The sequence below is a fragment of the Pinus tabuliformis genome, chromosome J (genome assembly GCF_031772625.1).
Source record: "Pinus tabuliformis cultivar Carrire ecotype Pingquan chromosome J, CPIR1, whole genome shotgun sequence".
NCBI classification, from domain to species: Eukaryota; Viridiplantae; Streptophyta; class Pinopsida; order Pinales; family Pinaceae; genus Pinus; species Pinus tabuliformis.
This window is the reverse complement of record NC_142295.1, coordinates 708634134-708706222: the sequence shown is the minus strand read 5'-3', so window position 1 is coordinate 708706222 and position 72089 is coordinate 708634134.

Below are 72089 nucleotides of genomic sequence, written 5' to 3'. Positions count from 1 at the left end.
AAAACTTCTTCGAATCCTCCTGGAAAAGGGAAACCAAAAGTCCATGTCAAATATGTGATGAAGATCATTGGACAGGAAATTGTCCATACAAAGCTGAGCTTAAAAGGTTCTTCAAAAGTTCGCAAACCTCAGCTGTGTTAACTGATCCGTTTCCCAATCCAGGTCAAAATATGGTTGATAGTGGAAATGTTTCCCCGTCGCAAGTGCTCATGTTGTCGGTTTCAAAATAGCAGAATGATGCTTTGATTTCGACAAGGAACAAAGATTACGGGAATCCGCAGCTGTCGAACGGCAAGGATAAAGATCAACCAAGCAGTTCGACAACAACTTCGACAGAAGTTGTACCGCCCATCATTCCTGAATTAACGATAAAGCCGCCAAAGGGAGTAGTACACAAGTCGACATTTAATCCTCGCGCCAGAGCGGCGCAGCATTATAACATAGTGGAAGATTTGGCCCAATCGCCATCCGCTATGTCGACTCTTGAAGTACTACAAAATTGTCCATCCCAAAGGCAAGCTTTGTTATCGGCTATTGGTGGGGTTGATCCTAAGGATTCCAATCTTGTATCCTTCGACCACAAAGGATATGATCCTCAGTTACCAGCTCAACTAGCTTTCCTTATTCAAGTGAAAGCCCTCAACAAAACTGTTCACCGAACAATTATTGATGAGGGAGCATCTACATGTATTATGTCGATGAGTTGCTGGAAAACTTTAGGGTCTCCGACCTTGTCGCGATCTTCGACGACATTGAAAGCATTCGACGGAAGGACCTATACCCCGTGCGGTATCCTTAATAACTTGAAGGTTGAACTGGGGGGAAAAACAGTAGAAATAGATGTTGAAGTCATCGATGGGAATCTTGACTACAACATACTACTAGGAAGACCGTGGATCTATGCCATGGCAGCTGTAGTGTCGACTTATTTTAGGAAGATCGCATTCCCTTTTCAAGGAGGGATTACGATCGTCGACCAACAAGACTTCCTCCCTAATGGTTCACAAGTTACAGGAAGCATTCCCATGATCCATGGAAGCAACCATTTGCTTCAAGATATCGGAGTAGGCCTACTGAAAGACCCCACATTAATGGGAACTTTCACACTTCCACCTCCAATCTATATAGGAGAAGTAGCGTTAGTAGGAGCCTGCAATATGATATCTTCCACGAAGATCTCAGAAGACGATATCAACATGGATCATGAAATGGTTTTGCCCCCAAGCCCTATAGAAATATTGTAGCAATCAATGTTTTGGGCATGGGAGGCGAACCCAAGTCAACGCTCATCAAGCGTTTGGGTAGATAGGTCTAGAGAATATGGTACCCCATTAGATCCTTGGTCGAAAGTACATGGGACCGACGAAGGAATTCTACAATCAATGTTGATTGAGGGGGCACCATGGAATGATTGCCACCATCGTACCCTTCTTCCAGAATATGAAGAAGATACTCAACATGACCTTTATCACCCTTCAGTTTTTGAATTCCTATCAAATACTGTAAATACGGTGGATTCTGAGTGAAACTTATCCAATATTGAAGAGACTATAGCCATAAATATCTCGACTAAAACAAATGTTGTAGAGAATATTTATGTCGGCAAAGGGAGTTCTCCTTCAGAACTGGAAATATATAACGCTCTTTTTCGCGAGTTCAGAGATGTCTTTGCTTGGTCATATGATGAAATTCCAGGCATTGACTCGAGTATCGTTGAACATGAAATTAAGATGTATCCTGATGTCAAACCAGTAAGACAACGGCTTCGACAGGTGCACCCCAAGAAAGCCGCTGCCATTAAAGCAGAAGTTGAAAAGCTTCTCCATGCTGGTTTCATCTACCCGGTTCCTCTAACCGATTGGGTATCGAATATTGTCCCTGTTATGAAGAAACAAGGGACAATTAGAGTGTGTGTCGATTATAGGGATGTAAACCAAGCTTGTCCGAAAGACAACTACCCTACACCCTTCATTGACCAGATAATTGATGAATGCACCGGATGTGAAATCTTTTCATTCATGGATGGATTTTCCGGGTATAATCAAATAAATATCCGCCCACAGGACCAGTCAAAGACTGCATTCATTTGTCCGTGGGGCACATTAGCTTATCAAAAATTACCCTTTGGTTTAAAGAACGCAGGGGCGACATTTCAGAGGGCAATGAATTATGCCTTCCATGACATCAAGAACATAGTTCAACCATATCTCGACGACCTTCCGGCTCATTCGCGAAAGCAGACTGATCATCCGCATCATTTAAGAGCGATATTTCTACGTTGCCGACACTACAAGATAAGACTCAATCCGCACAAATGTGTATTTTGCGTTGGTTCTGGTCGTTTACTTGGCTTTGTGGTCTCTAAGGATGGGATTCGTCTCGACCCTTGCAAGGTTCAGGCAATCATTAATTTGCCTCCACCTTCAAATTTGCTTCAGATTCAGAAACTCCAAGGGAAAGCAAACTTTCTGAGGAGGTTCATTCCAAATTACGCAGAACTTGCTAAAGGTTATACTCGTCTTTTGAAAAAGGATGTACCTTTTGTATGGGATCAGGTGGCGCAAGCTTCCTTTGATGCTCTGAAAGATTCTCTAGTAAAAGCATCATTAATGTATGCCCCGGACTATCAAAGAGATTTTAACCTGTATCTGGCTGCAGCAGATACGACCATTGCGATGGTTTTAGTTTAAGAAGTCGATGGAACTGAACATCCAATATATTATTTAAGTAAAAACTTGAATGATACAGAAAGCAAATATTCTTACGTTGAAAAGCTAGCACTCGCTGTTGTTCAAGCGATACAAAGATTTCGACATTATGTCCTCTTTCGGAAAACTACCATTCTATCAGATTGCAACCCCATGACTTATATATTGTCGCGACAGTTGCTGGGGGGCAAATATTCAAAATGGATAGCGATCCTTCAAGAGTTTGATCTGGAATTTGTAAAATCCAAATCAAAGAAAGCTTTAGTTTTCGCAGAATTATTGTGCGATCTCCCATCATCGTCCAACGATGAAACATCCGAAGAATCAATCGTGGACGAAAGTTTGTTTCTCATATCTGCAAGCAATGAGTGGTATGGAGATATAATAATTTATCTCCAAACCCAAAAATTCAGGCCTAACACCTCTCACTCAGAACAGAAACGTATACGATACCAAGCGAAAGACTACATGATCGTCGGTGATACGCTTTACCGTCGTGGTATCGATACAGTTCTGAGGAGGTGCCTCACCCATGAAGAGGCCGAAAAAGCCCTAAATGAGTGTCATTCAAGCGCGTGTGGGGGGCATCAATCTGGATATGCTACATCACAGAAAATCTTACGAGCAGGATACTTCTGGCCAACCATGTTCAAAGATTGCATAACCGCAGTCAAAAGTTGCCATGCTTGTCAAATTTTTGATAGCAAAACCAGAAGACCACCCGCACCTTTACAGCCAATAGTCGCTGTTGGGCCTTTCGCCAAATGGGGCATCGATTTCATGACATGTAACCCCACCTCGACCGGGGGGCATGGGTATATTATAGTCGTCGTTGACTATTTTACCAAATGGGCCGAGGCGATGCCTACATTAGATAACACTGGTGAAACAGCTGCCCTTTTCTTTTTCAATCATGTAGTCGCCAGGTTCGGTGTACCACAGGCTATAGTTACAGATCATGGGTCGCATTTTCGCAATCACATGATGGTTCAATTAGCTGCCAAGCTAGGGCTATCTCACGACAGCTCTACCCCGTATTATCCGCAAGCCAATGGACAAGTTGAAGCAATCAACAAGGTCCTGAAGCGTATGTTGCAAAGGATGATCGGGGTTCACAAAAGAAGGTGGCACCTAATCCTGTACTTAGCCTTGTGGGCTTACCGAACATCGGTAAGGAATGCGACCGGGTTCACACCTTTCCAACTGGTGTATGGCCTGGAAGCATTCTTGCCAATCCAGTGTGAAATTTCGTCTCTTAAGCTCGCAATTGATCTCCTCCCCGGAACTTCAGAAGAAGAGACCCGTTTCTTGGAGTTAATCCAATTGGATGAAACCCGTCGTGACGCCGCTTTGGCTAACGAAGCCCATAAGAAACGAGTCAAGGCGCAGTTCGACAAAAATGTCAAACCCCGTGTCTTCTCAGAAGGTGACTTGGTCTTGCTTTATGACCAAGAATCCGATAAATTGGGAGCAGGTAAATTTAAGTCTTTATGGATGGGCCCCTATATTGTTAAATGAGTGTTAGCAAAAGGAGCCTACGAGTTAATGGATTATGACGGAATTCCACTGGCGCAACCCCGTAATGGGTTGTACCTCAAGCGTTACTATGCTTAAATAGTAACCTGTATGCTTTTTTTGTATTTTGTTTTCGCTAAAGTGTTTGTTTTGGTCGAGTAATCCACCTTTTTACATTCATTGCAGATGTCAAACCTTCTGGAGACATGTGTTTGATATGCCGACGGAGCGATTCGTAGTTCGCAGAACCTGTCCTCCGCAGCCTGGGCCATTTTTGATCCAAGCGGTGAGTTAGTAAGTTTCAGAGGTGTATGTATTGGTCAATCAACGAATAACATCGCTGAGTATAGCGCGTTGATAGAACTACTCTCTGATGCCATCACCCATGGTATACGCCGACTAATCGTCAGGCTAAACTCACAACTCGTAATACTACAACTCAATGGTATATATTCCGTTCGCAATCCAGCTATTTATCGCATGTTCCTAAGGGTTAAGATTTTGGAAAGACAATTTGATTTAACTCAATACCAGCATATTTCCAGAAACTTAAACACATTAACCGACTCATTAGCAAAATATGTGTTAGATAGACATTTGCGACATTTATAAAAAGAGACACATCATCAATGTTGTACATATGGATCATATAACTCAACCAGAATAAACCCCGAAAATCAAAATATATATAAGTTGTTTATCGTTTATACATAATGTTCTGTAACCAAGACAAAAATTGGTAGCATGACCCAAAAACTCAAAATGCTAGGGGGCACCCTAGCCTAGTGATGCTCATGATAGCACGTCACGGCCTGTGCAATCATGCGCAAGAGACGAGTCCATCGTCTAGGTAAACCAGTAGTATGCCGCTGCAACTGTAAAGGTAACTCATCAATCCTCACATCGGGAATGTCGAGAGTAAGGCTCTCAACCTGCTCCTGCATAGTTGTAAGGGTCTCGGCACGTCAAGGTCGCGGAGAATAACCCTCCCAGCAGTCTCCCCTGCTGGGGCAGCGACTGGCGCCCTCGGGCGAACTGCTGGACGAACAGGACCAACATCTGCATGCACACATGAGTTTGATTAAAGTCTTGATAGAATAAAACACAAGGACATTATAAATAAGAATAGTAAACAGTAATATGGTCGAAGATTTTACCAATAGCGCCCCACTGTTCGCCATCTGGCAGTACCAAGTCCGGATCACCTCGGAAATCCATACCAACATATGGATACTCGGAATAGACCATCTCCTGACGCTCGAACCACCTGAAGAAGGTATCAATGAAAGAAATCTGAGATTGACCAGCATGCCTAGACATGTGATCAACCCATCTCTGCATGTGTGGCTCGGTAGGAGAAGGCAAGTCGAGTGCGATATACTGAGGCTGCATCAGTGGTATTTTCTCCAAGGCAAAGGCAGTCAGAATAGAACCAAATCCAAAGTTCTTCAGCTTCCCGTCCTTTACCTTGTTCAACTGACTTTTCATCTGAAGAAGTACTGCATCACACCAGTTGAATATTTTCGGTTGGAGGCACTCCAAGGCGTGCTGCACATAAGATCTGTTGGCAACATGAAGAGATGTGCTACCGGCCATCCTACCAATAGTATACAGAATGGACCTGAGAAATCTGTCAGCAATCTCACGGATAACGACCTTGCCGTCTCTGCTCGGCTGGGATCCTTCCCTGCAATACTGGCGGACATAATCTCTCACGGAGTCATTCCCTCGGGCCGAACCTGACAAAGAAATGGGAGCACCCCGCCTCGACAAGCCAGTCAAGAAGTAAATGTCTACTACGGTCAGGGGGATAGATTTGCCCCTAATCTGAAATACTTGGTTGATAGGATCCCAAGCATCAAGCATATACTGCAGTAAGGAGATCTGTGCTCTCATACTAGAGATACGGAAGAACTTCAGTAGGCCACAGTTCCGCAGCGCGTTCACCGTGACAGGGTCATGGAGGGCAATCATGTCCTCTTCTTCATGTTCTCGTTCTCGCCATGTAAGGGTCATTTTGCTCAAAAGTCCCTGCAAAACAAACAAGAGAAAGAGTAAGATCTTGGATTTGATGAAAAACTGGCAAAATTTTCACCAAAAACTGTGCAACAGAACTGTTTTTCTATGCCCAACGTAACTGGCTAGTGTTCCACATGCGTTGAAGGTCAAACTGCCTTCATGCAGCTTGACATTCAACGCAGGTTTCGAGTGAACTACCTACGCTGATGGCAGAGCGCCCTAACAAAACCCCAGGGGCTCAGGGGAACAGGAAAACAAGCACAGAATGGAAAAAGGAAACCATGAAAAGAAAGAACTAGGGTTTAGCTCCTACCTGGTCCAGACGGCGCCGAAAATCGTCCGTAGAATCTCCCGGAATCAGCTGATGAAAATCAAGGGGGAAGAGGCACCTCCAAAGCTCCAACAAACCAAGTTCAAATGAAATGGTAAAATGAGAGGTAAAAACACCTTTTAATTGCTTTTTACGTAGTTCAAACCGAAATATTAGGGTTCTAATCTCATTTTCAAGCAAATGTTATTCATTTCTAACTAGTTTGATGCAGCAATTGAGGATACAGTACTATCTTTGAAAAGGGCAAAGCTAGTTATGGTAAAAAATCAAAAAATTGACCATATAATATCGAGCAATTTTAGCACACAGTTCATGCTCGTTAAAAAATAAACGCAAGATCCGAGCAGTTTTAACGCGGACTTCATGCTCGTTAAAAAATAAACATAAGTAATGAGCAAGTGTTTCCACCCGTGTTTAAGCTCGTTAAAAAATGAACTACCCGGTAAATAACCACTGTGAATGTAACCTTATCAGCCATTAAAGCCTTGGTCGTGTTTGCACCGTCACCTCCACTTTTCATTTGGCCGATCGTTCACCTCCATATGATTGTTTACCCATTTTGAGGAACAGCTGCGAAGAGTGATTTCACCTAGCCATCCTTGTGACACTGCCGTGATTGGAAAATTCCAACCTGTACCTGGAATCAGCTGCTAACCCTGTTTATCACTCGTTCCTCAAAAGACGAGTCTTCTTTAAGCTCTTTTCAACTGACTCGTAAAATATGAAAAGATTGCCGAGTCCTTGGCCTTCCAGCTCGTTAAAGGGATAGGAAGTGCTATCCCTCCTCTAGATTTTAATCTTTTTGGACCTGAGGGATTATTGCACAAAAAGATCGAGCGCTTGTTTTATTCGGCTCGTTAAAACTATCGAAAACTCATCCCTTCTGTATTGTTTTATACTTTTTCGGACTTAAGGGATTAGATGATGAAAAAGGACTTTTGGAGTTAACTTTATGTACCTTTTCAGACTCTCTAAAAATGAAAAGGACCGAGTTATCCTTGTCGTTAGACTCGTTAAAATCATTAAATAGCGACAAACTTGTCTTTAGATGAGAACGAGTTTCACTATCGCTAGGCTCGTTAAAACATAGCGATGGGCTTGCCCGAAGGGCAGGTTATAGAACAAGCATATGTTATCCTCCTCAAGCTTGACAAAAATAAAGAGGTACTGGTCAGCAATGACTGGGGAAAAATTGGGAGAAACTCAAGAAAACTTTGGTGGTAGCAAGTCGCTCTTGAACATGACACTTTTCCTCCGTACCACAATCGGGTTGGGTTGTTTCATTCACCGGTCACATCCATGGTCTCGCCATACCATCCATATTTGGGGTAATGCTACCGATCCATCGCATCAGTGTCGCCATATGTTCAAGAGAAGTCGTTCAGAAAAGTCAACCGTGTCCCATACACTGCCATACATTATCCTTCATCCTTTCATGACCGCCACCCTGAATCATATGTCACAGATCGTTTTCACCTCCATCAAAATCATTAGCTCCGTTCCGTGTCATAGATGTGGGATTCATTAAGGCCCTCCTTTGACGGATCACTTCTTGTCGACATCAGCTCATTATCCAAGAAGTTGATCTAGGAACAACCCCTTCAGTACTTTGAAGCTTGCATGCCTCAATGGCAAGTTTCTCACTTCCGGCGACAGGTATACATCAATGACCTTCGACCGAAAGATTTTGCGTGGTGTTCGACGCCAAGTCCTTTATTCACACCACGTGAATTGTACTGCAGTACCTTGAGGGTCATTATCGTTATCGGTGATTCCTCTCGCGCTTGTTAACGGTTTACATCATTGACCGGTAATCAAGCGATGTCTTTCCATGTTCGACTTCAGAACATTTCTCACATGGATCGACTTGTACTTAGAGTGAAGATCGAACGAGTTTGAAGACCCCGGATCTAGTTTCATCCATCCGGGCTGCAATATATATTCAGGAAAGATAAAGACATTGACATGTACATCATTGCAGCAGATAATCATCCTACTCAAAGGATGGTAATTTCATCAAAATTATCAGTCTACCATCAGACGATTGTCTGTCCTATGTACAGAAAAATGAATTTATAAAGCTGAGCATGGGAATGCCCACCTCAGCTAGATCATGAAAGCAGTATGAAAAATAATGTATTGTATTGTATCTTATTACAGGTCTCCTCCCAGCATTGGATGAACTTCGGATCCCCCTGATAAAGCATTTCACCCGATAAATGGCCTCATACTTTAGGGGGCAACTGTTATAGACATTTTTGTGCCTTACAGCATTGAGCATGAAATGTCCATAATCTAAGGGATCCAAAGTCCCTAAACATGTTGTTCCTACCCCTAGAAGAACAAGGCTAACAAACCACAGCAATTCACAGAATTTCTCCACCAGAAACTGCTCAAAAACAAGTCAATTCAGGATCAATTCAGTGGCTCCACTAGCTGTTTGCGCTGAATGTGAAAGCCAACACTGGCTACCTGCGCTGAATGTCAAAGGCAACACTAGCTACCTGCGCTGAGCGAGAGTGGACATGTGGCAAGTTCATTTCTCCAGGTGTCAGAACCCAGGAAGCTTCCAAAATGACACTTGCCTCAGGGAATTCGACTGGTGATGAGTAAGAGGTTCCAAATCTCCAAGTGGAAGCAATAACCTCCAAGTGGAATCAAGAACTGATAGAGGGAGAGGACACTAGTCAGATCTCAAGCTGACTCATCCTCTCTCCAATCATCTATATATGGATCTCTCCTCCATGAGATCTAGAGGCTGGAATTTTGTTATTGCAAAGAATTGCTGTTGGTTTGAGATTGGAATCATTGGGTGCTTAATGCTTTGAAGGGGGTGAAGATAGGAATTCCATTTGCTGGGAAGGAGATGCTGGATTGGAGCCCTCTGGGTTGTATCTCTTCCTGAACCTTGTTATTCATCAATAAAGCTATCTTGGTTTCTCCTATATACTGATGTATTCTTGATGTATGATTGCATTAGTATGTTTAGTTTATTTCTAATCCTGAACTAGTTATGAATATGAATCCATGTCTTGTGTAGTGTTCTCTTCTTGTGATCTTGCAGAAACCTCTTGAAGCTGGGCGAGCGAGAAGGCAAGTAGCTGGGAACTCTCCAAGAGAAGAGAGACCGGATCGAGGGACAAACGGAAGACACCGGTTAGTCCATCTATCTCTCTTCATTCTTAATTCATAAAGGAAGAATACTAGAATAGCTGTCTCTGTTTGTTGCTAAGGCACTGTCACACCTTAGGTGGATAGGATCATCCTGCATAGGCATTTTTCCCCACAACACAAGGTAACTTCTATTAGATTACTTTTATCTGTTGCTGCTGCTTTTGATTTTGAGGTAGAACAGATGGATGTGAAGACAACATTTCTTCACGGGGATTTGGAAGAGGAAATCTACATGAAGCAACCTGAAGGCTTTGCGGTGAAGGGTAAGAAAGAACTGGTATGCAAGTTAAAGAAGTCTTTGTATGGGTTAAAATAGTCACCAAGGATGTGGTATCAGAAATTTGATACATTTATACGGGGACTTGGCTTCACCAGAAGCAAAGCAGATCATTGTGTGTATTTTAAATTAATTGGTGACCGTATTATTTATCTGGTCTTGTATGTGGATGATATGTTGCTGGTTGGAAATGACAAAGAAATTATCCAGGATTTGAAGACCCAATTGTCCTCCAAATTCGACATGAAAGATCTTGGTGCTGCAAACTATATTTTGGGCATGGAAATTAAAAGAGATCGGTCAAAGAGGAAGCTCTGGTTAAACCAAAGGAAGTATGTTGAGACAATACTCCAGAGCTTTAATATGCAGGATAGTAAACCGGTGAAGGTTCCTATTCCTGTAGGTGTGAGGTTATCTGCTGAACAGTGTCCCAAGACACAAGAAGAGGAAGAGGACATGTCCCGTGTTCCATATGCAAGTGCAGTGGGTAGCCTGATGTATGCAATGGTCTATACTAGACCAGACATTGCACATGCAGTGGGAGTATTGAGCAGGTTTATGTCAAAACCTGGGAAGGAGCACTGGACAGCAGTGAAGCGGGTTTTCAGGTATTTGCGTGGCACTAGTGATTATGGTTTGTGCTACCAAGGAAGACCAGGATTGGACAGAGTGTTGGATATTCATGGCTTTGTTGATGCAGACTGGGCTGGAGATCTGGATCAAAGAAGATCTACAAGTGGGTATGTGTTTAACCTATTTGGAGGTGCAATCAGTTGGATGAGTAAGAAACAATCTGTAGTGGCACTATCAACTACAGAGGCAGAATACATGGCACCCACTCATGCAAGCAAGGAAGCAGTTTGGTTGCAGAGATTGTGTTCAAGTATGGGGTTAGTACAGGGAGCTATAAGAATAGACTGTGACAGCCAAAGTGCAATTTTCTTGGCAAAGAACCCTGCTTATCATTCAAAGACAAAGCACATTGATGTTCAATATCACTTTGTGAGGGATATGATAGAAGACAGAAAGGTGTTGCTGGTAAAGGTGGACACTTTGAAGAATACTGCAGATGCATTGACAAAATCTGTGAGCTCTGAGAAGTTCTCTTGGTGTAGAGAAGCAATGGGAATCTCAGGGCTGAAAAAATGACTAAGCTCTCCTGTGGCCCCCTATGGAAAGAAAACAACAAGTGGGAGATTGTTGGGTTGTGTTATATTCTTTCCACGTAGTTAATAGGGGGTTTGAAGGGCACCCGTAACCCCACTTTATGGGGTCCGGGGCAGCGCCCCGGAAAATTTTGGTTTTGGACCATATGTTAGGTTGGGCGAACCCACCTATGGTTTTGTGCATGATTTTCGCACATGTTTTTTGGACACGATGGTTTTCGGTCCATGGTATTGGACGCGATGGTTTTCGGTCCATGGTATTGGATGCTTCGGCATGTATAAATATGTATTGTAACATTGAAAGGAACATAATGAAAAATCAAGCTGGTAGTCCCGGTTTTGGGATCCAAGGAAAAATCTCTGTGCATATGTGTTTTATGGGTTATGCTCTCGCATTGTTTATTTTCTTTGTTTAAGAATTCGTATGCAGGTAATTTCTGTACAGGGTTAAAACCTACAACTGGCAGCAGAAACTGCGCAATTCCCAGAGGGAACTAGCAGTCTACTACTAGGGGTTGTTGGCAAGGAAAACTACACTGGGATCGGGAAGCCAGCCTGCTAATCATCTCTGTGCAATTTCCGGGCTGAGCTGACTTATGGGCAGTAGAAGGCCTGCTCATGAACACTGCGCAATTTCTGAGATGAACAGTTGGTCGACTATTGGGATGACTGTCTGGGAAAACTGGAAATTTTTTGAGGGAGACAGGGACGGACACTTGGTGTCTGTCTGACCTGTCTGCACAATTTCCTCAGTTAGTTGAGCGGGTGAGGTCGATGGTCTTTACGCAATTTTTGAGGGGAGTCAGTCCCAGGGTGATTGACAGGTTTGGGTGCCAACATGAGAGCCGATTGAATTTCTTGCGGGCAGTGCAACTTGAAAAGACTAGCTTGGTGCTTTTGCGTTGTTCTGGTTGATAGTCAATCGAGTCGATGGCAGGGTGATGGTTCGGCTGTCAGAGGGCAATCAGGTCGTCAAAACCTTCAGCAAAACTGGCTAAGTGTGTGAACAATTGAATGATGCATAGGTGATCATACGAACACACACTCGCATGACTTGACGACGAAACGACCAAACCATCTAGACACACATGTTCAACAAGACTAACCAACGGTGTAAGTGACAAGTGCGACACTCATGATTGATCGTTCATTGATCGAGACGACACTTGCACGACAGTGAATGTGACTCTGTGTGTTAGTGCAATAGAGTTTTCATAGCGAACACAACAAGCACATACGAAGCAAAGACTTTGATCATAGCCAGAACATGGTCGCAAGCATGACTTAGACATCAACATGCAGGGACTTGAATGCAATGAACAAGCAAGGCGGATGTAAAGACTCACACGAGCTCACGGAGTGAACCCAAGTGTGTGCAGTCATCAAGTGAAACTCTTCAAGGGAGGCTCCGAAATTGGTGTAGGCCAAAATTTTGGAGGGTGGTTGTAGCCGCTACAACATGACCCCAAGTAACTTTCATCACCATTGTAATACATGTAAATCATTGTATCTAGGCCAATGAAGTGAGTCGGATCACTTCACCAGATTCGACATGACCTCGTGCTTAACTCATGTCTACGAAGACCTTCCCAGAGCAAAATGGAAATAATTGGATTTTCTCTCCCTACCTGAAGATTCTATTATTCGTTTGTAACTCTGGAAAGTTCACTTCCTTCCCTATTCCAAAGCCCTACACTTAAGCTACTGTAGGTGAAAAGAGCCCTAAAAAATATAAAATTCTAGGCGAATTTTAATTAACGTTGTATTATTAAGTTGTTCTTTTACTCAATGGGTGATGAAGGTGAAACTTATGATGTTGTGACACGACTCGAAATCTTAATGCACTCTAAAATGCAAAAGCAACTTTCAATTTCAATGAAATTCTATTTAGAGAAAAGAAAGAGTTTTCTTTGATTTTGAGAAATAAAATGCAACAACTCACGACTTTTCCAATTTTCTCAAAGCAACCAATTTCACTATTTTGTAATGAAAAACACAGTCAACAAACTAATTTCCATATTTCCCTAATTATCAAAATAAACTAAAACACTCTTTTCTTTTAATCACTCAAAACTTTCAAGCATATAGAAATCAATAAAGAAGGTTGGGGTAAATACATATTTTCCTATGAATGCTTTGATTCAATGACAATAACAGTGCAATCACAAAAATTTTCCCAAGATGAAAGCAACAACTTCTTTTATCAAGCAAAAATAACCACGATTCTTTCACAAAAGCACAAGGTCTTCAGAAACCCTAATTTGTAATTCAAAGTGATTTTGACTACAAACAAGCAATATTTAAGGCTTAACCAATGTATTTGATAGAACAAAATAAGAATATCACTTACAAAAAGACATTCAAACTTGTTTTGATCAATCAGCAAATCAATTAGGAAAAACCCTAAGGTATTATTTCAAGAAGACCTAATATTCAAAAAATCATCAACAAAGCAATCAACTGAGTTCAGAAAAGACAACACATAGTCCAAAAAAATAGAATGACACTTTGAGAAAGATAAATTCAGGTCTGAGATGAAGCGAGCACGAAATTTTCAAAAAACTTCAAGGCCTGCGTGAGGTTCCAGTAGAAAACATAGCACATGCCTCAGTTTCTATGGCAAAAATCACGTAGATCTACGCTCTGTGTACAAAGCGAAACAACACAGGGAGGAAAACCTAAAGAAAAAATAAAAATTTCGAGAATCAACCAATCAGATCTAAAAGGCCATTAATTTATGAAGACTCAGGTCTAGATAAATCAGAAAAATCAGAAAGCAAGGCTAAGGAAAAAGATGAGAACATAGACATTCCCCAGTATGGTCGCTAGTTTGTTACACCGGACAATCCCTATTGCGGACAAGAGTGATCTCCCTAGATCCTAAATGGAAACTAGAAGCAGTCATGACAAATGAACTGACTATTTCCCTAAGTTGAACTTGTTCGATTTATAAGCAGTCTAACTAATGGATAGACCTCTCACCGGTTTCACGAAATGCCTGACGACGATCCATGGTTGTGACTTGATGCAACTCTTGAATGCTTGATATGACCTACAAACATAAACCATAAAAGGATCAAAAGCATGTGTGATATAATAATTCAAACAACTTAGCCTAATGATCAAGGAAATTATGGATCGAATTTGCCTTAATGAACATAATAAACAACTGTAAACTATTCATCATTCACAAAATACAAAATCAATGGGAGAAACTGCTCATTTGTATTAATCAAAAGATAAGAGGAACCTTACAACCTTCACCTTGATTCCGTGAGGTCCCTCCCAAATTCCTTCAATATCCTCCTCGGATAACAAGCTTTCCAATCTCAAACTAACAACATAAGTTTGTATTCTTTGAATTATGACCTCCTTCATCCCTCAATCCTCTAGTCCTTTTATAGATCAAAGAGGGGGAAGTTTCAGATCCCTAAGAAGAGGATGAACCTCCTTTAATTAAGGATTAGGTTACCATGAGAAAAGGGGTGGAAATGCATCTTATGAGGGCTATAGTTCGAATAGTCATCACCTGGAAGCTTTTAGTTGGGAAATATTCGACCAACTATGTTTCTAGAATGTACTTTTTATTTTTGCTTTCTAAAATTCACTTTTGCAGGTTTATAGTTACAAATAGAGCGCAGCTCTGCATTGTTCTCAAAGTCAATTTCAGTGCATGCGTGGGAAACGCTAGAGAAATCAATGTAGGTGGAGCTTAACAAGGTGTGAGAGCTATTTGACCCAAATTTCTCATTTACTTCAACATATATTGAGTTGTTTGACTTCTAAGGGAGCTGGTTTCAACATGTTCATGGATGGTAAAAATATCCATAAAGTGATCAAGTGTCATTGTGACAAATTGAGATGTAACACAGATGCATGGGATATTTTTATGCCTCCCACCTTAGTGGGAGGAATTTTGATTTGTTTTACTAGAGTTGTGGTTATTGCTATTGTTGTCCCTTGCATGCTCTGTAACATTGTTTCTCGTTGCTTAACCACTCTGTTCACCGATGTTCCTCGTGTTTTTTGGGAATTCGTAGGATTCTCCAGTGTTCCATCATCTTCTTCATCTAAGGAAAGTTGATCCTGGATTTTCTAACCCTTAGTCTTTTGGGGTTTTCTTTTTTTCCTTTTTGCATTTTTCTTTTCCCATGAGCACGAGTTTTATAGATGGCTAGTTTGGAGACAAATACGACATCATAATGCCATATTTTCATAATCTAAATGTTGGGTCCAATGAAGATTGCTATGATTAAGGTGAATATGATCAGGTAAACCCTTGCTAGGGTCTACTTCTATATAAATCCTGGAAAAAAGTAAAAATTACCTTTGAAGGTCTATTCAAAGCCATTTTTACAAACTTCCCCAAAGTGTTTCCAATTCCTTCTAGAACTTGATGGTGCCAAAACCGAAGAGGAAGGTAGTGTAATCGTACCAAAACCGACATTTTGGAGGCCACCATGGTATTTGCATCAAACCATCGAAACCATAGGGTTATAAATAGTCTTTCACTTCCCCAAAACGATGGGCCCTCATTTAGGGAAAAATTCATATCCTTCAATGTGGTAAATTGTACAACAAAAAAAACCCCTATAGCACAAATGGATTTAACAATTTTGGGACCAACTTGAATATACCCAATGATATAGATTCTCCTCTTTTGGCCAGAAATTGTTAAATCTACAAATGACTGCTTGATATTGGAGGTTGGAGAACCATTCTGTAACTTCTTGAACATTAACTTCCATTGTCAAAACCTGATCTATCTGATCCATGATGTAAGGTCCAAGAATATTGATTTTTGGATCATATTTTTTTTGTGACTCACCCTGACTCTTCACTGCATTCCTAAATGAAGTTGGTCCCTTAGAGTTGTTGGGGCTAGGAAAATTATCCCTCAGTCTCAAATTGATGATGATAGAGGAGTTTTGATCAATCCCATAGTCCTGTAACAGAAAGTCATCTTGCAAAGATCTATACGCATAAATCAGATTTTGAAGCTCCATTAGTATTCCTAGTCTATTTTGGATTTTCTGCTTCAAATCAAGCACCAATGTTGTAGCCCTAACCCTGATGAGGATCAATCTCCCATTTGGGGTTTTTGCAAAATTTTGAAAAGGAACCCCCTCTTCTGGATCTGCTTGAAAACCATTGCATGGGAATTGCAGAAGCTCCCTTCTCTCATCCCCTTTGAGATCCACAAGTGAAATGATGTCAGACCTTAGTTCATCCTCTATTTATATGGCTTCGATAGATCCTGTATAAGAGAAAAAAAGGACAACCGATCCAATCTTTTGGAGGAGATCTCTGCCAGATATGATGAGAAAACATACCTATTTGCATCAAGGATAAACTCTTTGAGCATATATTGAATCAAATGGATAGATCTGACATTGTCGTTGGTTAATATGACTTCCTCACTCCAAACAACAACGTCAATGACAACAACCTCACATGAAGGATCTCTTTGCAAGTTGCTCGACCCACGCCCAAGCTAGATGGATCTTCCTGAATCGATCATGTTGATAACGACAAAGCAAGGCAAGCTTCTACGAACACTATAAACCCTTACGACCGCCACCTCTCTCCCCATGTGTCCCACATGTGGTCTATACATATTATTAACGTTCTAACACTTATATTATAAATTTAATAAAATATCTTAATAATAATATTATAATATAGGGGAAGTAGGAGAGGGAGGGGTACTCTATGGTGTCAAGGAGGACAAACTGTTTAGGTACTAATGGGGTCTTAGTCATATGACAAAGAATCAAACAAAGATATATGGTCTCTAACAAGGAATTTTGTTAGCCAAAGAATATAAGGTGGGCACACTTACGGTTATGGGAGATTCTCTCCTAATCCTAGATCAGATGGTCAAATGTTCCCTCCAAAAGGAGAAACCTATGGAGAGGATCATTTAAAGAATTAAGAAAATTATAGAAGATATCCCATCCAATGCATATTTCCTTGTCCTCGGAGACTTCAACAAAGAAGACAAGTATGCCAAATAGGTGAATTAAAGATTAATGTCCAAATAAGACCTGCTACAATTCCCTAATGGTGGATGAAGTCTATTAAAAAATTCCCTATTAGCATTATGTGTTGTAAATTGTGTTTTTGGTTAGAGCAGTTTTGTAGGGTATGCATCTACAAAACCCTTGTTTTTAATGCTCAAATATACTTTCCTCAAGAAAATTATGTATTCTTGTTGGGAAGCATAAAACAATTAGAGATTTTTGATGAATTAGCTTTGTAATGCCTGATGTATTTACTATGAACCAGGTGTGTAATTATGTAATACAAAGATTCTCTCTAATTTATATGTAAAAATATATTTTATAATTATTATCCTTTAATTATAGCTTTGTATCTATTCTATCATTTAAAATCATTATTGATAATATTAATACGTTACCTAATAATAATAACACAACATTTATAATCACAATAAAAACAACTAACATTAGTGATTAATAATAGTTCACACCCCGGATGCGGGTGTCACCGAGCAAGGGCATGGCGTGCCACATGCTCAGCATGTGCCGCCACGTGAAGGACTGAGGGAGTTATTGCCCCATGCCGCCGAAACGTTAAGTAGGGGGAGGCACGGTAGAGTTCTTAATGGCGCCGCTGGGAACGATGGAGAGCCTGCAGAGGGAATTCAATGCCTGCGAATCCCAAGGGAATGACAGCAAGTTTAAGTGGGAAGGAATGTTGCTGTTCAGGGCTCAGAGAGCCAAGCCAGCAACACAGAATTCTGAGGGCAAATCGAGCGCAATTGAGGCGGAGGGTGAAGGTGTTCTCTTGGGCAACGTTCGCTTCCTTCTGGCTCATACTGTGCGTGGTTTATGGGCACTTGAACTCTGCCTTGAATCGAGTCGGGGACAGCACTCAAGTGGCAGTAAGAGTTGTGAATTCAAGCCCACAAGCTCGGTCTTGGAGCAAATTGAAGGAGCCGCGGAAATTATGGCGCGACTGCGGGAGAGACAGCCAAGTAGAAGGGGACCTGGGCGTGGGGCATCTTCACGCCCCCCTGTAGCGGATATACACCATCACTGCTGCTGCTGCTACTGCTACAGGAGGGCGAGAGCCTTACCAGTTCCAGCCAGTCAATTCTTGGAGGTTGGCAGCTCCAGTGGAGGTGAGCCCGTGCTTCCAGCATTCGGCTCAGTTGTTTTCACCTTGGGCAGCTCGCAGGAAAATACAGGCATTAACGCACATATCTCAGTTCTCTTCACGAAGGTTCCTGAGGAGAATGACGATGGAAAGCAATCGGTTTCGGCTGAAATACTTCCAGAAGGCAATCGCGAGGAAAGTCCAGTGCTGCAGCCAACAATTGAAAAGGGAAATTCAGGGAAGGAGCCTCAGCAAGCCCTCCCCAGCCTCCAGAGCAGGAACCGCCGGCCACTGCGAAGGACCCTATGGCAATGTGGGCTGGCATCCCGGAAGGCCAAGGCTGGTGCTACATCATTGAGGAAGAGCCAGATGACTAATCCCCAAAGGCACTCTCTGGCTTACCTTTTTCTCTATGTTTGTAGGCTTTTAGTTCTTTTTCATATTCTGTGTCTATCTGTTATGCGTCATGGCAAGGTCTACTATGAGTCTTTTTGCTGGAAGCCCCTGCGCGGGCCGTTTCATTACTGTCTGAGTTCAAATCTGTGTCATATGTTTTGGTTTCTCATGGAGGTGCTGCCCCTGCGTGGGCAAATTCTGTGTCAAGTAAAGCCTTCCAAGGTGCCTCAGTTGGCCCTGGACAAAATGTTTTTCTGCATGTAATGTTTACCTGTATATAATATAATAGATTAGCTAGTCTTACTGAGAAAAAAAAAAAAAGATTAATAATAGTTCACAACTTAAAACTAACACACTATTAACAAGAGCCAGGTGGTGGTAATGTTACTGCTCTTGCCTTTTTTTTGCACATTACCACACATGGCTCTTGTTATAGTAAATTTAGTAAAAAAGATAAAAACAATTAATATAATATGTTGAAAGAAAAAATGTCATCTAAACCATTAAAATATTGATCAAATTGATTTATATTCCATTAAAAAAGGAAAGAGAAAGTTATCTACCTTGTAAACATGACGTGAGTCACTGCTTTGGTTCATATATGTTTCAATTTGTGTAGATATTTCTCTTAATAAAAAACTTCCAAATAAAATATTATTAAAACATAAAATTTTAAATCAATTTAAAAATTTAACATGTGTATTTTTTTCAACAATTAACAAACATAAAATTAAATTATTATGTAATATATATAACAAAATACTTTGAAGAAAAAGTAAATCTAAATGTTTACCTTTTTTTGAATTATTCTTAAATAATGTTCCAAAACAAAAATTAAGAAATTATATAGCGTTAAATTTCATAAAAGGTTTGTTTTTAGTTATTGTGTTTTAACTTATAACATAATTTTTTAAGTCAAATGCTCTTATTATGAATTTATTTTCCTTTCAATAGAAAATTTAAAGAGTATTATGAAAAAATTATTTCATATAGATAATAATAAACATGAACCATGATATTTGGTCAGTTCATCCCTCTGCTTTAAAAAAAAAAAAAAAATTTAATAATAACATAAAGGTTCATTTTTTTATAACCCATTGCAAATATTGATAAAAAATAAGATTTATGTTATAAAGTCCCATTACTTTAGATAAACTTTATAATATAAATTTCCTTACTTTCAACCCACAGCAAAATATATATACAGTGTGGTCAACAGTGAGAGTAGTGCACAGTGAGCAGGAAGCTTTTATGCAGCAGAAGTATCGAGCAACGAGCAAGGAGCAGCAAATGCATTCAAACATGACAAAGGAATAAGAAATTTCAGAACATGTGGAGACAAATGATTTAGGACAAGTGAAAATTGCCTCATCCGCCAAAGCTGGGAAGTGGGTTTGGGTCAATGCCAAACAATATCAGGGCATTTTAAAACGAAGAATAGCCCATCTAAAATGGGAGCAGATAAAGAAGAAACGGTCTAAAAAGAAAAGTACATGAGCCCTTCGCAAAAATCACTCAAACAAGTCTCCTCTAAAAGCACGTGGCAACAAGAAGTCCAGAGGAAAAGTCATTGATTATTTTGCCTTATATAGTTCCACATCCACACCTCTCACTTGGTCATGTGATCTTTATGTGAAAGAATTGTTAAATGCAAAACAAAGGTTGGAGGTTTTAGAAGCTAAAGGGCAGGAAAGAGATCATAAAATTCATGTAATAATAGCTGAGAACAAGGCTTTAGCAAAAAGCATTAAAGTTATAAAAGAACAAGTGACATTACTATAGGAAGCTCTCCTGATAGGGAAGATAGAATGGCAATGCATGAAGGCGGATGTGCAAAACATAAAGAAATATGTAGTGGAAAGTACAGAGGTGGTGAATGTGGAATCATCCCAGGATAAAGGGAAAATAATTGCCCAAATAAACAATCATGAAGAGAACGCAAGAGAAGAAACGAAAGGAGATTCCACCAAAGTTTCCAAAACTTGGGCTCACATTATTAACAATTCTTCTAATAAGGAAGGAGAAACAAATATTCAGGTTGAAAACATGCAAGATAGTGAAGGCACGGAAAGACAAAATAGGGCAGCAAACATAATTATTAAAGGGGTGAAAGACTATGGGAAAAATGAATATACTTTTGACCTTGTAAGAGACTTCTTGAAAGACAAGTTGTTATGGCAATGACAAATATGCCAAGTATGGAGGGTGGGTAAGTTTAATGGGGAGAGATCTAGACCCATAAAATTCACTATGCCTAGCTTGCATGTAAATATATCATTCTAAGCAAGAAACATCTCTTGAGGGGTTCTCGTTTTTTCCTAGAAGAAGATTTAATTGTAAAACAACAGGAGGAAAGAAGGGAGGAAATTTTAAAGGTTAGGGCAGTAAGAGATGAAGGCAAGAGAGCATGGATTTATAAAGGCAAAGTTGTGATAGTGCGATTTGGACCTTCTTCCAAAAAAGAACAGCAAGATGGTAATAAAGAAGGGGCAACAAACTCTTCAATAGGAAATCAAAAAGCAAGGTCAATATGGGAAAGCAGGGACAAAGACTCAAATGTGAGTCTTGCATGTCAAAATAAATAACAATCAAGTCATACCCAGGTTTCCTTAAGATTCGTTTGTTGGAATCGCAGAGGTTACCCATGGAGACGAGGACCTGGGTTAGGGCGTATTGCGGAAGATAGAGACATAATTTGCCTCATAGAAACACATGAGCATGAAGGGTGCAAGACACCTCTATTTGAAGGATACTGGAAGATGGCAGTGTGGAACAAGGCAGCAGGGAATGGCAAAGGGCATGGGGGTATCATGGTTTTAGTAAGGGAGAAAGAAGGTCGTCTCATTCAGTTAGAAAAAGAAGTCTCAAATAAGCAATTCATTTGGTTTAAAATATCAGAAAATGGAAACCATATCACAATTGCAGCATGCTATTTTGCGCTGCAGGTTTCAAAAATCTACAAAGGTAGAGAGGACTTGACCACAAAGATCCATTTTCAGCCTTAAAAGTGGATATTGCAACATATTCACAGCTAGATGAAGTCCTTATAGTGGGTGATTTCAATGTTAGGACTGCAAGTGAGCAAACTAGCATTCTTTGTTGTAAAGATGTTTGTGACCCTATTTGGCTTACAGAAGAAAGTAATCATTAGTGGGAAAGAATTTCAGAGGATAAATACTGCAATATCTTTGGTGAACAATTGCTTACTCTATGTGGGGCCTTTGATTTAGCCATTTGTAATGGCTTGACTAGATGGGCAAAGTCCGTAATTTCACTTGCAATACTTACAATGGGGCAAGTGTGGTAGATTATGTAATTTGCTCGCATGGTTTGTGTGAGAAAATGGAGGAATTTTTGATTGGAGATCAACTGTGGGACTTGAAATCAGATCACAAGCCAATTTATTTATGTTTCTCTTGGATTGGAAAGAAACAACTAGAGTAAAAATTCAACATGTCCAACAAAATATCCCACAGGGAAAAATTCTTTTGACCCCAGAAAATTGTAATATTTTCAAAAAAACGCCAGAGAGGCTCTTCGAGAAGGAGAAAATTACAATTCACAACCTTCATAGTCATGAATCAACACATTTAATTCAATGCGCACTTGCATAGTGCAAAAGAGCAAAAATTAAGAAGTCTGAAACAAATTGCTTTCCAGTTAATGCTTGGTTTTGGTGAGGAATGCAAAAAGGCAAGGAGAATGTGGAAAGAGTCAAACAAGGATAACATAAAGCTCAAAGCTTACAAGCATTTATTAAGCAAGAAAAATGTTGATTTCATGGTTTCAAGGAGGGAAGAACTAATCTTCCTTGGGAAAAATAATCCCAAATTATTTTGGAAGGAGCTCCAACCGAAAAAGATACACATTGAAAATAATATTACAGCTTCTAAATGGTTTGACTATGCAAGACAACTCTATGAGCAGGTTCCCAAAGTTGATCCTCCCCCCTCAGTCAACACTGATACTGATCTCTTCATCGTACAAGAGGTAGAGATGGGTATCAAGAAGTTGGGTGTTGGAAAAGCAAAAGACTTAGCTGAACTCCAAGTAGAATATCTAAAGTGGGGCTCAAAGATTCTTGCACCTCACATTACAAAAATCTTCAACAAAATCAAATAATAAGGGCTCCCCACAGATTGGACAACTAGTTTTGCAATATCTCTTTTCAAAAGCGGTGACGTCAATAATCCCTCCAATTATAGGACCATCATGATAAACCCTTTGTTTGCAAATTTATTTGGAAGCATGCTGGAAAACAAAATTAGCAAGTGGGCAGAAGAAAGAGATAAGCGTGCTAAAGGGCAAGCAGGGTTTAGACCTAAACATTCCACTGTTGATCATTGTATAAATTTAAGGCACGTCATTGAAAAGGTTCGGGAGAAAAAGGAAGAAGTCTTTTGTTGCTTTGTTGACTTCAGAAAAGCGTTTGACTCAGTTCCTAGGGATAAGCTTTGGCACTGAATGGAGGAACTTGGGGTTCCTAAACATTTGAGAGCAGTGTGCATAGGCTGTATGAAGAGGTGAAAGTCAAAATTAGAACTTCAACAGGCATTTTTGAAAGTTTTAGAAGCGATATCGAGGTCAAGCAAGGTTGCCCACTGTCTCCTACCCTTTTTGGTTTTTATATTGACAAGCTTGAGGAGTGGTTAAATTCGCAAGGGAGTGATGGTATCTATTTGGCCAAGTTTGTTATAAGGCTTCTTTTATATGCAGATGACCTTATTTTGATTGCTAAATTGGCTCTTGGTTTGCAAGAGCACTTACTATCCCTTGAGCATTTTTGTAGAAGTGTGGGGATGCAAGTCAATATCAGCAAAACAAAAGTAGTGGTCTTCTCTAAGAAAAGAAAACATAAGCAACATAAGTTCTACTTTGAAGGCAACATTTTGGAAGAAGTTGCGGATTACAAATACCTCATAATTGACTTCAACAAAAACCTAAGTTGGAATGGTTGTAGAAAGAAAAGAACTTTGGGGGGTTGGAAAGCATTCTTTTCAAAATAGGTGTAGAGTGGCAGAGTTATGGGACTAGAAACCACTTAAACTCTCTTTGGGCTTCTAGTGATTCCAGTGATTCTCTATGGTTGTGAACTATGGGCTAGCAGTACATCCGACATGCAGTGGAGACAAATTGAGAAAATTCAGAAGCGTTTGATTACAAACAAATTTAAGATTAAAAGTGCAGTTCCTTATGATATCTTGTTAAGTGAAACAGGGACTGCTCCTATTGAAGCAATTGCTATGGTGCTAGTCATAAGGTATTTAAAAAAATTTGAGCAAATGGAAGAGGGTAGATGGCCTAAGGTTGTATTTAATGATAGATTGTGCAAGAGCAAAAGAACTTGGATGCAACAAAATAACAAATGATTTAGTAAAGGGGGTATTTGCTTGAATGCGTGTCCCATAAACAACAAAGAGATAAAAACTTTTGTAATGGAAAAGTTCCACAAGCATACTTGGGATAAGGAGCTAGGAAGAAAGAAAAATTACTATATTGAAGTGTTTAATCCCACTCATAGTCATCAACCAAAAGCATACATAGAGGCCAATATGTCTTGGAGAGCCAAAATTCTTATTGCTCAGTTAAGGACTAATTCTCATCAACTTCGTTGTGAAACAGGGCGCTGGAAAAAGCCAAAGGAAGTGTGGGAGGAAAGAGTATGCATTTTTTGTTTTGGAAAAGTGGAAACAGAAAAACATTTCATTTTAGAATGTGAGGCCTTCAAAGACAACAATGAAAGTTATGCAGATATGCTGGCAGCTAGCTCTTGGGATAATCTATTTAGCAAGGGGTTTGTCAAGAAGCTGGGAGCATTTATTTTGAAGCTTCACAGAAAAAGGGCCGAATACATCAAGCAGATGAATCTGTCCCATAGGCTATCTTTAGTCTCCTGGACGTTAAAATATTTTTTTCTTTGGTGTTTCTTTCTTTCTATAAAAACAATGTTAGGAATGAAAGCGAGGGTTACGCTGGCACAACAAACCAGAAGTGGGTTGGTTCGAAACGCGTCGACGAGATTATCTCCTATATAATTTTCCGAAAAATATTGTTATAATTAATATGGATCACAAAAGTCTAAATTCAATAAAACAAATAATTTTGAAAGCAACCTAAACAACTCCATGATACCCTAAAGTGGTTTTAAAAATGGAAGGGGTCGCGCTTTTAACCTCTACGGTTGATCTGGTGTACGGGTGGTTTTTGCCAAACCATTGGCAATTTATTTCGGTTTGCGCTCCATTAGTTTTCTCTCTCCGACAATTGATCAGAGGACCATCTCCAAGACGCTCCTTTATATATGAATAGCAATAGTTTGTTTATTACTCCAAATTTATATTAGCTTAAACGAAACATTAAATTATTATTACTTAAACCAAGTAAACCTTGACTTTTTATTAATATTTTAAATTATAAATATAAATGTTTCATCTCTCCAACTCTACATAAAACATTGCCACCTACATATAAAACACATTTAATAGCTCTTGGATGTCCCCAATTATTAGATTAACTTGATATTGCAGAATTCAACGCACAACATCAACTATTCTATATAACCATCTACATCATTAAAATGAATTTAATAAGATCTAATTTAATGATTTAGAGCGGCAACGCCCTGAGAGCACACATGATGGAGATCGCCAACGGGTGCAATGTGGGAGAGAGCGTGGCGACTTTCGCGCGGCAGAGGCAATGGGGAGTTTGCATTCTCAGCGGCAGCGGGATGGTGACCACCAACATGACGCTCCAGCAACCGGATGGTGAATGCGTTCAAAATTGAACACGTCACAGCGCGTCTAGAGGGGTCTAGCCCGTCTCAAAGGGCGAAGTTAAAATTAACAGTCAGAAAAAATGTTAGTTTTCAATTCTACTGGTTTAAAAAAAAACTAAATAATATCAGAAAATGCCCCCTGAAGGGCGGCGGCCGGCTAGATAAATTGCCAGATATCTCTGGACTCTGGAGGCTGGACCCCTGATTGCACTTTGCTTTGTTCTTTATGGAATCGTTTCAACTGTCGATTCCAACCATTACTTCGAAGACAAGGTAAAGTCATTCCGTGGACGTTACATTGAAAGTGAGTGGTTTTCACACGATTTGTAATTAATTGCTGTGACTCTACAGCGACTTACAAAGTTACAAGTTTCCACCATTGTTGAGAACAAGAGAAAACATCGTTGAGGGCAGGGCTCAGGAGACGAAGATCGGAAGAGGGATTTGTGTATAGAGGCATCAAGGCGCCTGCTCCCATGCGAATGTTTGTGTATGGGGGCACCAAGGCGCCCTCTGCCTAGTTTGGAGTTCACACCTGTATATAACTCTTGTGAGGGCCTCCCTGGCACCAGGAACTCAACAGACGAACTCTCCAGACTCTGGGTCTTCGCGTGTTGGAGGGCACTGTCGTCAAGACTAACACATACACCATCAGAGGTATGATTAACCAGGTAGGTCCTTCAATCACTCACACCATGTCATTTTTTTAATCTGCCCTTTGTCCAGATGGAGGAACTATGAAACTCTGTATGGTGTATAACAATAACTTAAATGTGGTTTCTTTTTTGCTTTACATGCTGGATAAATAGAGAATAAAATGCACCTTTCCCTGATGAGGTATTCTCTATTCCAGATAGCCAAATCCAACCCAAATCAGCAAAAAATCTGTTTAAATGTGATTTTTGCCGATAAATTCTTCTTAAAATCTGTAATCAGAGTCGCGAGATAGCCCTATGTGCCTGTATTGACCACGAGATTCAATGGGTCACCTATTATATCAGGTTGCTACTTCCCATTATACCGATCCTACATAAAAATACTAAACAAAACCATAGTTTCAAATGAGAGGAAGCATCTATAAAACATTAAAATATAAAGATGGGGTAAATTCCCATCTCTTTACCTGGCTGGCTAGTTAGTGAAAACCACTGACACTAAATGGATCGCTAATCCAGCAAGCAGCAAGCCCCCAGGGGTTATATCAATTCTGCCCAGGCATAGGTGAAGGTGTGCGATGTCTGGGTGGGTAATGCTGCTATTGTTTTGGTCAGCGAGTTTTCTTTCCCCTTTTTAAATTGAGTGATGTGAAATCTTGCTCTTTGAGCGTTTTAAGAGATCATGCGTAAAAGCGCTTACTTTATGGAGAAATTGGTACAGAACTATGACAAACCAACTCCTCCTTGAAGGAGAATGAGTCACCATTATTATATATTTTACTAAAAACCTAAGTGGAGTTTCTGTATGCCCAGGGCATCTCTTTTCAACAGTTGTATACACTAAATATAACATACAAGAGAAATATTACCTTTCAACAGGCAAGCAGAATCTGCTCCTCTCAACAACAATATAAAACAAGAGAAGCTGCATGGCAGCAAGTCCCTGCCATGAGCGGGCTTCAGGAAAATAAACACCACCAGAAAGGTAAAGTAAGTAAAGCAATAGCAGCCCTGAAAGGCACTGTCGAAAAGAAACACCAGAAGAAAGGTAAAGTAAGTAAAGCAACAACAGCCCTGAAAGCCACTGTTCATTGAGCTTCAATTTTCGTATGACTATCAGCAATGGCAAGAAGATGATCATAATTGTTACTGCAGCAAACAACTGAATCACAATCTGTGAAAGAACCAGCAAGTTAGTTTATTGCACTACTACAGTCTTGCATTAATCCAGGATCTAAGCTTCAGTACTTGACGACCTCTGCTTCAGTGCTGGCTGTCAACTTTCAAGAATAATGCTAAATTTATGTATATAAACGAAACTATGGTTGGGACTAGGGTAAAACTAGATTGTGGTATGGGGTTGATGTGACCCATTCCGTTTCTTTCATCTTTATGGAATTACCAATGGATGCAACTGGCCTGCGCCCCAATGTAAGGCCAACATTACTGCCTATGCCTCGGTCCATTGCAGTTTGACCTCCAGTTGACATATTGTGGCGTCTGCCATCTAGCCTATGGCCTCCTCCAAACAAGCTACGAGCCTGATACTCGTTCTTTGCTTTTTCTCTCAGCATTTGTGCTTCTGCCAGCAACGCTGGAGACAAAACAGCAAGAACTGCTTCCGAGGAAGTCAGAAGAACCTGAATAAAATATCAATATTAAGACATGAAAACAGCAGTAAAATTTCAACATACAAAGCAAAATGTAATAGACACCAAAGTGGCACAAGGGATCCACCTATGCACAACAATTTCATTGCTAAAGTCTACAGAGCTAACATACTCTACCCTGCCTGGATTAATAAGAGTGTTTGCAATGCCCATATAATGGGAATTTTCAAAAATGACTTATTTTAAAATCTATAGATTGCACTGCATATTATAAAACCCCATGGATTGTGGCCAGTAATCATACACAATAAAATTATAGTTTAAACAAAGTAAGATGAAGCAAATAAACCCAAGCCAAAGACAGCCCACAAGGCATGACAACAAACTGGCTGTGCTGTTAGTACTGAAGTGGGGTGAGACCATATGCAATCATACTAGCAAAACACTGGATATTCTGAAGACAAGAAAACAAACAAGAACCTTCAAGTGAACTGACCTTATGAGCTCTTTTACTAGCTTTCGAATGTCAGCAGAAGAATGTTTTCGCAGTACATTCACTTGTCTACCAATATCAGTCTCCTGGAAACTCAAAGAGGAAGTCAATAACTAAAATAGAAATAAGCTAAAACTAAGAAGAACAAGCATAATATTTTAACAAGAAGCTAATAAGCTCTGTTATTCTACCTTCAAAGCCTCCACAGAAATATGCATGTTAAACAAACTCTGCAGTGATAGCCACCACAAAAATAAAATATCAAGTACAGACTAAGTAGCAGCATATGATTAAAAAAAATGCACAAAATACTCCCTATATCACTGTGTGGCAGCATACTAGTACATAAATAACGATGGAGGTAAGGATCAGTATTTAATACCCTGCAGACATCTTTTAATGTGGAAAATAGGCTATTGGCACCCATAAGTCTCTGAGATGGAGCATCATTTGTCTCTGCGGATAAGCCTTTTGCTTCTGGTCTCACCATCTCTAACAATAGATGAACTAATATTTCCCTTGTAGCATTATGTGCGCACAGGTTTAATAGAAGTCTTTGCAGCAGCCCTATACATGGCAGATAATTTTTTTGCATCAGGTAAACAATAACAATATCAGGTAAACTGGAAGTAAGGTCATTAGCATGCCTAACAGCTGAAGGATTTAAATTTTCAAATCCAAGAATAAAAGAATGCAGGTGGCACACTGCTGAGGTTTATAACTTTGGAAATCATAAAGCATAACAGATGTTCAGCATTGGTGATCAGTACTACATGTTATTACTATAATTCCGGGTATTATGAGTTACTCGATTGGCCAAAGAAACTCCAGCTTCAGCACACTAAGAAACGATATAGAATGCTCAGAGGGGAGGGGTAAAAATATGGAAAAATGGTCAAGATACAAATACTGATCTATTTGCTGCAGACACAGGGGCCATCCCAATGATCCCACTAAAGGGACTTGTAAGATAACCATTGATTACATACTCTTCATCATCCTCCTGTATAGAATACACCTAAACCTGCAGTATGCCATTATTTCAACGCAGCCTACAACAGAAATTAATTAATGATTGCACAATCGACGTCTGGCATTAACTTTAGGTTCTATACACCATCATGTCATACCCTGAAATCAGAGGACTGGTATCCAATGTCCATGAAGACTAACAAAAAATGCCAAACGCATCCAGGTAATGTATGCTAGAAGATCAATTTTCAGTTGATTAAAGGCCAGAACAAGATGTCAGTTATTCTTTGTAAACAAATGCACCAAGAAGAATATTGACATGAAAACTAAATAATGAGGATGCCAAGCTTCTCTGTTTGATCCTCATGAATTTGAAGAATTACAGTGTGCAGCAACCCTGCATTCAATTCTTTATTTTATATCTGAGACTTCAGTTCAGTAGCACGGTTAATTTGCAGAAACGTGAGATCAACTAGGAATTGTTCTAAACTGTGTTGCTCTCCCAAAATCCAATAAATTACTGCACTTCACATTTATCAATATAGAAAACCAGTCTGAGACACTATCCTGTCCATAAATAATTTTCCATGCTTTTAACCAGGATATAATACAGAAGCTTACAGTGGCATCAACCATCGATGCTTGAAAAACCATAGAAAAGAACAAAAAAATGATGAGCCCAGTAACTCTAGTTATTATCAGAACCCACTTGAAAGCCTTAGGTTCTTCGAACAGATCAATTGGAATATTCATGCCAAAGACTCCAGCTACAACTCCAAATATATCAAAACAACAAAGGTTGCAGTTGTGAGCAATAGTTCAAACTGTATCAACTGGTTCCGAACATTATCCTGTTGAGGGACATTCTTAAAAATTAGAAACACCTCAAAATAAAGTCAATAAAATATAAAAGTAATACTACAACCATTCCTAAGTGTACTGTGCCAAACACCTAACAGAAAAGATGCTTATTATCTTGCCAAATTGCAACCCCTGGCCAAGTGGGGGAATATGAGGCAATGACGAGAACCTGGAATGGAAGGATTTATGCAATTGAAAGATTCAATACAACCTAAACTCAGACCAAACATTGAGGCAAGGTTTCTGTAAAGAAATAACTTTTTTCCACAGGATTGTTTACTGCCATACAAATAACTGTGTATCACAGAACCATATATAAAAGCAGAAATAATATCTTCGTTATACAGATAAAAACAGAGCACTAAGGGAGTCCCTCATCGTGATATCAACACAGTCCCATTAACAACATCATAATAATTGAATGTATTTTAAATATGTTTGTCAAGTTAACATAAGCCAAGGACATGCACTCCTTCTCCACCAAAATAAATTAATCAGATAAACTCAGTACCAAAACTAAAATAGAGTCAATCATGGTAGATATAGGGCCAAAGTACAAGAAAGGCTGGTTATAAACTGCCATGCAAAGTATCATAGACAAGTATACACTAGGAAGATTCCCGTAGTACAGGCAACAAATGCATCTAGCCTTGAGGGTTTTCAACGGAAATGTTGAACCCTATTGTCGGTAGCATAGGTAAGAAAACATTTTTTTATAGAAATTGTGGTCCCAAAACTCCAACGAGATGAAGAAATTCCACCGACCTTGAGAAGAATTCAGGTTGACCCATAAGTAATCAGAGAAAGAAACCTTGGTCACATCGTACTCAAATCTTAAACTAGTGAGAAATGGATATGTGCATCCAAGAGTATACAGGAAAAGAAAAAGAAAACGTAGTAAGAATCAAATCCTTGAATGAAGATAAAGACTAGAAAATGAGAAACCATTAAGAGGCTAAAATAGGGACGCCAGCCATGTTACCTATGAGAAAATGCAAGAATCAGAGATAGAGCTTGGCGCCATCTTCAGATATGCTCAGAACAAAACGAGAAATGAGTTAGTATGAGAACCATGTACAGAAAATTATGCAGTTATACAAAAACCACCAAACCAAAAGATACAGTTGGTACATGCATATTCGGCATAAAGAAATCAAAACCCATTTGTAAACACCGAAGATGAGGCCACCCCATAGTGCCAGAAGCTTGTTTAAAATTAATCCAGCGCAAGGAGGAAGGATCGAATAACTTGATTTGACTATACACAACCTGTGCACAAATAAGAGCACGAAATAAGTTTTTATATCCAACCTGTGACTGAGCAGTTTCAATCTCATTGTTAAAGGACAAAGCATAACAAAATTAAAGGACAAGATCAAAATACCATCAAAAGATGCAGAAAACATGAATTGGGCCAGAGTTCAAGCCTTCTCTAAGGCCATCTTAGCTACTTGTTCTGCATCCTTCTTTTTGGTGAAAACCACGGAAGTTAGTGAAAACAATAAGCCTCCCAAAAAACTGAACATAGATATTCCTACAGAGTCAATGTTGCATTATTCAATTCGCCTATTTGCCCTTAATACTGCAGATTTTGGAGAGGGGAAAATGTAATTGTGTAAATTCTGGAGGGGAAAACTGTAGCTGTGAACAACTTGTGTAGAATTTGGAGAAGGAGAACAATCGCTGATAGTCCACCAAGTCATTAAAGTGACTTTTAAACACAACGCTTCCAATAATGTTTAAGCACCAAGTCATTAAAGTGACTTTTAAACACAACGATGGTCGAATAATGAATTTTAAACAACGCTTGGAATAAAAAATAAATTAGAAATGACCATGATAGACCATGTGGCCCTTTACAATTCACATGAGGGTCACCTGTTCTCACCTCTCAGACACTGGCCAGTCTCCATAACGTAGCGTGTAAGCCTCAAGGACGCCAGTTAACGTTGCGTCATGTTAATTTGCTTGGCATGTAGTGTGTGTCAATGAAATGATTTCTTAATTGGCGGATCCATCAGAGAGAACTGTCCAGTTTCATTTTGCATTAAAAAAAATGCCCCAAAACCATAAAAATTGTTTGTCCCAGCGGGTCGCAGCTTGCTATGCTTCTGTCATCATCGCAACTAGGACCAGGTGACAGGAAATCAATCTTCCAGTATATCAAGCAAAGGTGACAGGAGCTTGATCATCCAGTGCAGGGGTATAGTCAGTTGATATGGGAGTTACCGGAGGAGATTAAGAACCAGAGATGCATCCCCAAGGTTACAAGAATGCCCGTAGCAAGGCAGTGTACTAAATATGCTCGATTCTGTGGACCGAAAACTTCACATTGCTATAGAAAAAGTTGCGAAACCCTATAGAAAACCTAATATTCTTGCAGAGTATATTGCCCTACAACTAGAGAAGAGAGTTCCATTCAGAAAAACAATGAAGAAAGCTATTGAACTGGCTGAACGGGAAGAGGTAGAAGGTATTCAGATCCAAATTGCAGGACGTCTCGATGGAAAGGAAATTGCCGGGTCGACGGCGTATCAGGAACGATAGGATGAGGCAAGCTTAGGAACGGTGGTGGGATACCCCGAAGATAGCAAATTACACTATTCACCATTACTGCTTCCCTTTAGACTGTTTTGGGGTGCCCGAGGTTGCCCCTTCTGTAGGGGGCCGGGAAGCAGTACTAATTCAATTCTATTATTATACACGTAATTATCCAAAAGTAAGCTCAGCAATTAATATGCTTTTCCTTCCCCCCCCCCTCCTTTCAGAATCATATTTGTATTGTAGGCACCCTCTTCATTATTCTAGGCAGCGGTACCATCAATCATTCTGTCCAGCTATCCAGCAAGCAGCAAGTTCGAAGCAGGTCCACTGTGTCCTATCGTTTCTTCAAGGAATTCAAGAGGAACAAATTACTCCAGCTCGATACCGACAAGAATTTATAGTTATTGCATGGGAACAAATCCATTTCAGAAGTATTTTTCCTTTCCAATATTTTTCCGTTGGAGTTTCCCTTATTCCTTTTCTCGAACATAATGATGCGAATCGCGCTCTAATGGGTTCTAATATGCAGCGTCAAGCAGTTCCACTTTTTCGGGAAGGATGAAGTAATGGAAGAGAAAGTAATTGCTAGTAGTAACGACTTGAGTGGCTAGGAAAGCCCTGGGGATTCTATGGTAAATTGGAAACGTCGGAGTAAACTGCGGCTTGTGAATAGTAAGATGAGGTGATAACGGCCGAGTGATGTTCGTATTTGGGCCAACCAACCACTATTACTGATTTGGAAGGGATGGCTGGCTTTCTTTCTAGCTTTCTTTCTGGCTGACTAACTGACTGACAGGAACTTCAATGGCGGAGGTTTTAGCAGAATACACTATTCGTTTTGCCATTTTAGGACCCCTAACCCAGAAAAACTATTTGTAAATAGCAACAGGAAAAGTATGTTTTTTATGGTCATTCTAAGCAATCCGATTTTGGCAGCGTTTTTCTTCTGGGTTCTCCACAGTTTTTGTAATTTACCAATTCAAAGCACCATTTCTTGTTTTGATACATAGAGAACTTGCATTTTTAAATTTTTTGTTTTGATACATACAGAACTTGCATTTATGTTTGTTGGTGGTGTAAACAATAGGACATGAGAAGAATTATGCAACTCGCAATTTAGACTTAGCAACTATTGATCCCATCTTCTTTTTTGCTTTAGCTTCTATTGATCCCATCTTATTTTCCGCTTTAGCTTCTGGCCATCCTTTAGACTCATGAAAGGAGAGGTAGCACAACTCATGATGTTGGTCCTGCTTAGTGCAAAAGAGGCATTTTTATGAATTCATTTGCAAGCAAGACTGTATTGCGAGGCATTTCTATGAATTCATTTGCAAGCGAGATTGTAATGCCTGCTCCGACCCTGTTAGCCACTTCCACTGTTGTTGCTACATCCGTTAGTGCACCTTCTTGAAACTCTCTTCCCCCTAGGGAATTTCTGGATGCACCTTCTTGAAACGCCCTTCCCCCTAGGGAATTTCTGGATGCGCCTTCTTGAAACGCCCTTCGCCCTAGGGAATTTCTGGATTCTAGTTGAATTAACCTATGTTTTTCCATAGCATTAGCATAAGATCTGCTAAATTTCATCATAATACTGACAGCAAAAAGTTCTAGCATTATCAAATTAGAATGGATTCTTAGAGGCAGTTACATAAACTAAATTTCAGTAATGTTGTAAAAAAAGCCAAATATTAGTAATATCACAAAAGAGTATTGAATAATAACCATATATTCAGTTATTTCCTAAAAGATTGCGAAATTAGCACCTGAAATTCTGTTGATTGTGAAATTAGCACCTGAAATCGGTCTTCCCATTGCATATTTGCAGATTAGAAAGTACTAACCTGAATTTAAGTTCTACTCACATAGCTTGTAGCGCAAGCAGGCGAGACCAAAGGCGTGAGAGCGTTACGAGGAGATGAGAGTCCTCTGCTACTAATGACGGGTAATGGTGTATTCGACTACTCGGAGATTGGTAATTCAAAAAAGCTGTACACCTAGTAATGAATGGTCATGGTGTACGCTAGCCAGAGAAAGACGTTGATAGATTCTCCCAAGTAGAATGTTGCAGGGCGGTTGGGCGTTGCAATCAACCACTTGGAGATAACAGAGTGTGGCTGCACATAACCTATGATAATTCTAACATTAATACCCCTATATGATAATTTTAACATTAATACTCCTGAACTAATGCTAACATTAATTGACATTTCGAAAATATGAACCAAACAAATTCAACTTAATATATAGTTTTTGCAATCAGCCACTTGGAGATAATAGAGTGTGGCTGCACATGCAATCAACCACTTCACAATCAACGATGGGAGTGTTTATCATAACATAACCTATGATAATTCTAACATTAATACCCCTATATGATAATTCTAACAGTAATACCCCTGAACTAATGCTAACATTAATTGACATTTCGAAAATATGAACCAAACAAATTCAACTTAATATATAGTTTTTGCCTCTTCCCCTCGGGAAGAGGCCAAATAAGATGATCAAATAAAATTTAGTATGGTCATTGTTAAAATTCAGTATGGTCAATACAATGCATTGTTAAAAAGTTTAGGTTAATTATCACACGAATACGTGAAGTAATGCTAAAACAACCGTGAAGTAATGCTAAAACAACTGTTTCCGATTACTATATAGTCCCTAGCCATTGCCAGATGGTAGGGACTAATGAGGGAAAATAATGGAAATTTGAAAGTGAACAGATTGGTTAAACTCGTTTAGTTTAAAGTCACTTTTAAGAGGTGTAGATTAATTTCCTTGGTCGGTTCAAGCTTTTAAGATGAAAATCATTAATCTAATTTAGGTTAGTTGAAATCATTTTAAATAAAGCCGCCTAATTTATTTCAATAATCCTTTTTAATAAAATTTAGTAATGTAAATCAATTCAAATATTTTAAATTTTTTTATTAAATAATTTCTAGATGCTTTAATTTCTCAGAAGATTAAAAAATAATAATATAAAAATTTGAACATAAACAAGAGTGTTTTGAATTGGAAGTATTCTAGCTCGCTATGCCTAAGCCCCCAACTTGAGCATGGAGAATGTCCTCCGCTCACATGCACAAAAATGTGGGAGAGTTATTGAGAATTTTGTTGAAGCTTGCACACAAATATAGGAGAGTTATTCAGAGGTTGGGGATCTGCTCTAGAGTATATTATTATTTAGATTATGGAGTGTGATTTTAATGTGAAACCTATAATTTTGTTTAATTATTTCAACAGGGTTTTGTGTTTTCTATTGAATATATATGTAATTTTTGTTTTTATATTTAAATTTTTATTTTATGGTTTAAATGAAAAACGTTTATATATTTGTGATGGAATTTAATTAAAAAAATGATTGAAGGTTTGTATTTTAGAATTTATTAATATAATGTTTTAGGCGCTCTTACCTAAATTATTGATTAAATTGGATGTTCAATGGATTATGTGAGAAAAAGGTTTTAGATAGGTCTTAAAAAAAACAAACACAAGGTAGAAATCAAGTGATTTATTACTTGGTCATTTAAGTTTTTGGGACAAAGTTACTACATAATATAGATTTAAGATAGATGGTTTAGAAACAACTTTGAGAATAAATTTGATTGAAAATATAGAGTTGTTAGTTGAAATGTGTTTTTTTTTAACTTTTCATTATGGAAGGGTTATATGAATATGGAGTTTTCTTTAGCATGACTTTTTGGACTTTCTGGTGCCGAAATCCGACAGAGAAATTTGAGGTGAAATCTTGATTTGTGTTATTTAAAATGGTTTTTTCACTGTATATATGGGTTCGACCCCCGCAAAAACCCCTAGGGCACTTAGAATGTGCAGGGGTTACCCATCAAACTTGTGATTTCAATAAATTCTTGCCGGATTTTAGAGAAATTAGACTAGAAAAACCCAATGGAAAAGTTTCCAAAAAGTCGCACTAAGCACAACTCTTATGAATAGGAGTTGTCTTTAATGAAACTTTTTGGACTTTCCGGTGCCGACATCCCACATGAAAATTTGAGGTGAAATCTTGATTTGTGTTATTTAAAATGGTTTTTTCACTCTATATATGGATTCGACATCCTCAAAAACCCCTAGGGCACTTAGATTGTGCAGGGGTTACCCATCAAACTTGTGATTTCAATAAATTCCTACTGGATTTTATAGAAATTATACAAGAAAAACCCAACGAAAAAGCTTCCAAAAAGTCGCACTAAACATAACTCTCAAATAGGAGTTGTCTTTAGTGCGACTTTTTGGACTTTCTAGTGCTAGAATCCGACAAGGAATTTGAGGTGAAATATTGATTTGTATTATTTAAAATGGTTTTTTCACTGTATATATTGATTCGACACCCTCAAAATGTTAGGATATTCCGACACATAGGAAATAGTTAAGTATAACTTGGTCTAGTGTAGAGTTAGGTAAAGTGTGTTTCTTTACTATGTACTTTTGTAATTTACAATCTGACGGTTACGATATGTAGTGATTCAACGATTCATTTTCTCCTCAGTATTACCGACACTTGATCCTTCGCTTAACACCCGATTGGTCCATGATCTCTATTTAAAGAGCATGGAGGGTCATTTGTAGGGTAATTGTTCATGAGAGAATCTTATGTAAATTTTCATTATTTTATTAATAAATTGCCTGAAGTGGCCATGTTGGCTCAAGCTGTGGACTGTTTCCCTCTTTGAGGGTTTTAACCATGTCAACAATACTGGTGTATTGATCTGTGATCTGCTTGTGAGCGGTGTCCTTTGGTGTTCTGTCTGAGGAACTTACCCTGTAAATTCCTACATGGTATCAGAGTTATTTGAAGGCCGCATCCGTTGGTGATCCAATTCTGAAGCCGGTAGAACTGCATCCAACTTCTGTTTCCTAGATTTACTGTTTCTGTCTGCTTTCGGGCCGAGAGGACTGCTCTATTGTGTTAGGAGCATCTGTTCCAGTGAGGAACCCCTTTCATTTGACGCGAAAAGGTTTCCGGTAGCCCTAGCTACGTCATTTTTAAGATCTGGAGGTATATAATGTTTATTTGCAGTTTTTAGTTATTTTCTCTCTGTTTATTTCGGTTTATTTATCTTTTTGTTTTTTATTACCAGATCTACACCTTTCATTTCTGCGTATGCTCTTTGCCCCGAGACTCTGTGCGATCTAGACAAATCAGATAGAAAATAAGTTTTTTTTCTCATGCATATGTTCTTTTCTGCCACGTCTTAGTGTGATCTTGGAAAATCAGAAACATTGAGGAAAATTGTTGGTTTCCGGGTAAAGCTAACTTCAAACCACAAGGTTTGTTCTTTTTTTTGTATGTCTGTTTTGGGTTTTGTGGTTTTTGTTTTGCAGGAAAAAAAGAGCTTTCTCAAGTAAGCACGCATCCCAAAGATTCGGTGTCTAAAAAAAAAAAAACCCCTTCCTCTTTTCCAAAAATTACTAACCTTTTAAACTAGCTCACTTGGTCCAAAGTTACTTTATGAGAATAGAGATCTTGAGTTCAAGTTTTTCTCTTTGTTGAGCTAATTAGATTAAGTTTGGAAAGGGGGCGGATTTTTTTTAAATATAACATTATCATTCATTTCCGCACATTCCCGCACTTCATCGGCATCTTCAACAACTTTTCTTCAAAAAGCCATAACTTTTTCATTCAGAAGCCGTTTTCAGAGCCGTTTTTTTTTTAATAAGCCTAATTTTTCGAAATCTTTCCATTGGAATACTTAGTTTCAGTATCTATAGCTTCAGTTTTTGTTAAAATGGAAAGTCCATGCCAAGTTATTCTTGACAACACCAACTATTTCCAATGGTGGTCCTATATTGTGGATTTACTTAGAAGTAAAGGTCTTTACAGAATAACCTCAGGCCAAGAAACCAAACCGAAAGATGAAGATAAGGCATCCAAATGGGAAAATAGGCAATATCAAGCACGTGGGTTGATAGGGATGTCTATTTCTCCAGACCTTAGATTCCATATCGCAGAACTTGATACTCCTAATGAAGCAATGAAACAGATCACTAAAGTTTTTGGAATTAAAAATGAACTTAGAGCCCATCAACTCGAAAATGAGTTACTTACATTGGACCCCAATAATTTTTCTTCCATTGAAGATTTTTTGTTCAAGTTCAAAACCTTTAGACTTCTCTTGGAAGGTGTTAAGGTTAAGAAAGTAGATGGTAACCTTATCTATTCCATTCTTACTAAGTTGGGACCAGTCTACTCTGCGTTTGTTTCCACCTTCCATTCTACAAGAGAAGCCTTCATTTCTCAAGGACAAGACTACAAGCCCCCTTCCTTTGATTCATTTTGTGATTCTTCAATAAGAGAACAAGAAAAACTTTTACACCTTGGTCTTCTTAATCTTGGAAACTCTTATAAGAAAGCCTTAGCCGCCCAACAACAACCAAATTCAAAGAATCCTAAGAAGTCGTATTCTAAAAAGAATGGTCCTAAACCAAACAAGGGTATTAAGCAATTTTAGCCTCAAAATGAAAAATCATTTCAACAAAATGATAAGGCAAATAAAAACAAAGGGAAGAACACTGATAGACATTGCCACTTTTGTAATCGATATGGCCACTTAGAATCCAAATGCTTTAAGAAGATGGAAGCCTTGGAAGCAGTAATGAAGAAGCATAACATCCAGTTGGAGCACTCAACAACTTCAACTTCATCTTAAGGAATAACACTTTCTGCATGTGGTTGTCGAGCATTTCGGTCTGGATATGCACTAAATGTATTTTCTTCTTCTCATTCTCATGAGTGACTCATTGATTATGGAGCTTCTTATCACATGGTCAAAAACAAAGCCATGTTTTCTTCTTTGAATGGTTGTAACACCAAAAATATATATGTTGGTGATGATAGATCTTTTAGTATTGTAGGAACTGGAACTGTTCATATAAACAATGGTCAATTCAATGATGTATTATGTGTTCCAACCTTATCCTACAACCTTCTATCTGTATATCAGATAACTCATTCAGGTGAAGGTAAAATCATTGAATTTTCACCTCACGATGTTGTAATTAAGGACCTAAGAGATCCTAGACAGATTTTAGCTACTGGCATTGTTGATGATTCTACAAGGTTGTATAAGTTTAACAACTTTGGGTCATCAAATCTTCCCTCTGTATTTGTTGCTCATAATGATGAAGTGAACAAACTTTGGCATGAACGATTTGGTCACTTAAACTATCGCTCCCTTCAGAATCTATGTAAAGAAAATATGGTGACATGTCTTCCAATGGTATCTTGCAGAGATGGTGTTTGTTCTGGATGTGTGCTCGGAAAACATCTACGGGATAGTTTTGAAAAACGTGCCTTTTGGCATGCCTTAGCCCCTTTACAGCTTGTGCATAGTGATTTATGTGGTCCACTTCCAGTTGTTTCATTCTCTGGCTATAAGTATTTCTTAACTTTCATTGATGATTTCTCCAGACACACTTGGTTATACTTCTTAAAACTCAAGAGTGAAGTATTTAACATGTTCTTGGCCTTTAAGGCCTTCGTTGAAAAACAATCTGGACATCAAATTCTTAAGCTAAGATCTAATAATGGCGGAGAATATGTTAACAACAAATTCATCAACTTTTGCACTGAGAATGGAATTCAAATGCAACACACTGTTCCATATACTCCACAACAAAATGGTGTAGCTGAAAGGAAGAATCGCACCTTAAAGGAAATGGTTAATTGTATGCTTCAATCTAAAGGACTTAGTCTTAATTTTTGGGTAGAAGCAATTAACTGTGCAAATAACATAATAAATCGTACACCTATTAAGGTTTTAAAGAATATCACTCCAGAAGAAGCATGGAGCTCAATTAAACCAGATGTAAGTCACTTTCATGTTTTTGGAAGTGAAGCATGGGCCCATATTCTAGATGAGAAACATAAAGCTTTAGAACCTAAGAGTGAAAAATGTATTTCTGTTGGATATTCTGAAGATGTCAAAAGATACAGACTTATTCCACTTAAGTCAAAAAATGTTATCATTAGAAGAGATGTAAATTTTGCTGGAAATATATCGGCTTACGAGCCTAGTTCGGCAGATGTGCCACCTCTCTCTATCCCTTCTACTTTTGAAAATATTTCTTCTTCAGATGATGTCAGCGAGGATGACAATCCTCTCCCACCTTCTCAGGATCCTCCTTCAGCTCCTCAACTTCCAAAATGGGTCCGTGCTACTCGGGATGTAGCACGTGCTCATGCTGGTGATCCTACAGGTCAACGATGTACACGTTCTCAGTTCGATAGAGCCTCTTCTTTACTGGCTCAAGTTTAAGCTAATTACGATCCTCACACCTTTGCAGAAGCTTTAGACCATACAGATTGAGACGCAGCTATGAATGAAGAATATCGTTCATTATTGACAAATGATACATGTGAACTTGTTCCCCTTCCAAAGGGACGAAAACTTATTAGATGCAAATGGGTTTACAAAACCAAGTATGGACCAGATGGAAAAGTTGATAAACATAAAGCTCGTCTTGTCGCTAAGGTTTTTGCACAAGTTGAAGGCATTGACTATACTGAAACCTTCTCCCCTGTTGCCAAAATGAACTCTATCTGCCTTGTTCTTTCCCTTGCTGCCTCTTTCAAATGGGAAGTCCATCAGATGGATGCTAAATTTGCCTTTTTGCATGGGGACTTGCATGAAGAAATCTATATGGAACAACCTACGAGCTTTATACAAACAGACTCTAGCCTTGTATGTCGGCTTAAGAAATCCCTTTATGGTCTCAAGTAAGCCCCTCGAGCTTGGTATGCCAAAATGGATAGCTTTTTTTTAGAAACTCACTTTTCTAGGTGTCATTCTGACAATACTGTCTACACCAAGAAAGTGGGCAAGTCCCTTATCATTCTTGTTCTTTATGTTGATGATCTTATCCTTACTGGTAGTGATCCCATCCTTATAAACCATGTGAAGTCCAGCCTTAAAAAGAAGTTTGAAATGACATACTTAGGACACTTGCATTACTTTCTTGGTCTTCAAGTCTTGCAATCCAAGGAAGGTATTTCCCTTTCCCAGTCCAAGTATGCCTGTGATCTTCTACACCATTTTCACATGGAACACTGTAAGCTAGCCCCTTCTCCCTTTCAGTCTGGAGCCAAATTTTCAGTCACTTGTACTTCACCTAAAGTTGATGCTACCTTATATCGTCAACTTGTAGGAAAACTTTTGTATGTGACCCATATTCGTCCTGATCTTTCCTTTGTTGTCGGTCTTATTGCTCGGTTTATGCAAAATCCACATGAAAGTCATTGGAAAGCAGCTAAAAGAATACTTCGTTATGTTCGAGGTACAATTCAGTTTGGGATTCATTATAGTGCCAAAGCATCTCCTCTATTGGTTGGTTTCACTGATTCCGATTGGGCTGGTGACCCCGATGATCAGAAATCTACTGCAGGTTATGTGTTCACTCTTGGTTCAGGACCTATTACATGGGCTTGCAAGAAACAAAGTGCCATTTCTCTTTCTTCAGCAGAAGCAGAGTATCGTGGTGTCGTAGAAGCTAGTAAGGAAGCCTTGTGGCTTCGTCAGATCCTATCAGAGTTTGGCTTTCAGTAGCAACATCCGACTACAATTTGGTGTGATAATCAAAGTGCCATTCAACTATGCAAAGATCCAGTCCAACATCAGCGCAGAAAACACATTGAACTGCACATGCACTTCATCAGAAAACTCATTCATGACCATGTTTTTGAAGTGCAATATTGTTCAACAGATGATCAAATTGCAGAAATCTTTACAAAAGCTCTCACAAAGGTGAAGTTTACTAAACTTTGATTTATGGTTGGAGTTCAGGAAGTTGTCACTAGGGGGGGATAGGCTCTAATGCCTCTTTCCTTCTCCTATTGTGTCATATTTGTACATCCTTCAAATCTATCCCAAGTTGTTCTTAAGGGGGGATGTTAGGGTATTCCAACACATAGGAAATAGTTAAGTATAACCTGGTCTAGTGTAGGTAAAGTGTGTTTTTTTACTATGTACTTTTGTAACTTACAATCTGACGGTTCATTCTCTCCTCGGTATTACCGACACTTGATCCGTGGCTTAACACCTGATTGGTCCATGATCTCTATTTAAAGAGCATGGAGGGTCATTTGTAGGGTAACTGTTCATGAGAGAAGCTTATGTAAATTTTCATTCTTTTATTAATAAATTGCTTGAAGTGGCCGCGTTGGCTCAGGCCATTGATTGTTTCCCTTTTTGAGGGTTTTAACCACGTCAACAATACTGGTGTATTAATCTATGATCTGTTTGTGAGAGATGTCCTTTAGTGTTCTGTCAGAGGAACTTACCCTGTAAATTCCTACACAAAACCCCTAGGGCACTTAGATTGTGCAGGGGTTACCCGTCAAACTTGTGATTTTAATAAATTCCTGCCAGATTTTAGAGAAATTAGACCAGAAAAAACCAACGGAAAAGCTTTCAAAAAGTCGCATTAAAGACAACTCCTATTCATAGGAGTTGTTTTTAGTGCGACATTTTGGACTTTCCAGTGTTGGAATCCGACAGGAAAATTTGAGGTGAAATCTTGATTTGTGTTATTTAAAATGGTTTTTTCACTATATATATGGATTTGAAACCCTCAAAAACCCCTAGGGCACTTAGATTATGCAGGGGTTACTTATCAAATTTGTGATTTCAATAAATTTCTGCCGGATTTTAGAGAAATTGGACTAGAAAAACCCAACGGAAAAGCTTCCAAAAAGTTGCACTAAAGACAACTCCTATGAATAGGAGTTGAACAATGTAAACTTTGAAACAGAAACTATAAACTCAAAACGAGAACTCTGGCCAAAAAACCCCGTAAAAACATAAAAAACAGTGCTAAAAACAAAAAGTGTTGATGCTGGAATAACACCTTCTTTGTTTTGTTTTTTAGAGTAAATTTTCAACATGTTTTAAAAATGGCGATGAAAACCAATTTTTTGTGCAAAAATTGTCCAAAAAAACCCTCAAAACCAAGTGTCGATGTTTGAATAACATTTATTTTCAATGGTAAATTTTGTGCAAAAAACATCCGCAAAACGAAAAGTGTTGACGCTTGGATAACAATTTTTTTTTCAAGGGTAAAATTTCAACATTTCGAAATAATGGCATAAAATATTTTATCATGACTCTGAAAAACATTAAAATTTAAAAAAATAATGAAAACATTAAAAAAAAAAATTTAGAACAATGAAAAACGCAAAACAAAAAAAAGTAAAAAAAAAATAACAAAACATAAATTAAAATATATACTATAAACAAAACATAAAATAAAAATAAAAAACAAAAAAAAAAATCAATCATAAAAATGTAAAAAAAAACAAAATTAGCCTTATAAAAAATAAGAATTAAAAAACTAATTTATTATTATTATTATTTTTTAAAGCAGTTGTCTATAACGCGACTTTTTGAAAGCTTTTTCGGCGGGTTTTTCCGGTCGAAATCCGGCAGGAATTTATTGGAATCGCAAGTTTGATAGCTAGTTTCTGCACAATGAAAGCGTCACAGGGGTTTTTCAGGGTGCTGAATCCAAATATGCAGTGAAAAAACCATTTTAACTGCAACAAATCAAGATTTAACCTCAATTTCTTCCGCCGGATTCCGTCACCGGAATCTCCAAAAAGTCGCATTATAGACAACTCATTTTTTAAATAAACAAATAAATAGTAAAAAAAACATATTTAAAAAAAATGGAAAAAAAAACAAATATGTAAACTATAAAAACAATTGTGAAAAGAAAAAAAAAAGAAAAACTATAAAATTAAGTAGTATAAATAGAAAAATTAAACCAATATTAACAAAAAAAACTAAAAAAGAAATGAAAATTAAAACAAACTAGATTAAAAAAAAATGGAAAATCAACAAAAAAAAATTAAAAATTGCTGAAATTAAGATTAAAATGTTGATTACTTAAAAAAACAAATATAAAAATATATATAAAAAAGGATAAAAAAATGTTTTAAAAAAAAAAATTATTTCATAAACCATAAAAGAATTTGAAAAAAAAACAAAATTAAATATATATATATATATATATATATATATATGTAAAAATAGAAAAATTAAAAAAAACATTAACAAAAACTAGGGAAAAAAATTAAAAACAAACTAGATTTAACAAAAATAGAAAATTAATTAAAAAAAATTTAAAAACTAGTAAAATTAATATTAAAAACATTTAAAAAAACTAAAAAAAACAAAAATAAATGCAAATTAAAAAAAAATATGAAAATTTTAAAAATATATCTTTTAAAAAAAAATAAAAATAAAGAATTTAAATTTATAAAAAATTATGTGTTTTTGATTTAAAAAAAAACATAAAAAAATATTATTATTAAATTTTCATTGTTTATTTAAAAACAAACAAATAATATATATATATATATATATATATATATATATATATTTTGTTTTTTGATTAAAAAAAGAATTTATTAAAAAAATTTAATTTTTTTTAAAACAATTTTGTTTTTATTTAAAAAAAAAATTATTAAAAAATAGAAATGTTTTTTAAATGAATTAAAAGAAAAAAAATTAGAATCCGCAGCTCACCCGCCGCTTAATGGTGGCGCGGCTGTGGGCGGAGGGTTTGCGTGCAGGCCCTTCGCCGCACCCATGGTGGCGCGGCCGCGGGCGGAGGGTTTGCGTGCAGGCCCTCCGCACATGGCCGTGCCACCACGGGCGACGGGCGAGCTATGGATTCTTTTTTTTTTTTTTTTTTCGAATTCGTTTAAAACACCATTTCTATTTTTTTTAAATATGATATATTTTTTTTAAATAAACAAATTAAAGTTGTTTAAAAAAATTAAAATATTTTAATAATTTTTTATTTTTTATTTTTATTTATGTTTTTTAAATAAAAACAAAATTGTTTAAAAAAAAATTAAAATTTTTTAATATTTTTTTTTTTTTAAATAAGAGAACAAAAATTTTGTTTAAAAAAAAAAATTATTGGTTTGTTTTTAAATAAACCATGAAAGCTTTTATATATATATATATATATAAACATTTTTTATAAGCTTAAAATGTTTTGTTTGTTTTTTTTTTTAAGAGAAGTATTTTTAAAATTTTCATATATATATATATTTTGTTTTCTTAATTTGAGTTTATTTTTGTTTTTTAGTTTATTTTTAAATGTTTTCAATATTAATTTTACTAGTTTTTATTTTTATTTTTAATCTAGTTTGTTTTTAATTTTTTTCCCCTTATTATTATTATTTTTTTATATTTAATTATATATATATATATATATATATATATCCAAATTCTTTTATGATTTATGAGATAATTTTTTTTTAACATTTTTTATTTTTTGTTTGTTTGTCTTTATATATATATATATATATATATTTATAGTTGTTTTCTTTAAGTAATCAACATTTAAAAAAAGAAAAATAAAACAAATTGAAAATTCGTTAAGTAATCATAATTAAAAAAAAAAAAATGGGACATAATCAATTTTAAAGTGTGAAAAATAAGTCCTCTAAAAAAAGGGTATGCTGCATTAACACGTTGCATCTACACGTTTCAAAATCACCATGAAAATCACTAATATTTAAAAACAAATATTTATATTTGATACATAAGAAAATTTAAAATGTCAAAAATATGCTCCCAACAAAGAGAAGTGTATTCTGCATAACCACTTTTGAAAATCGGGTCACGTTTTACTACCCCTACGAAACGGGTAATCGTATCGGTTATTTAAAGTGCCAAAAACTATGCTCTAAAAAAAAATGTGTTCTGCATCGCCCCTTTTCAAAATCGGGTCAGTTCCCGTTTCAAAGTTTACGTTGTTGTTGTCTTTAGTGCGACTTTTTGGACTTTACGGTGCCGGAATCCGACAGGAAAATTTGAGGTGAAATCTTGATTTGTGTTATTTAAAATGGGTTTTCACTGTATATATGGATTCAGCACCCTCAAAAACCCCTAGGGCACTTAGATTATGCAGGGGTTACCCATCAAACTTGTGATTTTTGTTGAAATGTGGCAACAAGAATATTCCAATTTAATTTGTCATTGAATTAAATTGTGAATTAAAATCGAATTTAGTTTTAACAACTACTTGGAAATAATTAATTAAGTTATTTTGACTTAATTAGTTGGAGAAATTCAAGTTAGAAGTATTTTTGAAGTCATGCAAGAGTTATCCATTAAATTAAGGAGATAAGATTGAGTTATATTTGAGTTGTATTTAGTTAACTCAGTTTACTGAGTTAAGTCCAGTTAAATTAGTTCCAAACTGTTTGAGGAACTAATAGAGAGTTAACAGTCAGTTGATGCATGCATGCACTCAACTAGTATATTCCAGTTAACTGAAGATTCCCTCATGAGAAACTCATGCATGTCTATTATGAGAAAGACCCAGTTAAGTTAAATGTCAAGGACATTGTACTATCAATTACATGTGTTTTTCTATAAAGAAAACTCATGCATGCAGAAAGAATCATTCCTTGAGGATTGCGCAGTTCTGACAGTGTGTGAGAGCAGTGTTCCACTTGGTGAGGTGAGAATCATCCTAGAGGAACAACGCAAGGAAATAGGAGCTTGGAGGGCAGAGGAGAAGGCTTGTGAGAAGCCAGGGTTGCTTGTGAGCATTTGTGATGATTATACTGAGAGCTGGCTAGCTGTGAGAGCTAAGGCTTTGTATAATTCCTATGTATTTCCACCTTGTATGATAATACAGATAGTGGGGTTTTTAGCTGAGGCTTTCCCCAAAGTATTTTCATGTGTATGGTTCTTTGATTCTTCTTCATCTGGTTATATGTGTTCAACTCGATCTTTAAGCTTTCGCAAATTGATAGTAGAAGTAGGTTATAGTATTTTGCTTTTGTTACATTGCATTATCAGGTTAACCTACAGTCATATTTTCTACATGGTCTCAGAGTGAGATTTGTACAGAATTTAAAGAATTTCTACATGGTATCGAAGCTAGGTTTCTCAGAGCAGTGAACAATATACTGAGAAGATAATTCAAAGTTTGAAGTTCGAGGTTGCAGGTGCAAATCGAATTCTTATCACACTTCAAGGTTGGCCAATGGCGTTATATGTCTTGAGACTCGAGTATGCCTTGGAAGGTAGCTCGAATTACATAGCATGGAAAGATAGAATGGAAGCTGTATTAGAAGACAATGGCTTGAAGGAATTCATTTTTCAAGAAATCCAAAAGCCGGCTTCAACTAATGCACAAGAGTTGGATGAGTGGAAGAAGTGTGTGTCGAAGGCGAGACAGATCATCCTTGAGAGAGTTCAAGACCATATTGTGTCGAGTCTCCATGGGAAGGATACTCCATTTTCAATGTGGAAGACATTGAAGGACCTCTACTAGAACAGTAGCGACCAAAGGAAATTGGCGCTCAAGGATAAGCTTCGAAAAATCAAGATGGAGAAGGGTGATACTATTTCCACATATCTGAACAAGCTCACCACATGCAAAGATGAGCTTATCAGTGTGGGAATAACTACTGTCGATGATGATATGGTGAGCCTCGCTCTCCTTGGCCTTCCAAAGAGTTGGAATAGTTACCAGGACTTTGTGAATTGAAGGTAGAAACTACCGGATTGGGAACCACTGTGGTTGGATCTGATGTAGGAGGAGATCAGGAGGAGCACACGAGATGGTTCTTCATCAAAGAATGATGATGAAGAAAATCTGGCCTTAGCGAGTAAGGCAAGGAAAGGGAAGGGGAAGGCTTCCCATTCTAAATCGAATTCTTCTCATAGAGGGAAGAAGGGTGACAAGTCTAAAGTGAGCTGCTTTAATTGTCACGAGATGGGACATTATGAGACTAATTTCCCATCGAAGAAGTCTAAGAAGGGATACTCAGAAGGATCGGAAGGTGAGGCATTGGCCTCTCAATTCGAAATGGACTTTACCCTCATCGCATGCATGGTGTCATCGATGATGGGTTGTGTTTGGTATCTTGACAATGGAGCCTCATTCCACATGACCGGTGATAAAAGTTTATTCAGTACCTTGGAGGAGAAAGACCTCAAGATGCGCATAGAGATGGGTGACAACGGAAGGTATAATGTTTCAGGAGTGGGCACTGTTTCTTTTTGGAGGGAGCATGGAGCTCCTATCACCTTGACAGCTGTGAAGTATGTGCCTGGACTGAAGAAGAACTTAGTATCGGTCGTGATGTTGGAGGACAAAGGCTACGATGTTGTCTTCAGTAAAGGAAAGGCGTTCCTAAGACACATAGCCATGGGTCAGACCAAGAGGATAGGGATTCAGGTGAAGAATCTCTATAAATTAGAGGTAGATGATTGTGTAACATTGAGTACGAAAGCATAATTGGTGTAAAGCCAAGACATTGGTGAGTTGTGGCACAAGTGGTTGGGCCATTTGCATCATGGGGCTTTGAAGATAATGCAACAAATATCTACAAGATTTCCCAAAGGTAAACTTGAGCAAGTTGACACATGCAAAGGTTGTACCTTTGGAAAGTACACCAAGTCTTCCTTTCATGATCGAGACAGTCGAGCAAAGGCTATCTTAAAGTGGGTTCATACTGATGTGTGTGGACCATTTTCGACGGCATCCACAATGAAGCAAAGTTATTATTTGATTTTCATTGATGATTATTCTCGTAAATGCTGGATTTATTTCATGGAGAAGAAGGACCAAACCTTCACAAAGTTTTGTGAGTTCAAAGCTTTGGTCGAGAAAGAGTCAGGGAAGAAAATCAAGGCTGTGACAAGCGAAAATGGTGGAGAATATGTCTCTCAAGAGTTTAAGAACTTCTGTGCAGTGGAAGGAATTAAAGGAGAGTTGACGACACCTCATAACCCACAACAGAATGGGGTGGTCGAGAGGAAGAACAGAACTATTGTAGGGGAAGCACGGACGATGCTGCATGACCAAGGCCTACCACTTCACTTGTGGGCTGAGGCAAGTAACACAACGGTATATTTGAAAAATAGAAGCCCTCATCACATACTTGGGATGAAGACACCAGAGGAAGCTTTCTCCGGTAAGAGACCGGATGTGGGTCACTTCAGGATCTTTGGCTCATCGGTATATTTCCATGTGACAAAAGATGCACGAAAGAAGCTTGAGCCAACAATAGAGTTGGGGATACTTGTGGGGTACACTGATACACCTCACAACTATCGGGTGCACTGGCTTACCAGTCGAAGGACAGTGGTTCGCAGAGATCTCAAGTTTGATGAGAAGATGGCCATGCGAGTTTCCCTTGAGAGGGAGCTCAAACTATAGGCTGTGGAGGAATTGTTGGTTCCTAAGGAGGAGGAGTTTCAGACTAATGTGGAGTAGCCACATGTAGAGGATCCAGGAGTGGAGACATCCACTCAAGCAGAGTCTTCTAGAGATGGATGGAAGCGCACAAGAGAAGCCGACAGATTGTTGAAGGATGCCAGAGAGAATGTGGGAGTACCATCTTCTCAGTGCAGACAAAGGATGTCACCTGAGAGGTACATTGGATACATGGCCCTTGTTGGGGAATGTGTTGAGACCGAGCCATCTTCCTTTGAGGAAGCAGTGCAACAGTTGATTTGGGTTGATGCTATGGTGGAGGAGTATGACTCCATAGTTCGTAACAGTGTTTGTGACGAGGTTCCGAGACCGGATAACAAGTAAGTTGTGAGTTCCTGTTGGCTTTACAAAGTAAAGCAAGCTGCTGATGATGGGAGGATCATGTTGCTACAGTATAATCCCTTTCTTGTTGAGAGGGAGTGTTGAAATGTGGCAACAAGAATATTCCAATTTAATTTGTCCTTGAATTAAATTGTGAATTAAAATCGAATTTAGTCTTAACAACTACTTGGAAATAATTAATTAAGTTATTTTGACTTAATTAGTTGGAGAAATTCAAGTTAGAAGTCTTTCTGAAGTCATGCAAGAGTTATCCCTTAAATTAAGGAGATAAGCCTTAAATTAAGGAGATAAGATTGAGTTATATTTGAGTTGTAATTAGTTAACTCAGTTTACTGAGTTAAGTCCAGTTAAATTAGTTCCAAATTGTTTGAGGAACTAATAGAGAGTTAACAGTCAGTTGATGCATGCATGCACTCAACTAGTGTACTCTAGTTAACTGAAGATTCCCTTGTAAAAAACTCATGCATGTCTATTCTGAGAAAGACCCAGTTAAGTTAAATGTCAAGGACAGTGTACTATCAATTGCATGTGTTTTTCTATAAAGAAAACTCATGCATGCAGAAGGAATCATTCATTGAGGATTACGCAGTTCTGACAATGTGTGAGAGCAGTGTTCCACTTGGTGATGTGAGGGTCATCCCAGAGGAACAACGCAAGGAAATAAGAGCTTGGAGGGCAGAGGAGAAGGCTTGTGAGAAGCCAGGATTGCTTGTGAGCATATGTGAAGATTGTACTGAGAGCTGGCTAGCTGTGAGAGCTAAGGCTTTGTATAATTCCTATGTATTTCCACCTTGTATGATAATACAGATATTGGGGTTTTTAGCTAAGGCTTTCCCCAAAGTATTTTCATGTGTATGGTTCATTGATTCTTCTTCCTCTGGTTATATGTGTTCAGCTCGATCTTTAAGTTTTCGCAAATTGATAGTAGAAGTAGGTTATAGTATTTTGCTTTGGTTATATTGCATTATCGGGTTAACCTACAGTCAGATTTTCTACATGGTCTCAGAGCGAGATTTCTAGAGAATTTGAATAATTTCTACAATTTCAATAATTTCTTGCCATATTTTAGAGAAATTAGACCAGAAAAAACCCAACGAAAGAGCTTCCAAAAAGTCGCACTAAAGACAACTCCTATGAATAACAGTTGTCTTTAGTGCGACTTTTTGGACTTTCTGGTTCCGGAATCTGACAGGAAAGTTTGAGGTGAAATCTTGATTTGTGTTATTTAAATTGGTTTTTTCACTATATATATGGATTCGACACCCTCAAAAACCCCCAGGGCACTTAGATTGTGCAAGGGTTACCCATCAAACTTGTGATTTCAATAAATTCTTGCCGGATTTTAGAGAAATTAGACCAAAAAAACCCAATAGAAAAGCTTCCAAAAAGTCGCACTAAAGATAACTCCTATGAATAACAGTTGTCTTTAGTATGACTTTTTGGACTTTCAAGTGCCAAAATCCAACATGAATATTTGAGGTGAAATCTTGATTTGTGTTATTTAAAATGGTTTTTTCACTGTATATATGTCAATTCGACACCCTCAAAAACCCCTAGGGAAATTAGATTGTGCAGGGGTTACCCATCAAACTTGTGATTTCAATAAATTCCTACCGGATTTTAGAGAAACTAGACCAAAAAAAACCTAATGGAAAAGCTTCCAAAAAGTCGCACTAAACACAACTCCTATGAATAGGAGTTGTCTTTAGTGGGACTTTTTGGACTTTCCGGTGGCAGAATCCGACATGAAACTTTGAGGTGAAATCTTGATTTGTGTTATTTAAAATGATTTTTTCACTGTATATATGGATTCGACACCCTCAAAAACCCCTAGGGAACTTAGATTGTGCAGGGGTTACCCATCAAACTTTTGATTTCAATAAACTCCTCCCAGATTTTAGAGAAACTAAACCAGAAAAACCCAACGGAAAAGCTTCCAAAAAGTTGCACTAAAGAAAACGCCTATGAACATGAGTTGTCTTTAGTGCGACTTTTTGGACTTTCCGATGGCGGAATCCGACATGAAAATTTGAGGTGGAATCTTGATTTGTGTTATTTAAAATGGTTTTTTCACTGTATATATGGATTCAACACCCTCAAAAACCCCTAGGGAACTTAGATTGTGCAGGGGTTACGCATCAAACTTGTGATTTCAATAAATTCCTGCCGGATTTTGAAGAAATTAAACCAGAAAAACTCAACGGAAAAGCTTCCAAAAAGTCGCACTAAAGACAACTCCTATGAATAGGAGTTGTCTTTAATGCGAATTTTTGGACTTTTCGGTGCTGGAATCCGACAGAAAAATTTGAGGTGAAACCTTGATTTGTGTTATTTAAAATTGTTTTGTCACTGTATATATGGATTCGAAACCTCAAAAACCCTAGGGCACTTAGATTGTGCAGGGGTTACCCATCAAAATTGTGATTTCAATAAATTCCTACCAGATTTTAGAGATATTAGACCAGAAAAACCCAACGGAAAAGCTTCCAAAAAGGGGCACTAAAGACAACTCCTATTCATAGGAGTTGTCTTTAGTGCGACTTTTTGGACTTTCCGGTACCGGAATCTGACAGGGAAATTTTAGGTGAATTCTTGATTTGTGTTATTTAAAATGGTTTTTCACTCAATATATGGATTCGACACCCTCAAAAACCCCTATGGAATTTAGATTGTGCAGAGGTTACCCATCAAACTTGTGATTTCAATAAATTCCTGCCAGATTTTAGAGAAATTAGACCAGAAAAACCCAACGGAAAAGCTTCCAAAAAGTCGCACCAAAGACAACTCCTATGAATAGGAGTTGTCTTTAGTGCGACTTTTTGGACTTTCTGGTGCAGGAATCCGGTAGGAAAATTTGAGGTGAAATCGTGATTTGTTTTATTTAAAATAGTTCTTTCACTATATATATGGATTCTACACCCTAAAAAACCCCTAGGGCAATTAGATTGTCCAAGCGTTACCCATCAAACTTGTGATTTCAATAAATTCCTACCGGATTTTAGAGAAATTAGACCAGAAAAAACCCAATGGAAAAGCTTCCAAAAAGTCGGACTAAAGACAACTTAAAAACCTGTAGGGAACTTAGATTATGCAAGGGTTACCCATCAAACTTGTGATTTCAATAAATTCATGCCGGATTTTGGAGAAATTAGACCATAAAAAACCAACGGAAAAGCTTCCAAAAAGTCACATTAAAGACAACTCCTATGAATAAGAGTTGTCTTTAGTGCGAGTTTTTGGAATTTCCGGTGCCGGAATCCGACAGGAAAATTTGAGGTGAAATCTTTACTTGTGTTATTTAAAATGGTTTTTTCACTGTATATATGGATTCGACACCCTAAAAAACTCCTAGGGCACTTAGATTGTGCAGGGGTTACCCATCAAACTTGTGATTTCAATAAATTCCTGCTGGATTTTAGAGAAATTAGACCAGAAAAACCCAATGGGAAAATCTTCCAAAAAGTCGCACTAAGGACAACTCCTATGAATAGCAGTTGTCTTTAGTGCGACTTTTTGGACTTTCCGGTGCCGGAATCCGACAGGAAAATTTGAGGTGAAATCTTGATTTGTGTTATTTAAATGGTTTATTTATTGTATATATGGATTTGACAGCCTCAAAAACCCCTAGGGCACTTAGATCGTGCAGGGGTTATCCATCAAACTTGCGATTTCAATAAATTCCTCCCAGATTTTAGAGAAATTAGACCAGAAAATCCCAACGGAAAAGCTTCCAAAAAGTTGCACTAAAGAAAACTCCTATGAATATGAGTTGTCTTTAGTGCGACTTTTTAGACTTTTGGATGTTGGGATCCGATGAGAAAATTTGAGCTAAAATCTTGATTTGTGTTATTTAAAATGGTTTTTTCACTGTATATATGGATTCAACACCTTCAAAAACCCCTAGGGAACTTAGATTGTGCAGGGGTTACACATCAAACTTGTGATTTCAATATATTCATGCTGGATTTTGGAGAAATTAGACTAGAAAAACTCAATGGAAAAGCTTCCAAAAAGTTGCACTAAAGACAACTCCTATGAATAGGAGTTGTCTTTAGTGCGACTTTTGGACTTTCCAGTTCCGGAATCCGACAAGAAAATTTGAGGTGAAATCTTGATTTGTGTTATTTAAAATGGTTTTTTCACTGTATATATGGATTCGACACCCTCAAAAACCTCTAGGGCACTTAGATTGTGTAGGGGTTACCCATCAAACTTGTGATTTCAATAAATTTATGCCGGATTTTAGAGAAATTAGACCAGAAAAACCCAACGGAAAAGCTTCGAAAAAGTCGCACTAAAGACAACTCCTATGAATAGGAGTTGTCTTTAGTGCGACTTTTTGGACTTTCCTGTGTTGGAATCCGACAGGAAAATTTGAGGTGAAATCTTGATTTGTGTTATTTAAAATGGGTTTTTTTATTGTATATATGGATTCGACACCCTCAAAAAGCACTAGGGCACTTAGATTGTGCAGGTTTTACCCATCAAACTTGTGATTTCAATAAATTCCTGCCGGATTTTAGAGAAATTAGACCAGAAAAACCCAACGTAAAAACTTCCAAAAAGTCGCACTAAAGGCAACTCCTGTGAATAGGAGTTGTCTTTATGCGACTTTTTGGACTTTCGGGCTCTATAATCCGACAAGAAAATTTGAGGTGAAATTTTGATTTGTGTTATTTAAAATGGTTTTTTATCTGTATATATGGATTCGACACCCTCAAAAACCCCTAGGGCACTTAGATTGTGCAGGGGTTACCCGTCAAACTTGTGATTTCAATAAATTCTTGTCGGATTTTAGAGAAATTAGACTAGAAAACCCCAACAGAAAAGTATCCAAAAAATCGCACTAAAGAAAACTCCTTAGAATAGGAGTTTTCTTTAGTGCGACCTTTTGGACTTTCCGGTGCCGGAATCCGACAGGAAAATTTGCGGTGACATCTTGATTTGTGTTATTTAAAATGGTTTTTCACTGTATATATGGACTCAACACCCTCAAAAACACTAGGGCACTTAGATTGTGTAGGGGTTACCCATCAAACTTGTGATTTCAATTATTTCCTTCCGGATTTTAGAGAAATTAGACTAGAAAAATCCAATGAAAAAGCTTCTGAAAACGCGCACTAAAGACAACTCCTATGAATAGGAGTTGTCTTTAGTGCGACTTTTGGATTTTCAGGTGCCGGAATTCGACAGGAAAATTTCAAGTGAAATCTTGATTTGTGTTATTTAAAATGGTTTTTTCACTGTATATATGGATTCGAGACCCTAAAAAACCCCAAGGGCACTTAGATTTGGCAGGGGTTACCCATCAAACTTGTGATTTCAATAAATTCCTGTCGGATTTTAGAGAAATTACACACCAGAAAAACCTGACGGAAAAACTTCCAAAAAGTTGCGCTAAAGACAACTCCTATGAATAGGAGTTGTCTTTAGTGTGACTTTTTGGACTTTTCGGTGCCAGAATCCAACAAGAAAATTTGAGGTGAAATCTTGATTTGTAATATTTAAAATGGTTTTTTCACTGTATATATGGATTTGACACCCTCAAAAAACCCTAGGGCACTTAGATTGTACAGGGGTTATCCATCAAACTTGTGATTTCAATAAATAACTGCAAGATTTTTGAGAAATTAGACCGGAAAAACCCAACGGAAAAGCTTCCAAAAAGTCGTACTAACACAACTCCTATGAATAGGAGTTTCCTTTAGTGCAACTTTTTGGACTTTCCGGTGTCGGAATTCGACAGGAAAATTTGAGGTGAAATCTTGATTTGTGTTATTTAAAACGGTTTTTTCACTGTATATATGGTTTCGACACTGTCAAAAACCCCTAGGACACTTAGATTGTGCAGGGGTTACCCATCAAACTTGTGATTTCAATAAATTCCTGTTGGATTTTAGAGAAATTAGACCAGAAAAACCCAATGGAAAAGCTTCCAAAAATTCGCACTAAAGACAACTCCTATGAATAGGAGTTCTCTTTAGTGCGAATTTTTGGATTTTCTGGTGCCGGAATCAGACAGGAAAATTTGAGGTGAAATCCTGATTTGTGTTATTTAAAATGGTTTTTTCACTGTATATGGATTTGACACCCTCAAAAACCCCTAGGGCACTTAGATTGTGCAGGGGTTACCCATCAAACTTGTGATTTCAATAAATTCATGCCGGATTTTGGAGAAATTAGACTAGAAAAACCCAACGGAAAAGCTTCCAAAAAGTCGCATTAAATACAACTCCTATGAATAAGAGTTGTCTTTAGTGCGAGTTTTTGGACTTTCTGGTGCCGGAATCCGACAAGAAAATTTGAGGTGAAATCTTTATTTGTGTTATTTACAATGGTTTTTTAACCGTATATATGGATTCGACACCCTCAAAAACTTTTAGGGCACTTAGAATGTGCAGGGGTTACCCATCAAACTTGTGATTTCAATAAATTCCTGCCGGATTTTAGAGAAATTGGACTAGAAAAACCCAAGGGAAAATCTTCCCAAAAGTTGCACTAAAGACAGCTCCTATGAATAGCCATTGTCTTTAGTGCGACTTTTTGGACTTTTGGGTGTTGGAATCCTGCAGGAAAATTTGAGGAGAAATCTTGATTTGTGTTATTTAAAATGGTTTATTTACTGTATATATGGATTTGACACCCTCAAAAACCCCTAGGGCACTTAAATCGTGCAACGGTTATCCATCAAACTTGCGATTTCTATAAATTCCTGCGAAATTTTAGAGAAATTAGACCAGAAAAACCCAACAGAAAAGCTTCCAAAAAGTAGCACTAAAGAAAACTCCTACAAATATGAGTCGTCTTTAGTGCGACTTTTTGGACTTTCCGATGTCGGAATCCGACAGGAAAATTTGAGGTGAAATCTTGATTTGTGTTATTTAAAATGGTTTTTTCACTGTATATGGATTCGACACCCTCAAAAACCCCTAGGGAACTTAGATTGTGTAGGGGTTACCCATCAAACTTGTGATTGCAATAAATTCTTGCCGGCTTTTTGAGAAATTAGACCAGAAAAACTCAATGGAAAAGCTTCCAAAAATTCGCTCTAAAGACAACTCCCATGAATAGGAGTTGTCTTTAGTGTGACTTTTTGGACTTCCGGTGCCGGAATCTGACAGGAAAATTTGAGGTGAAATCTTGATTTTTGTTATTTAAAATGGCTTTTTCACTGTATATATGGATTCAACACCCTCAAAAACCCCTAGGGCACTTAGATTGTGCAGGGGTTACCCATCAAACTTGTGATTTTAATAAATTCCTGTTGGATTTTAGAGAAATTAGACAAGAAAAACCCAACGGAAAAGCTTCCAAAAAGTTGCACTAAAGACAACTCCTATGAATAGGAGTTGTCTTTAGTGCGACTTTTTGGACTTTCCAGTTCCGTAATCTGACAGGAAAATTTGAGGTGAAATCTTGATTTGTGTTATTTAAAATGGTTTTTTCACTGTATATATGGATTCGACACCCTCAAAAACCCCTAGGGCATTTAGATTGTGCAGGGGTTACCCATCAAACTTGTGATTTCAATAAATTCCTGCCACATTTTAGAGAAATTAGACCAGAAAAACCCAACGGAAAAGCTTCCAGAAAGCCGCACTAAAGACAACTCCTATGAATAGGAGTTGTCTTAGTGCGAATTTTTGGACTTTCCGGTGCAGTAATCCGATGGGAAAATTTGAGGTGAAATCTTGATTTGTGTTATTTAAAATTGTTCTTTCACTGTATATATGGATTTGACACCCTCAAAAACCCTTAGGGCACTTAGATTGTGCAGGGTTTACCTATCAAACTTGTGATTTCAATAAATTCCTGCTGGATTTTAGAGAAATTAGCCCAGAAAAACCCAACGGAAAAGCTTCTAAAAACTCGCACTAAAGACAACTCCTATGAATAGGAGTTGTCTTTAGTGCGATTTTTTGGACTTTCCGGTGCCGGAATCCGATAAGAAAATTTGAGGTGAAATCTTGATTTGTGTTATTTAAAATGGTTTTTCACTGTATATATGGATTCGGTACCCTCAAAAACCATTAGGGCACGTAGATTGTGCAGGGGTTACCCATCAAACTTGTGATTTCAATAAATTCCTGCCGGATTTTAGAGAAATTAGACCAGAAAAACCCAACGGAAAATCTTCCAAAAAGTCGCACTAAAGACAACTCCTATGAATAGGAGTTGTCTTTAGTGCGACTTTTTGGACTTTCTAGTGCCGGAATCCGACAGGAAAATTTGAGGTGAAATCTTGATTTGTCTTATTTAAAATGGTTTTTTCACTGTATATATGGATTCGACACCCTCAAAAACCCCTAGGGCACTTAGATTGTGCAGGGGTTACCCATCAAACTTGTGATTTCAATAAATTCCTGCCACATTTTAGAGAAATTAGACTAGAAAAACCCAACGAAAAAGCTTCCAAAAAGTCGCACTAAAGACAACTCCTATGAATAGGAGTTGTCTTTAGTGCAATGTTTTGGACTTTCCAGTGCCGGAATTCGAGAAGAAAATTTGAGGTGAAATCTTGATTTGTGTTATTTAAAATGGTTTTTTCACTGGATATATAGATTCGATACCCTCAAAAACCCCTAGGGCACTTAGATTGTGCAGGGGTTACCCATCAAACTTGTGATTTCAATAAATTCCTGCCGGATTTTAGAGAAATTAAACCAGAAAAACCCGTAGGAGGGGGGGAGGGGGTAGCCACGTAGCGCTATTGTATTTAGACCGTCTAATGTGTCAAGGTTCGACGGACCGTGAGATCATGGCATGGAACCTTGAGATGGAATAGTGATAGCGAAAGACCCCTAGGGGTCGGGCTTTTGTTCACAACCATCGATCGAGCCCTTTTAACCAGGTCTGTCGGATGTCGGTTAATGGCTTGCCAAATTTGTCAAAATGATAAATGCAATCTAAGATAACCATAACATCACTATAGCTCTCATAACAAATACTCTGAATTTATCACTATAGCTCTCACCTTCTTTCCTATTGTCACTTTTTATTTCATTGTTTAATTAATTTATTTCTCATTATTTTTTTTTCTCAAACCTTTTTAATTGGAAAAGTTGTTTAAATCGTCTCTTTTCATCTTCTTTCATTTTTTTTTTTCTAATTAATTCATATATCATAAAGTATAATGACTCAAATTAAATCTTCTTTCATTTATTTTTTTCTAATTAATTCATATATCATAAAGTATAATGACTCAAATTAAATGACGTATATTATTAGCAATTGTTTCAAAAAGTATAAAAGAGATAAATTGTGATAATTTCAAAGACATGTATATTTGGATTCAGCATCTCAATATTATTATCTTTTCAAAGGAGAATACAACACTATTTAATAAAAAAATGAAAAGTGCAATCTCAACCCATTAATTGATTAACTTTGCAGTGTCAATATGAAAATAGCACAATCAAATTATAGTGTAATTTTCTCAAATAAATAAAAATCTTATGTTAATTACTTAATTGGATCAATGGATAACTATAAAAATGGATGAATAGAAAGCTAAGCTAGCCCAATGAAATTGTTAATTGTTTCATTTTAAAATATATTTTTACTTATTTATTCATTATGAATTGAATGATTTTAATTTATATAATTTAAAAAAATAAAAATTTCCATCTTTAATTAATTATGAAATTATTTGTAATAATAATATGAAATTATCTCTAATAATAATAGAATCATGAATTTATTTTAAAAACAAATGAATTAATCAATACTCATTTTAATATAACATTCATTAAGTTTCTAAAAATTATATTTCAACTTCAATATTATTTAAACTTTTAAGAAATATATTAAAGTGAGTTTTAATGTATTATTTTTATATGTCACAACACTGTTAATGTGGCATTTCGATATGGTTGGGGAATTCTTCCACAATCCTTCTAAATTGTAAGTGCGTTTGAGTAAAAAAAATAATTCTTTATGACAATTCAGTAGGAAATAAAGCAACGAGGCAAACAAATTTACAAGTACAACAAACAACATACAATCTTTTATGTGAAATGGTCATGAACATGAAAAGCATGCATATTGAAATAAATTAAAAACCTAAAAAACACTTAAAAAATCAAAACTCCAAGATGCACGCACTAAAATAAATTAAAACCCGAAAAAACACTCAAAAAAATCAAAACTCCAAGATGCATTCATGCACTGCGATTTAAACTTCACAGATATAGGTCAAATGTTCTCTTCCCTACTACAAGGTAAATACAATGTTTAAGATAATTGGCGAGCTCAAAAAATAAAAGTTAAAATTCCTACGGGCAAGCACGTAACTCCCCACCTCTATATATAAACTTCAACCACATTAAATACTTCTCTGTTAGCAATCACTGTATGCAAAACAAATGATTAAAAAATTTCCCAATAACAAGTCATTAAATATCAATTTCCCTTCCAACCTTATCAATTTTCCTAAAACGTTTCATCATTACTAAAAAGTTCACTTCCTCAATATAAACAACTTTGTAATTTGCTTACAGTAACTGAAATACAAAAGCTCTATTCCTTAGCTCAAACTTTCAACTCGAGCAAATCAACAAAGCTAATTTCGAGATTAACAAAACCAATTTTATTTACTCACGTTATTTTATGCCACACGTTATTTTATTCCAATGAATTTGTACTCATGATTACTTTTTATATTACACAAATTATAATAGTTGGTGTATAAAAGTATACGTTATATAACTAAATCTATAAACAAAGGGAATTTTTTATTACCTATCACAGTCAATCCCGTTAATATCTATTTTTCAACGAAGTTCAAACCTCCTTTATTAATTAAAACATTTTATGATAAGTTCTCACATTCCTGAACTATATCACAAATTAGACCCATCCAGCTGTACCGAAAAACGAACGTACGTTAGACAACACGTTGAAAAAGCCGAATCCCCTATTCTTATCAAACATTACAGAGCCAGCTCACCCATTCTTATTTCAACACTTTTTCAAGTGACCAGAAAAAACCAAAAAAGAAACTCCGAATAAATAGCTTTGTGCCACGTACCCAATCAAATCGTTCAAGAAATCATTATTATAAAAATTTCCTACTTCCACATCACGCTAAGCGGCTCGGACTCGATCGTGGCTCACGGCAATGGCTGCAAAGGAGAGGAGAAAATGACTGTAACTCCCTTTAAAACGATGGCGATTTTAACTCGCCCACTCTTCCCGGCAGATCACTCGTAACAAGTAGTCCACGTAAATGTTAGCCAGCCTCATATCAAAATGAAATAAATAACTAAAAAATGAGGTAAACTGATTCAAAAGAAAAGCTTATTGACCTAAATATATATATATATAAATCTGATTCAAAAGAAAAAACTTATGGACGTAAATATATATAATCGTTTAAATTAAATGATATATATTATAAATTTTGCATTATATAAAATACGACATAGCGCTTCCCATTTGCCTGTCCACATACACCATAATTTCTCGGAAGAACACACGCACGCAATCGCACGATATTCATCCACCTCACCACCAGGGCAGCAGGCGTCCACGTCGCTGATGGTTGCCACGCGGGCAGATAATTAATTACACACCGTAACCACCCGGCGGGTCCGGCAACCCGTTTGGCCACGTATTTGCCACCGTTTTAATTTGACTTAGACCCTTTCAAATATTATCCACAATTAATTTAAATAAACAAATTATTTCAAATGAGAAATTGTCAGCCATTTCGAATATTCCTCAAAATGTCTTTAGGCAAATCGCTGAGGGTTTGCAGGCATCAGATGGTTTCCAGATTACAGAGCTGAAAGGACCTTGCAATGGCGATCCTGAAAGCATTCGGAGCTCAAATTCAGCCACATCATCGCGACGACGTATGCTAAAAATGGCCGGTTGATCAGATCCGTGGCGTTCTCGGCTTCTTTCTAAATTGATATTCATCGTTGCTTTAATCATGTAATCTTTGCCAAAGGCGGGGCTTAAAGGTAGAGATCTGGTGGTTAGTGCGGTATGCTTTGTGCATCAGAGTGGCATCCGGCGACGGGAGAGGACTTGTTATGGATTGGGCGGTCAATGTTAGTTTCATTTTAGGGCAACTGAGCTGAGATGTTGTGAGATTAAAATATAAAGTATTACTTTGGGTTAGTAGTTTAGGTGGTAATGCCCGCTATAGTAAGTCAACCAAAATTTATTAGTACTTTATAATATGAATCTTTTAAACTAAAGTAAACATTATACATCGAATAAAGTTTGGGAATTTATTTATTTATTTTTTTAATAATAATAGAATTAATACTCTTATATTCTAACTTAATACTCTATTATTTTATAATACATAATAAAAAAATTTAGGTGGAGATTATATAAGAGAAATTTTTGACCGAGGTCTTTCAAACCAACAAGTGTGGTTCATCTTTTATGTGATTTCTACCAAAAAAAACCTTTGCCTAATTTATTATGGATAACAAAAGTTTGACTACAGAAATATAATCATTATTATTAACTTTATACTTATCACTAACATCAATAATATAACATGAAAAAACTAAATAAAAAAATAATATTATTAATGGTGCATACTTTTTTTCTTATTAATACTAACAAAAATATATAAATAATAATTAATATATAATCTAAAAAATCTCACTAAACTAAAGACAACTCCATCTACCCCCGATCGGGGTGAAAACGACAGCAATGAGGGTGATTAGTATGATGGCAGGGAGGGGCTATGATAAGCCACCTTGCACACGGATAATAATGCAGGTGGACAGGACGGTCTATAGACTGGGTATAATTTCAAAGAGAAGTAGAGACGGAGCAATGAAAGCCAGAGGTGGTGCAAGAGGTGCTCCAGTGATGGGACATGGGTTAGCTGGCACAGAAATAAGCCGAGGAGGAGTGGGTGATTATGGAAAATGCAGGCGGCAGAGGGAGGTGGTGCAGCAGAACGGGGATGGGCAGCAAGATAAAGGATTTGGATATGGGATGAGGCGTGAGGGAAGGAATTCGGTTAATGTCCTCGGAGGGAGCGTGGAAAAGAGTAAGGATTTGGACACCAGAGCAAGGATTAAAGCAGGAAGGAGACAATAGAAGGATCGATCACACATCCCTAGAAAAACCAGACAAAAGGCAACAGTGAGAAGAATGAGGAGGGAAGCGACTGATGCGAGCAGGGGAGGAAGCGTTACGGGGAAGGAGGGAAACATGGTTGACTCCTGGGAAGCAATGGAACAGAATCAGCTGGGTATGGAGGGGAAGAAAGAAGGAGAGGAGACGTATAACCCAGATCAGGGCTATCAAGTCCAGACGCGGAGAAGTGCAACGGGGAAAGGGAGGCCTCCTAACGACAGGCAACCGGAAGAACCAAAGAATCGAGAGAAGAAAGCCAGAGGGCGAGGAGAGGAAGGTTACCTTGGTGGTCCCTCCGGTATAACTGGTCAGGGAAGCAAGGTAAAGGAGGATAATAAAGTGAGCGCAGGACGGGGAAGGGGCCGAAGAGGCAGAGGGAGAGGAAGTCAGGCTGGAAAACAGGAGAGGAGCTCACCATCTCCGGTTGGTAAAAGACGTGACAGAAAGACGCTGAAGCATCAAGTCCAGTATGCGGAGAGGGCGTACAGTGAAAACACTAATGCTGATATTCGGAAGATAATCCAGCAGCTGGAGGAAGAGGCCACACAGGGGCAGTCGGAGTCTGAAATGGAAGACTGGGAGTATCTGTTGCCGGACCCAGGAAACACTAGAGGGCGCATGTCCCTGTACAAGCAGGCCCTTCATGTTTACTGGGTAATGAAGAGGCTGCTGGCAAAAGCTATGGAACAGGTTGCTATGGAGATGGCAGAATTGGCCCAGGGAATCCCTAATCTGAAAAAAGAGATGCAGAACATTCAGATAACCCTTCTTATGCAGGATAGCAAGCTTGATGAGATTCAACAACAGATAAAGAAGATCGTTCCTGGAACAAAGGAAGAAGACAACCAGCCGGGAGCCATGGCAGACTGATATTTCGAGCTATGTATAAGGTTCTCTTAGTTAGGATGCTGAGAGCTCGCTCTCCTTTTGTTATAGCTTATTATGCAGATAGGAAACAGTAGTAGTCTCTTTGAATGGTTAGTGCATTTAGCATGGACAAGCAGGCACAATATTTTTTGTTTCTGGATGGCCTTCAAAAACTTAAGGTGGCCAACAGACCCGGTTTGCCTTCAGGGCAGGTTGAGGCCACTGTATGCATGTATAGGTTCTAACTCGAATTAATAGAATATGAATGGTCCCATGTTAGCTTACAAAAAAAAAAGACAACTCCATCTAATAATATTAACGATACAATAATTATAATAATAATTGTATCTCATATTATAATAACAACTTTATTACATTTCATTAATAATTAAATATAAATAATAAATTTATTAATATTATAAAAATATGATATTTTTTTTAATTGTGTTATAAATATTATTATTAAAATGTAAGTGATATATAATTTTATTTTAAGGTTACTTATAAATTATATTGATATTATTATTTTTTCATTGGTTTATGTTAGTCTTAAGATTGTTGACAAATTAATCTATGAATTGAGTAGTGGTGACACAGGGGCATCTAAGTCGTGAAATCCATCTAAGTCATGAAACCTGATGATCACATCTAGTCTGGGGCAACATCAACCCTTAGCATGGTTGTATTTTTGCCAGTGGAGTTTAGTTAGAACCAGTGACCTTTACACCACAAAGTACCTTAACATAACACCTCATCCTTGTCTACTCTATGCCCCCTGAGAAATTATAATGATATTAATTGATAACTATAATACTTAAGAAACATAATTCGTAATAATTATGTCTTTAATTATTTAACTTTATTAAAATATTATACTTTAACAATAATAATTTAATAATTATAATTATAACGTTAGTTGGTTCGAAACGTCCACCAAATCCTAATTATGTGATTAATCCAAAAGACTTCTATCTAAATTATAACATTATTACATGTTATTAATATTAATATAATTTAAAATATAATTCATAATAATTATGTCCTTAATTATTTAACTTTATTAAAATATTATATTTTAACCATAATAATTTAATAATGATAATTATAATCATATCACATGCCATTATTAATGTTAATATAATTTAAATGTTAATTGTATACTATAAGATGAAATATTTGAATATTTAATTCTTTCCAATTTCAAAAAGTCATCTACATTATTCTAACAATTCCTTCCAATCAATGGAATTGATCCCTCTTTGAAATTACTCATTTCTATCTTTAATACTTTGGTCCTATAATCTATTAACCCTAATTTCTTAAGCCCATGAGATCATTTCTTTTCTCCTGAACCCCCCTCCCCTCTCTTTTGAGGGCCTCCTAATCTAGTTGTTATCCCTATTTCTATTTAATGTAGTCTTTCTCTTTTTACATTCACTCAGAAGCTTCATTTGTCCCTAATGATGAGTGGAGTATCCACTCAAAACACTTGACATTTCACACGCTTGGCATATTTTTTCCAAAAGCAACAATAGATGATACAAATTCAAATTGTGAAAAGATACACTCGCAAGTTCCAAGAATCTGAAAGCACAATAGAAAGATCTTTCCCATTTTGTTGCAATGCTAATAATAATATGTTCCATCTGAAAATATCAAGAATACACCCATTGGATCCGAGAGCATAAAATATTCCCATGATCCCCTCAAACAAATGAATATATACCCAAATGAAGGGAATTCCAGCACACCATTTTTTGGGGGGTTGTTTGGTCAAATAGATGGCATGCATAATCTATATTTGCATATATTTCATATGAATTTACAAGAGAGCTAACCACAAGGATATCAGACTAATAATCCCTATTGATTATCACTTCATGAATAACCTTAAGGGTCCCCAGATTGGGAAAAAAACCTTATAAAAAAGAATATTGGTAAGGATGAACCGAATGGGTGACTCATATGTTCTTTGTTACATATGACCAACCATTATTAGTGCTTCTTTAATGAACCCATGTTTTGGGTATCTTGCAATCTAGGTAGATATATGAAAATGTTTTGATATTGATGCAAACCTACAACAAGGAAGAATAAGTAGAGGATTTTAGTTGAAGGCCTCACCGATCAATAGATCGAGAATGTGTAGTGCATATTTCAATTGGCCCTACTTAAACAATGATCAAGGTTGGTGTTGGGTGTGGAAATTAGAATGTGGGTGCTATGATTTATGAGAAGGCTTCTTGTATACAAAATTTCCATTGGTTGTAGATGAGACCATGTTTTTTCTGTTTAGGTTCTATAATAATTTGGCCATTAAACATGATGAAACTATGAATTTGATCGAAATAAAAAGCCATTATGACTTTGAGTTACTAGGTCACATGCTTCCTACTTCATCTCTATGAGATGACAAACCGTTATTTTCAAGCTATGGATACCCCTTGGCTATTCTATTTTCATCGATTTCATGTCAGTTTGAATACAAATCCTCCATCAACAATAGAAATAAATTATGTGATGTAGTCCATGAAAACAAAACATGTCTAATGATTATATCAAATAATTTCGACCTTCTCTATTCTTCCATTTTGTGTATATGTTATAATAATAGTTGTCCAAGTAATACATATGGTTCCACCATGTCCTCAAATAGTTGCAAGGCATCATCAACACACTCGTTCTATGCATACCTTAAAATAAATTTATTCTAGAAAACTACATTTCATTGTCGTCTTTTGTTAAACATTTGGTATGCATCTATAATACAATATCCTATGTATCATATCTATCCCTAGAACTTGTTAACAATTTCACCATTGTGAAATATCTTTGGCCCATGCAAGCCCAATGTTGCAACCTAGCTCTAATACCACTTTGTAACGCCCCCAACCTTCCAAATAAGGGATATTATAATTGAACATTGCCCCAATACCATAACAACATAATAATATGTATATGATATGACTAGAACAACATAATAAAACATGCATGAAAGGTATAAACCTGATCTAAAGGATAGACATTGTAATATAAACAATATTAAGAACATATCATATCGAGAAAAAGGTATCCTGAAAAGAGCACCAACTAGTTGTAAAGCCTGTATGTTTCTCCCTACTATAGACTCCACTACTCCAACTCTCTCAGTAGTGGGTCACCCCCAAAAGTTGAGGCCATGACTCCACAAGGACAAAGGCTTTCCTAAATTCAACTATGATATATAATCAGTAACAAGCATAATCAGGGCGAAGGTACCAAACCCCTATAGCATTCCAACCTACAATGTCTCGTCTACCATCAGTGTACACAACCCAAGGTAGTGCACCTTGTTTTCTCCCTTCGTAGCCCATCAATTTGTGCTACTACCCTCCTAGGATTTCCAACTCAAGTTGACCAAGGAGTCCTCAAACCCTGTGGTTTCTAAGAGATCCAATTACCCTCAGGGGTATCCAAGTACCCTCGAGGCCCCACATAAGGATAGTTATCCCTACACTTCTCCCTTGTAAGACTCCATCCTAGGGTCCTTTACTAGATCTATATTCTCTAATTTTAAATGAAATAAAAGGGAAATAATTTGTTTTCTTACAAGACATTTAAATGATGATAATTTACCAGTTAAATCTAATTCCTACAATTTAAATAGTGAACATTTCATTTCAATCACTTACATGAGTAATCTATGCATAGAGGAATACCTATACCGATAACCTGGTGGAGATGCTTTTGAGCTGCTGATCTTGTTGGAATGCTCCTCTTGACAACCGACTGGATTTACCTCCCAACCAACTAGGAAGTAATTCCTAGCCCAGGAAACCCCCACAGGTTCCCTAGCCCTCCAAGCCCAAGTCCAAACAGATGTAGTGTGTCCAAAATAAAGCAATACTGCCTCAAACAATTCCCCCAAAACCATAGCCAGACCAAAACCAAAAGCAAGACCAAGGGACCTCCCTCCTTCCCTCATCCTTCCCCTTTTATGCTCCCCCTTCTCCTCTCCACCTCAACCACCTCTCATTAATGTCATAACTACTCCCTCATCCTTACATTTGACTTCTCTTCTCCCAAGTAAACATGAGAGGACATTTGGGGATGTGATATGAATATAAAATTGGGTAATTAATTGGAGAGGACCATGTCTTCTCCCAATTAAATATTTTGGGGATGAGAGATGAACATATCAATTGGTAATTAATTGGAGAGGACTATGTTTTCTCCCAAGTAAATATGAGAGGACATTTTGGGGATGTGATATGAATATAAAATTAGGTAATTAATTAGAGAGGACCATGTCTTCTCCCTGTTAGCACTTGAGATTTCACCTCAGGCTGAGTAAGGTAAACCTCAAGGCAACATCAAACCATTCAACCCCGTAGCTAGCCCTACGGGGCAAGAGAAGGCTCTCTCCGGTCAATCTCGGTAGATCTTCAATGAGATGAAATGAACAACAAGGTAACACTGATATTAGGCTAGTAAATTGATTAAAAAGGTTGATTTGGGGTTTTTTGGGTTTTTGGTGGCAAATTGAGGAATTGCAATTTTGGGTGCGGGGATTGGACACAGTTTCTACAGGGGGTTCCTTGGGGCAAGGTAGGAAACATTATCGATGCCTTAAAGTGAGATGGATGATCAGGAATGAAAGATGAGGAGCTAAAGAGAGCAAACAATGACTTTGAATTCCCTTTAGACAGTAGAAAACATTGAAATTAAACAAATTTAAAAGCAGAGCATGGCTAGCATGAATTCATACTTTAACACTTCATTTGTTTAATGTGCAGCAGTAAAGAAAGGAAATGAATCACATAACAAAGCTTACAAGAACATTGAGAAACACACCATCAACACATGAGTCCACAAGAATCCCAAAGATGACTGCAAAACCCTGGTCTTCCTTAGCCAAAAATTGCAGAGATACAGTGAAATAATACAATGATAGTTTCTCTCTCAAGAGTCCAAACATTAAAATGAGCAAGAAAGTACATAATATAGATGATCTAACCTCTTTCCCTGCCTCCATGGGTCGAGCTCACTATCCTAGGAGCTGTTTGAACCACTTCTAAACTAAGCACTACAAAATAGGCAGTCAAAACAACTTGCCTCTATAAACTTGGAAATCAGTTCATACATTCAATTTTTACCCTTTACATGAATGAATATTCTAGAAGAGTTACAAAAGGGTAAAAGTGTCTAAGAAATGTCAAAATTACATCAAAGAGGACCATCATTAACCTCACAAAGTCAAACCAAGTCAAACTGTGCTTTTCCGAGCTGTTACAGTGAAATATGGCAAAGTTTGCCTGACGGGTCGCGCACATCTGCCTGACGGGTCGCACACATTGGGAGCTTTGTTTGAGGCACTTGTAGGTGTCAGAATTGGGTGCAGGATAGCTCGTTGGAAAGCTCTGTGAGTCTACTTTCCAACCCAACTGGAATTTTTGAATTTGGAGGTCATTTTCCCTATCAAAACTTAATTCTCCCAAGACTGGTTTCTGCAACTCAAAAAAGGGGCAGAAAGTCAAATTTTGCATGTATTTTGACCTTCTGGAGGCCCAAAACCCCATAAAAACTCAAGTCTATCCATAGGCATATGTAACTTTGCATAAAAAATCTAGAAATGCTGAGTTTTTGCAAAAAGGAGTTGTCATGACAAAGGGTCTCACCGGGGGTGAGACCCGTTGAGGAGCCAAAACCTGTAAATTTCCAAAAAAATGCCAAAATTACCCAAAACTTTCAGAATTTTTTGGGATTTGAGCTGTGGCTAGGCTAATGAGTGCCATGATCCTTGAGTGAAGCCTCAGCCAAGATACGGAGGGGATTTGGCTTCTTTATCTGTTTTTGAGCCTCGGTCAACCTCCTTTGAAAAACTTTCATTTTGGCTTTGCATACATGCATCCTTGCCCAATAATGATTTTTCATATTTCTCAGCAGCTTTTTCTCTTGGTTGGCCTTAGCCAATAGCCTCTCTAAGTATGCATTCACCTGAATGAGCATTGACTCTTGGTCAGCAGGCAATGGATCACCGGGTCTTCTTTGGTTCAAGACTCGGTCACTACGAATCCTCCATAACTCATCAAGTGCTTTCTCCTCCTCTAACTGTTTGTTCCGCTGCTCCAAGTAAGTGATAGTCCATTGGGCACCCTCAAGTCTCTTCTGCAAAGCATCATTGTCAGCCCTGAGATGCTGAATGATCTCCTTTGCCTCTCGGCTGGGAGAACTGGCCTCAAGATCAATGACCTCAGTGTCTGGGACTCCTGATGGACCCTCATGAATCATGGGTTGTTTGCCCCTCTGTGCTGATGAAGAGAGTGAGGCCCCTTCCACCTGATGTGGAGATAACACTCGCTGAGCTGATGATGAAGGCGAGACCCCTTCCACCTGCTGTGGAGATAGTACTCGTCTAGCTGCTGCAAATAAGGCCCTTGGGCCTTTCTGATAGGTGACCAGAGGTGTGGAGCTGACATGTCGGGTGACCGGAATATCAGGCTGCTGAGATGGTCCTCCCTCCTCATGAATGACCTCCTCATGAATGACCTCCTCATGATGTGGCTGAGGTGGCACTGTGAAAAACTCACGAGAGATAAACTCCTCCCATGAGATACCCTGCTGTGTCAACTGATGCAAGACTATGAGCTGAATCAAACCATAATGACATAAGCTCCTGTACTGCTGGGCCGGGGTCTTCCTCTGCAACATGGGCACCATCTTCTGAATGTTCTGAAAGAAGAAAACCGGGATGTTCATCATCCTCACTCGGGTGAAGTGCATCAAGAGGCGAATGTGATATGAGTACACCTGTGAAAATCTACCCTCACAAGTAAAATAATGCATGATAAGCCTCATGATGGGAGCATACTCGCTCCGGAGAAATCTGAATGGAAAAACACCCGCTAAATGTCTCAAGAATGGTGCCCGGACATAAGGCTCAAAGTGAACGATATCTAGCAACTTGCGCTTAGGCCACACCTCACCAACATTTGGTATCCCTGTAGCATGTGAGATCACCTCGGGTGTCAATGTAAAATCTACCCTTGCTAGATTGACATGTCCATCATGCAAATGTAAAACAAAGAGGCGGGCCAACTCTCTGTGATGTTGAATCCGGGAGATCCTCTCACAAAACTGATAACAAGACATGTACTGAAAACAAGTCACTGCCATGGGACAAGCCTGTAATTCTGCCAAAGAGGTGGGCTCCTCTCACTTATGATGTCCACCCTTACCACCCCTACGAGGCCTCCTCTGTACCTCAACCTCTGTAGATGATGAATGGTCATCACTTTGCTTATAAGTTTCGGTTTCTGACATGGTTTAGGAGCAAAGTGGACAAACTGAACTGCTGTCTCTGCCTGCAAAAAGTGTTGAAATCTATGCTGTTTCAAGGGGAAAAAGACACGAGGGAAATGTTAGGGGAGGGATTCTTTAACAAGGAATGGGAATATATAAATATAACAGGGAATTTTTAAGGGAAATGTTGCAAATCATTATGCATACAGGAATACATATTTATAATTGGAAAATCATTTGCAAAGATCATTGTATATGGGAAAAAACATGTATGAAAGTGAACATGGGAATATGCTTACATGCATTAATAGCGGAAATAGGGAAACCATACACACAACATGCTGACATATTTACCAACATTCTTGTTTTATTTACACATGCATATGGTGGGGGAAACTAGGGTTTTGAATTTTGTTTTTTGATGCTTTGGGAGAGGGGTAGGGTTTTCATTTTTTAATGATTAGGGATGGGGAAAGATTTGCATTTTATTTGTAAAATAATATGGGAAAAGAGATGAACATATAAGTGTGAGTGAAAGGGAAAGGAGGGAAACAAACCAAAGGGAAAAATAACTTGAAACAACATAAACCCTAGCA